The 71,468-nt window shown below is 47.4% G+C and overlaps 2 protein-coding genes and 2 pseudogenes across 2 annotated transcripts in view; all 4 read right to left on the minus strand.

Moving 5' to 3' along the window:
• Window positions 1-302: 302 nt before the first annotated feature.
• Window positions 303-13,635, minus strand: LOC132571653 (zinc finger protein 709-like; annotated as a pseudogene).
• A 16,333-nt stretch (window positions 13,636-29,968) lies between these two features.
• Window positions 29,969-36,613, minus strand: LOC132571654 (oocyte zinc finger protein XlCOF6-like; annotated as a pseudogene).
• A 21,975-nt stretch (window positions 36,614-58,588) lies between these two features.
• Window positions 58,589-60,754, minus strand: LOC132571655 (oocyte zinc finger protein XlCOF6-like; the record flags this gene model as incomplete). The annotated part of the gene is made up of 1 exon (XM_060238449.1): window positions 58,589-60,754. A coding segment is annotated over exon 1 (2,166 nt), but the record flags the coding sequence as incomplete, so codon positions are not given.
• A 7,855-nt stretch (window positions 60,755-68,609) lies between these two features.
• The window catches only part of LOC132571656 (zinc finger protein 232-like), a 4,598-nt gene continuing 1,739 nt past the window's right edge, over window positions 68,610-71,468 (minus strand). The window contains exons 2-3 of the mRNA XM_060238450.1: window positions 68,991-69,442; window positions 68,610-68,771 (exon numbers count right to left, since the gene is read on the minus strand). Coding sequence (XP_060094433.1) covers window positions 68,610-68,771; window positions 68,991-69,413 — 585 coding nt within the window. The 5' untranslated portion in view covers window positions 69,414-69,442. The remainder of the gene's footprint in view (window positions 68,772-68,990; window positions 69,443-71,468) is intronic.

A 71,468-nucleotide genomic window follows, 5' to 3' on the forward strand; every position in this document is an offset into this window, starting at 1 on the left:
GGTTTCTCCCTTTTGGAATCTACAATGCAGTAGTCTGTCCTTGCTTCTTCTGGGGCCTGTGCCATTTCCTGCTCCCCTTACCCTCATCGGGCTGCATGGGAGAACAGCTGTCACTGCAGTAAAGGAGGTTGATGGGCCAACAGCTCTTCAGGTGTGTGTGCGTGTGGGGAGGAGGGAGAGTGGTCTCATTCATTGGGATAGTGTCCCTCCCTTAGGGCCATTTCCAAGTCCAGGTGTGGTGAGCCATGGATGGACATTGAGGATTCAAAAGGTTATCTCTTGTGTCTCTTTCCACACCTCGATCATTCAAAAGGCTTCTCCCCTGTGTGGGTTCTCTGGTGCCATTGAAGACTACTACTCCACATGAATCTCTTTCCACACTCTGAGCATTCAAAAGGCTTCTCCCCTGTGTGAGTTCTCTGATGCCATTGAAGACTGCCACTCCACATGAATCTCTTTCCACACTCTGAACATTCAACAGGCTTCTCCCCTGTATGGGTTCTCTGATGCCATTGAAGACTGCCACTCCACATGAATCTCTTTCCACACTCTGAACATTCATAAGGCTTCTCCCCTGTGTGGGTTCTCCTATGCTTTTGAAGATGGCCATTCGTACTGAATCTCTTTCCACACTCTGAGCATTCAAAAGGCTTCTCCCCTGTGTGAGTTCTCTGATGCCTTTGAAGATTGCCACTCCGACTGAATCTCTTTCCACACACCAAGCATTCAAAAGGCTTCTCCCCTGTGTGTGTACTCTGATGCCTTTGAAGACTGCCACTTATACTAAATCTCTTTCCACACTCCAAGCATTCAAAAGGCTTCTCCCCTGTGTGAGTTCTCTGATGATATTGAAGACTGCCACTAGTACTACATCTCTTTCCACACTCCAAGCATTCAAAAGGCTTCTCCCCTGTGTGAGTTCTCTGATGATATTGAAGACTGCTACTAGTACTACATCTCTTTCCACACTCCAAGCATTCAAAAGGCTTCTCCCCTGTATGAGTTCTCTGATGATATTGAAGACTGCCACTCGTACTAAATCTCATTCCACACTCCAAGCATTCAAAAGGCTTGTCCCCTGTGTGGGTTCTCTGATGATATTGAAGATTGGCACTCGTACTACATCTCTTTCCACACTCCAAGCATTCAAAAGGCTTCTCCCCTGTGTGGGTTCTCTGATGCCTTTGAAAACTACCACTCCACATGAATTTCTTTCCACACTCTGAGCATTCAAAAGGCTTATCCCCTGTGTGGGTTCTCTGATGCTTTTGAAGACTGCCACTCCATATGAATCTCTTTCCACACTCCAAGCATTCAAAAGGTTTCTCCCCTGTGTGGGTTCTCTGATGCTGCTGAAGATTGCTACTCTGAATGAATCTCTTTCCACACACTGAGCATTCAAAAGGCTTCTCCCCTGTGTGGGTTCTTCGGTGCAGCTGAAGACTGCCACTCCGACTGAATCTCTTTCCACACTCTAAGCATTCAAAAAGTTTATCTACTGCATGGGTTCTCTGTTGACACTGAAGACTGCCATTCCACATGAATCTCTTTCCAGACTCTGAGCATTCAAAAGGCTTCTCGCCTTTGTGAGTCCTCTGATGTGTTTGAAGATGGCCACTCTGGCTGAATGTCTTTCCACATTCTGAACATTCAAAAGGTTTCTCCCCTGTGTGGGTTCTCTGATGTTTTTGAAGACTGCCACTCGTACTAAATCTCTTTCCACACTCTGAGCATTCAAAAGGCTTCTCCCCTGTGTGGGTTCTCTGATGCTCTTGAAGATTACCACTTCGACTGAATCGCTTTCCACATTCTGAGCATTCAAAAGGCTTTTCCCCTGTGTGACTTCTCTGATGCATTTGAAGACTGCCACTCTGACTGAATCTCTTTCCACAGTCTGAGCATTCAAAAGGCTTCTCCCCTGTGTGGGTTCTCTGATGCTTTTGAAGATGGCCACTCCAACTGAATCTCTTTCCACACTCAGAGCATTCAAAAGGCTTCTCCCCTGTGTGGGTTCTCTGATGATATTGAAGACTGCCACTCTGACTGAATCTCTTTCCACACACTGAGCATTCAAAAGGCTTCTCTCCTGTGTGGGTTCTCTGATGCTTTTGAAGATGGCCACTCATACTAAATCTTTTTCCACACTCCAAGCATTCAAAAGGCTTCTCCCCTGTGTGGGTTCTCTGATGCTTTTGAAGACTGCCACTCCACATGAATCTCTTTCCACACTTTGAGCATTCAAATGGTTTGTCCCCTATGTGGGTTTTCTGATGCTGCTTAATATTACTACTGAGACTGAATTTATGTCTGGTCTCTGAGTATTCAGGTTTCCCCTGCTTCTTTATTCTTTGATACACAAGAAGCTGTGATCTATTTCTGAAATACTTTTTGCACTGAATGGATTTGCTTGCTTTCATTTTCCTGTGCTTTGGAAAATGTATATTCCACTGTTTTCCCTCACGGTTCTCAGCCATAAAGCCACCTTTCTCTCTCTTCACTCTGATTTGATTCCTGACATTTTCGTTCAAGTCTTCATTTTTAACTTTATCCGGCATTTCCTGAAGTTTCTCACCCTCCTCATTCCTCTGATCATCCTCTGCTGGAATAAAGAGAGAGAAATTGTTAGCACTTGGGGAGGCTGGTAAGATCAAAGGCATCTATGGGACTGCATAACCCCTCCACCTTCCCCCAAGAATATCTAGTATTTAAGGATACCTCCCCCATCCATGAAGAACTTCAGCTGAACTCTTGCCCAGAAGGAGCTTCTGAGCCTCCAGATTATGGCCTCCCTCCCTCCTTACCCACCGGCCTCTATGATTGTACCAGACCAAATGTGGCTCAGAAGGGAATCAGGAATCTCATATGGTTATTTCTGGCCTGTTCTCTTGACATAAGAGTGAAGGTCACTCACTCCGAACCAACTCATTTGGGAAGGAAATATGCTCTTGGGAGTCTCTAGGGTTTCTCAAACTTTTTCCCGCTGTGGCCCAGTTATTTTTACAATTCTCCTTCGTGGCCCACTAAAATTTGGGGGTGGAGACTTTGAGGGTGGAGGTGGGAGACAGGAAATTATGTACAAACAAGCCTAAAACTATTGCAATGTTTGGTTTAGGAAAAGTAGGAGAACAGTGGGATTTTGCAATGCAATTTTTAAAATAAAACATCAAGAAAAAGCACAAGGATCACACAGCAGAAAATTAAAAATATAAAATGCTCTCAGCCTGGGAAAATATGAAATGGTGGGGGGGGGGGAGGAGAGAGGGGGGAGGGAGAGAGAGAGAAAAAGAAAGAAAATGAGAAAAAGACAGGAAAACATGAAATGGCAGGGGGGGAAGGAGGGAGAGAAAGAAAGTGAGAAAGAGAGAGAGAAAGAAAGTGAGAAAGAGAGAGAGAAAGAGAGAGAGAAAGAGAGAGAAAGAGAGAGAAAGAAAGAGAGAAAGAGAGAAAGAAAGAAAGAGAAAGAAAGAGAGAGAGAGAAAGAGAGAGAGAAAGAGAGAGAGAAAGAGAGAGAGAAAGAGAGAGAGAAAGAGAGAGAGAGAGAAAGAGAGAGAGAGAGAGAGAAAGAGAGAGAAAGAGAGAGAGAAAGAGAGAGAGAAAGAGAGAAAGAGAGAAAGAGAGAAAGAGAGAAAGAGAGAAAGAAAGAAAGAAAGAAAGAAAGAAAGAAAGAAAGAAAGAAAGAAAGAAAGAAAGAAAGAAAGAAAGAAAGAGTTGTAAACAAAAAAAAGAGAAAGAGGAAGGAAGGAAAAGGGAGGGAAGAAGTGAAAGAAAGGAGGGACAAAAGGAAGAAAGAAAAAAGGAAAAGAAAAATGGAAAGAAACTGCATGGGAGCAACTCACCTTTTAAACTGCTGACTCTAGCAGCACAAGCAGAACCGGGTCCCCTGACCTCAGCTGGCCAAGGGAAGTCAGGCCTAGTTCCCCACCTCCTCCTCCTCCTCCCTCCGTTCCCCCCACCAGGTCAGTTTCAGGCTGGTTAAGGTGCCCCTCCCCCCCGCTAGACAGGGAAAACAGCGGTGAGCTTTTCCTCAACACGGCTGCAGGCTGGCAGCAGGTTGAATGTCCGTCCGAAAAGGTCACCACTGCTGCTCCCTCCCCCGCACTTCCTGGATGGGAAGGAAGCATGGGGGAGGGAGCAGCAGCAGCAGCCTTTTCAGATGTTCGTTCAATTTGCCCCCGTGCTGAGTGAGAGTTCAGCGCCATTTTCCCTGGTGGTGGGGGGGGAAGGGGCGCATTACCCAGCATTAAACTGACCTGAGGGGGGAGGGAGGAAGGGAAGAGTCATGAGGGAGGCGCAATACTGCGAGGAGGAGGCACGAGGGGGGGGGATGGAGGCCACCGGTGGCCCCACGACCTGGCACTGAGGCCCAGTGCTGGGTCCCGACCCTGCTTTTGGGAAACGCCGCTCTAGAAGAACCCTGCAATCTGTCTTCGAATGCAAGGCCATTCTCTTTCACTTATACTTTTGGCTTCTTTTGCAGACAAAGAGGGAGACAGAGAGGGAGAAAGCCATCAGTCTTACATGGGGAAAGAAAGAAATTAAAGACTAAAAATTCTTCTGGAAGGTCAGCACCACAGTCCAGATCAAAGCCCAGAATCTGAATCAGTATATGCAGAATGGCATAAAATCCTAGATCCCCCAAGGGTTGCAGGTATTGTGACGGGGTCTGGTGTGATTTGTGGGTGTTCATAATTTGAGCATCCCTGCAGTTAACATCAAGTACAAAGAGAAGTGACCCAGGGGGAGCCAGGCTTTGGTTCTTGACAGGATCATTTCCAGATCAGATGAAATTCTGTCAGAGGGAAGGGAGCGTTATGAAGGCTGGAAACAGAGCAAGAAGGATCTGAACCCTCCCAGAGTCCTTCTGAGGGAATCAGGCAGATGTTTTTCCTTTCCTTTTTTAACATACGATAAGTTCATTTTTAAAATTCCAAGTTATACAGAACTTTGTTGGATGAAGTCGTTTCAAGTAGATTAATTCCATATATAACAAAATTCTACTATGCATAAAGTACTATGGTACTGCATATAACACGGTAGAACATCTTATTTAGCATTTCAGATAACATCCAGTTCACCAAACAACCAATAGATAAATAAATCTTATGAAGGATAAATTAGCTGATTATTGGGCTAGAGGTTTTCGACTCTTAAGCGAAGAATAATCTCTTGGTCCGTTGAAGTCAGTATGCTCAGTCCAGCGGCAGTTTTCCCAGGGTCTCAGGCAGACGTTTCCCAATCACCTCCTACCTGATCCTTTTCACTGGAGATTCTGCGGATGGGCCTGGGACCTTCCTTAGGAGGTGGGGAGCTCTCCTCCTTTGGGGGGTTTTAAAAAGAGGAGAGGACTTACAATAAGGGCAGGAAGCTACCAGCTGGACATGAGGAAAAACTTTTTATAGTAAGATTTGTTCTACTGTGGAATCAGCTACCCCGAGAAGAGGTGAGTTCCCCCTCCCTGGCCGTCTTTCAGCAGTGGCTGGACAAACACTCATCAGGGATGTTAAATCTAGGCTGATTCTGTATTGAACTGGATTAGATGGCCTCTATGGCCCCTTCCAACTCTGTGATCTTCGGATTCTAACAGAGGCTAGACAGTCCTCTGACACCAATGCTGATTCTGTGAACCTAGGCAGACAACGGGAGGGTGGAAAGGAAGGGCTGCATCAGTGCTTAGTTCTTGTGGTTCTTTCTTACATGCCCAAGGAAATGCGACTGCCACTTTGGGGTCAGGAAGCAACTTTAGCCAAGGTTTGTGGAGGGGGGTTTTGCCACCCTCTGGGCCTGCCACAAGGGTAGTCCTGAATCCCCTGCATTTTGTAGGGGGCTGGACTAGATGACCCTGGAGGTCAGTTCCAGTTCTATGAACACGTGAAGTTTCCTTACACTGAATCAGACCCCTGGTCCCTTGAAGTAAGTATCATCTACTCAGTCCAACATTGGCTCTCCAGGGTCTCAGGCAGAGTCTTTCATTTCACCTCCTACCTGATCCTTTTCATTGGAGATGTTGGGGACTGAACCTGGAACCTTCTGCATGCAAATGAGATCCTCTGCCAGGGAGCCGCAGCCCCTCCCCAAGTGGTGGGAAGGGGGGTCAAAATGATGCATTGCTATTCGATATTTGGATTCATTCCACCTCACAATGGCAGCAGGTTGTACCTTTGGCACCTAAGAAAGATCCTTACCCAGAGAGGCCACGTTCCCATAGTTCTCCAGCATGACTTCCCTGTACAGAGCTCTTTGTCCCGGATCCAGCAGGGCCCACTCTGCCTCCGTGAAAGAGACGGACACCTCCTCCAAGGAAAAGAGACCCTGGAAGAACAAGAAGATTCCCTCCTCTTCAGAGATCTCACACTGGAAGGGAGTCGTCTGGGAAGGTACAGAAAATAAGGCTTGGGATGGGTGAATGCAAAAGCATTCAAAGGATCTCTCTCACGGACCCCTTGTAGAAACTGAAGGAGCAAAATTTCCCCTGAGAAAAGAGGAGGGACCCAGGCTGTGTCCCCCCCCCCCCCCCCGCTCATCTCTCCTACCTGGATTGGAGGTGCAGCAACTGTTCCCACACCTTGGAAAAGACAACGGCTCAACAGCATCTCTTCAGTGCCTGTTCCTGAGACAAAGGAGGGAGGGAGGGTGTTTGCTTGTTTGTTTCCTGGTTCACACACGCACTATTCTCAGGGTTGTGAAACCTTCTGCTATGTACACTCAACTCGTTTTTAAAATACTTTATACTACATTCTGAGAGAGGCAGAAGAGAAGCACCAGGGACCTATGAGCCTCAGGGATTATAAATACTGCCAATGTATTTCAGACTTCGGTCAGAGTTGTGTTTGCTCTACAAGGAGGGAAATGAGGAGTGGAAAAGCAATAGCATGAGACAGCACCATCCTGTTGGACCAGACATGACTAGAACAATTCTGGGGACTGGAGGGTCATAGGAATGAGCTTTCAGAGTGTCTCTGTGGCATGCTGAATTGGATATGTTTTATTTATTGTTACTTTAACATTTTGATGTTGTAAGCCGCCCTGAGCCTGTCTTACGGGATAGGGCGGGGTATAAATCACAAATTAAATTTAAATTAAATTAAACTAGGTTTTCAGCCTGACACAACCTCAACATGACATCACATCTGTCCCATGTCCCACCCCAAGACCCTCTCCAGTGCCTACAAGGGCTGCCATCTCTACTCCACCCCCTGCGACCCCCAGATGACCCTCCAAACACAGGAACAGAAGGAAAATGTCCCCATGATTATTGTCCCCCAGGGAGTGGTTTCAGAGCTCTGCTTCCCCAGAAGGTGGAGGGTCCTTTTCGAGGTTTGCCTGCCTTCCCCTCCACAGGGAATCTGAGACCTTTTAGGGAAGGAAGGAGAGAGATTAATTTTTAAAGTTATGGGATAAATGGTCCTCCAGGAGTTTGTCTGATCTTTTAGAGACATCACAGTGTGTGGCTATTGAGTGCCACCAATTAACTCTGTGTTGCCTACAGAAATATGCATTCCCCCCCCCCGACCTGACCTCTCCACCCATCACATTCACAGGCTCCCCAGGCACAAGGAGTCCTTACCACAGGAGAGGGCATCTTGGGCACGCTCCACCGCCTGCACCCTCTGCCCCTGCTCCAAGGAAGCTTCTTCTGCCTCAGGGATTGCAGCTTCCATCTCCAAAGGTGGTTGCCGCATCTGAAACAGCAGCAAGGGGGAGGGGTAAGAGATGGAATGGAAAAGAGACCAAGGAATGGCTCCTGCCCCACTCCCAGACTCAGCAGATCTGATGAGTTATTTGCAGGGGTCAGAAATTCTCTAGCAGAAAAGGCTCTACACAATTATCTGGCAGGAAAGGAAAGGTCCCATGTGCAAGCACCAGTCGTTTCCGACTCTGGAGTGACGTTGCTTTCACAACGTTTTCACAGCAGACTTTTTACGGCGTGGTTTGCCATTGCCTTCCCCAGTCTTTTACACTTTCCCCCCAGCAAGCTGGGGACTCATTTGACTGACCTCGGTAGGATGGAAGGCTGAGTCAACCTTAGGCCGGCTACCTGAATCCTTCTTCCGCCGGAATCGAACGCAGGTCGTGAACAGAGAGTTTAGACCACAGTACTGCAGCTTTACCACTCTGCACCACGGGGCATTTAAATAATCTTTAAATAAGGTTAGATATTGCTGCTTGAAGTAGACATACCCAGAGGAATCCCCTCACCTGTTCTGCCTGCCTCTTCTCCTCTGTCTGGCTCAGGAGGAAACCTTCGGCCAGGGCCACCGCCTGGGAACTGGTCTCCGGCCCACATCCTCTGACCCAGCTCTGCATTTCCTGGGGCAGGAGAGTCAGGAACTGCTCCAGGATCACCAGGTCCAGGATCTGCCTCTTGGTGTGCCTCTCCGGCTTCAGCCACTGGTTGCAAAGTCCATGGAGCTGGCTGCAAACCTCTCGGGGCCCATCGGCCTCATGGTAGCGGAACTGCCGGAAACATTGGCAACATACTTCTGAGGTCAGGGTGTTCTTAGCCAGGACCTCTGGCACAGCCCTTTCCCAGAATTCAACACCACTGCCAGCTGGGGTGGGATGTGGACTTTTGCTTGCTCTCTTGTCAGTTCCAGGTCCTTCTGAGTCCTGCTCTTCCATCTCCTTCCCCTTCTCTTGGGCCACCTCTGTCTCTGAGAAGTTGCCTTTTTTTACTCGGCTCTGAAGAGAGGCTTCTCCCTGAGGGGACGGAGACAGACAGACAGGAGTGTGTCAAAAGGAAGATACATACACACACACAAACACGCAGACACATATATGCACCTATAAATACAACCTCCACTCCAAAAAAGAAGCAGGGAATGTACCACAAGTCCTTCATCCTTGAGAATTGTCACAGTTTTCTCCCTGCCCCGTATTCCTGTTCACCCTGAAAGAAGGACCATTTTCCAGAGTCCAGACTATTTGGAATAAAGCCTACACCACCTTAGCAACAGAGGTATCTAAAATGTTCCTCTCCTCTGCTTGGCGGGCCTTGGACCCCTGCTGGCAGCCTGAGCCCCACAGTGTGTCTGTATCAGGGGCTTAGGATGGGGCTGCAGCCGATTCCAGTGCAGGCTGGACTTCCCTTCCCCCAGCCTGCACCCCTTTCTTAACTCACCCCACTCCCCAAAAGGCCTGCTTGGGTTGTTGGTTTGCAGAATGAAAAGGACCAGCAAAAGAATGTCAGTTTCACGTATTGAATTTTCCTTACATTGAAAGACACGGATTATGGCTGCTCCCCAACAAACTCCACTTACATAGCTGAACAAAACTGGTGCCTCTCAGAGTTACCAACCTCTATGTGGCTGAAGCCAAAAAACAATCAACTACCCTGAAGAAATAACCAGCAAAGTTTCCTACAGTGCCAAAGAAATTCCTGAGAAATTGATCCTGGCCATCCTCACAAGGCTCCCACTTTGCACTGAAATTACTTTGTTGCAACAGATATGAATCTTAAAAAAAGAAAACATGAAATTGTGCACAAAATCAAGAAGTGAGTACCAGAGTTGGGGTTACCCCTGGATTATGAAAATGGTCACAAAAAGGGAAGAAAAACTTTTGCTGTAGCTATGGAATATATGAAATTGTCAAAAATAAGAAAAACAACAAAAACCAACACACAAAACAAAACTGAGGCCTCAATATAAGAACATAAGAGAAGCCATGTTGGATCAGGCCAACGGTCCATCAAGTCCAACACTCTGTGTCACACAGTGGCAAAAAATTTTATATACACACATACACTGTGGCTAATAGCCACTGATGGACCTGTGCTCCATATTTTTATCTAAACCCTTCTTGAAGGTGGCTATACTTGTGGCCGCCACCACCTCCTGTGGCAGTGAATTCCACATGTTAATCACCCTTTGGGTGAAGAAGTACTTCACAAGAACATAAGAACAAGTCAGGAAAAAAATCTGACCAATTATTTACACAACACAAAAACTCTCAAGCTAACCCCTCAGGACAACTGTCCTAGGAAGCCCCCACCCCACCCTGAGAACAATGCCAGCTTTAACATGCATGTATGTGAGGGATCAGACCCAAAATGATTAGAGAACTGGATCAGAAAATTTAAACCACTGGAAATCAGTGGGGTGCTCAAGTCCCACTGAACCCCATTTTCCTCTGTGCCAGCTCATCCAAAATTTGTTCTGTGGGACTCACACAGGTGTGAGAGTGGGTTTCAACAAACTTTAACAACAAAATCCTAAAAGCAAATAATAGTTAATCCTGAAACAAACAATTCTTAGCAGACATAACAGCAATTCTTAAAACGACTGTATAATGATGAGCAGGCACTAAACTTGAATTGCAGGTCCACGTTTCCTTTATATATAACAAAACAATCCTGGAAAGCAAATTCTGGTTAATGCACCTTGACAAAGAAGGTTGAAATAACGGAGAGGCAGAAACTTAAAACAAGCAAATGGAAATGTGTTATCCAGTAGCAAGCCTGGCCAGGACTGGAGACGGGATTGGAACACAAAATCAAGCAGAATTGGAGTCCTACCATGATAAGAACATGAAACATAGAAAGGATTTTCTCAACAAAACACTCAGAAAGGTCAAGCTCTAACAAGATACTATAGATGGAGGCATAAAATAAGATACATAAGCATGTAGATGCCTCTTTCCACAGGTAAGAGGTTCACCAAATAGCAAAATAGGAAGATTGATATGCACAGTTCATCGATGGAACATGACTATAAATGACTTTAAGAGAAGATATACATTTGAGGAATGCAGAACATTATTAAAGTCCAGATTTCTAATGAAGACCAAGAGTTTTCAGGGATTCTGCCTAGTGAATTACCAACAAATCTAGAAAAGGTATTTCTATGGGAAACACGACACTGAGGATAACTGGGTCACTGGTAAAACAAAGTATTAGTTTCTCAAGACTTAAGACAGAAGTGGCACAGTGAGAGGGCAGTTTTACCCAAGGAAGGGTACAGATATTCTTCTATAACACATGCTATAACTTCAAATGAAAAGAAAGTCTTGTAGGAACCAATATTTGTGAGGTAGAATTTTAAAACACTGTTCATTTCAGAAAATAAAAATTCAGTACCAACAACAAAAGGAATTTTCAGATTTAAATGAATGAAAAATTGGGAAGCAGTTCAAAGTAAGATAGGAAACTGTGTTAGATGTAACACTTGAAGACCACATGCTCCTGGTATGAGATGTACGTAACCAAAATCACAAGAGAAATAATATTTCCAAAAGGTTTGATACTGTATTGCTTTAGCAGAAAAAGTTGTTCCATGTAACCCCAAAATTGCAAATATAAACTTTTAACCCTGTCAAGCATAGATATTTCTCAATAATCAAGCTTTTGTTCTTTAATCAAAAGTTGCTTTATTGTAAAAACTCCATAGCTTGGTCAAGGACACAATCCTTGGAAGTAATGACGTATACAGCATTGAATAGTTACTTATAGGGAAACTTCAAAAGGATAACATACAGATGCAATTTGAGTCATGGGTTCAAAGGCTACTAGCTAGTATCTCTTTTATGGCTAAAGAATGCAAGCTAATAAAAACATCTCTCTTTCTCACACTTTCTCTGAGAGCAGATAAGACCTGGCTGTGTGAATCTGGGGGAGAGACACTTTACACAGTTACTGCAAGGCTAACCTAAACATCCTGGGTCCAGATGGATTTATTATGCACCCTTTTGTTGTAAAGGTGGAGGAGGGGAACAGGCCAGAGTGGTGTTCTGCTCTATGTCTGGTATGCCTACTTGGCACATAGAAATATGCATGCTTGACAAACCCATTGTCTCAGATTAAAAAAAACTTAACAAAAGATCTTCTATTAGGTGCACCATTGCTTTAAAACAAAGAAGATCACAAGCTGAATATCTTAAAGGTGTTCCACTTAAAATTAAAGCTACAAAAATCTAAGTACAAGGGAAACTGATAACAGCCACTAGAGAAATATTTTCAGGCTTAGAAAGTAAAGCAAAAAAAAAAAATAATTATCAGAGGAAGAGCTTCTACATGCAAACAGTTTTATTCACATGGAAAACAAGCAGGCAGGCGCTGTAGGCTTATCTGATTTCAAAAGGTCCCGCCTTCACAGAACTCCTTCTCGAAAATTTTCCATGACGAAATTTCCTTTCTTATCTATGTACAGCAAGTCCCCTGTGGGAGGCTATTCCCTTATCTAATCTTGCAGCTGGAGCTCACACCCGCCGGGCAGTAGAGTCAGTTTCCAACGGGCAGTTTTACAACAGACCCCTTTGTTTGAAGGCAAAGCATATTTTTACTCAATATGACAAATATTATTATTGGGGGTATTAATTCATTATTCAGGGGCTCTCCTTCAAAGCCATGGCTTGGCCTGAGCCCTGCCTGCCTCCCTAGAAGCTTATTCCTCTCCATCACTCTGTAACTTACTTTTAAGTAAACCTCCGAGGGAGGGGGGATCCGGCTGCAAGTTTCCCTCTCCTGCTACTGCTGCTTCTCTGCACCCCTCCCTGCTTTCTTTCCCAGTTCAGAAGCAAACCCCTTCCTTCCCACATCCATGAGCTCACGCAAAGAGGGAAAGAGCCCCAATCTTTTCCAACCGCCCCCCCCCCCCTTTGGCTTCTCTAGCGAATGGCTTTGAGGCGTTAACCCTTTTGGTGCTGTAGAGGAGTGCAAAATGTGTCCTCCCGTCCTCTCCAGGAAAAATCAGCCTGCCGTCTGCAATGCTGCTCAATGGGGCTGCTCGGGAGTAACTTTGCACGGGGTTGTATGCCCAGAGGACCCAGCGCTGTTCAAACTTCTCAGGAAAAGGAGGCTGAAGCTGAACCCTCCCAGCTCCTTAGACTAAGGACCATAGAAGAAGGGTGTGTGTGTGTGTGTGTTATAGGCTCGTTCTTAAGAGGAAGCCTTTTTTCCTTTGCCCCCTGGACCTCCAGTGTGGCCACAAAGTGCCCCTCTGGGAGTTTTGGCAATATTTCTGGGAGGGAAAGGACAGAGCCCGGCTCCACACACACACACCCCCTTCAAGGGCTTGCTGCGTCCCCTGGGATAAGCTCTCCCTTTGCAGCCCCCGAGACAGGAGGAGAAAGAGGGAACAGTCCCCGCCTCGGGCTGCGCAGGATGCTTTCGCCCCTGCCTCCGCACCATCCCCGGCCGAGCTGCATCATTAAAGTGTGTCGGTGGGAAAAAAAAAAATAAAAATAAAAAAGAAAAAAAAAGAAAAAAGAAAAAAAATAAAAAAAAAAATTAAAGTGTGTCGGTGGGTGAGGGCAGCCAAGCTGAAGGGAAGAACAGAAGCCTTTGTCATGTCTCTGCAGCTCGGAAAGGACTAAAGCAGCAGAGGTGTTTGCAAGAGAGGCTGAGCAAGGAGTGGGAGGGAGGCCTCTGTGGACTTCTCTTCCCAGCCCCCCCCTCCCCCCTCCCCGTTCCAGAAATTCCCCACCAATTTAGCACAGCCCTGGTTTGGCATGCATGATCCCCGCCTCCCTCCCACAATCTAAAAGCTTATTCCCCTCCCCCTCCTCAAACGGCTTACTTTTAAATAAACTTTTCCAGGCTGCAGCTGCGGTGCTATTCTCCGCTGCAGCTTCTCTGCAGCCCCTCGGCTGTCATTCCCAGCTCGGAAGCAGACCTCTTGCCCGGCTCACGGGTGCACAAGCAAGGAAGGCAAGCAAGAGCCCCTCCACTTTTCCGATCTCTCCCCCCCCCCCGCCCCTGCATTCCCTGCTGGGCCTCTCTAGCCTATGGCTTTTTGGCGTTAACCCTTTCAGTGCTGCAGCGGAACGCCGTCTGCAATGCTGCTCCATGGGGCTGCTCGGGAGCAATTCTGCACGGGGTTGAATTCACAGAGGATCCGGGAAAAGGAAGCTGGTTCCCAGCAGCTCCTTAGAATAAGGGCCGTAGAAGAACTCGGTTGGGGGAGAGGAGGGTGCATGGGCTGGCTCTTAAATAGACGAGGAGGCGTTTCTCCGTTGCCTCCCCCACCTCAAATGCGGCCGGGAGATATGGGAAGGCAGGTGGGGGGGGGGGCAGGTGGATGGGATCAATAGGGCTCTGATGCCACAGACCCCCACCTCCGAAGCCGTCCTTTCCTTTTCTGCAGTCTGGAGATGCTTTGTCCTTAGAACAGGTCTCCAGGCCCTCCCTGGAGGTTGGCAATCCTGTCCCAATCGAGGCAAAAGAAACCAGTGGTAGCCTCCCATCCTCCCCCCCCCCCACCCCGGCTGCCCTTTGCCTTTCCCAGCCCCCCTCCCTTCCGGGCCAGGCTCTGAAAGAAGTACAACCCCAGCAGTACCCACAGGCTGCAAGGAAGCTCCAGCAAAAGGGGGGCCGCAACTCCCCCCCAAACTAAACTGGGCTTGCCTTTGCTCTCCCAGCAGAGTTGTTGGTCAGTCGCACAGTCAAGTCCGACTCTTTGCGACCCCATGGACCAAGTCACGCCAGGCCTTTCTGCCTTCCACCATCCTCCAAAGTCCGCTCATATTCATGTTGGTTACATAAGGAACGCTGTCCAGCCATCTCCTCTTTTGCCATCCCCTTCTTCTTTTGCCTTCTGTCTTTCCCAGCATCAGGGTCTTCTCCAGTGAGGGCTCCCTTCTCATTGGGTGGCCAAAGTCTTTGAGCTTCAGCATCTGACCTTCCAGGGAACAGTCTGGGTTGATTTCTCTTTTATCGGTCAGTCGCACAGTCGAGTCCAACTCTTTGCGACCCCATGGACCAAGTCACGCCAGGCCTTCCACCATCCTCCGAAGACTGCTCAAATTTTAGTTACATCAGGAACGGTGTCCAGCCACCTCCTCTTTTGACATCCCCTTCTTCTTTTGCCTTCTGTCTTTCCCAGCATCAGGGTCTTCTCCAGGGAGGGCTCCCTCCTCATTGGGTGGCCAAAGTCTTTGAGCTTCAGCTTCAGCATCTGACTTTCTAAGGAACTGCAAAGTTTAAATCTCCATTTGGCCACAAAGTGACCTCAGGCTACCTTGTGGGAAAGAAAGAGGGGGGGGGGAGCGGGAGTATTTCCTTTCATACATGATTTCCACTGCTTATCACAGTGAAGCAGTTCATAACATCTTTCATCTCAGAAGGTCCTCTTTCTTTGAGACTATGCTGAGTGAATAAAATTATATATATATTAAACCACATCAGTAATTGTGGATAGCCTTTGGATCAGCCAGTATCATAATGCCCCTGTATAAATCGATGGTGCGGTCTCATTTGGAGTACTGTGTGCAGTTCTGGTCGCTGCACCTAAAAAAGGATATTATAGCATTGGCGAAAGTCCAGAAAAGGGCAACTAGAATTATTAAAGGGCTGGAACACTTTCCCTATGAAGAAAGGTTGAAACGCTTGGGGCTCTTTAGCTTGAAGAAACGTCGACTGCGGGGTGACATGATAAGAGGTTTACAAGATAATGCATGGGATGGAGAAAGTAGAGAAAGAAGTACTTTTCTCCCTTTCTCACAATACAAGAACTCGTGGGCATTCGATGAAATTGCTGAGCAGCCAGGTTAAAACAGATAAAAGGAAGTACTTCTTCACCCAAAGGCTGATTAACATGTGGAATTCACTGCCACAGGAGGTGGTGGCGGCCACAAGCATAGCCACCTTCAAGAGGGGTTTAGATAAAAATATGGAGCAGAGGTCCATCAGTGGCTATTAGTCACAGTGTGTGTTTATATATATAAAATTTTTGCCACTGTGTGACACAGAGTGTTGGACTGGATGGGCCATTGGCCTGATCTAACATGGCTTCTCTTATGTTCTTAATTTTTAATTTAAATAAATACAAATTACTAACCGTGTGGGCCTGGACCAGGCTCAGCCCCTTCCCCCCTCCCGAGAAGTTGTGGTCTACGCCCCCCACCCCCAACTCTGAGGCTGATGTTCATGGTAGTGCCCCTGTATGCTCCCTGGGTTAACCCCCCCAATACATGTGCTCTTCATATTTCTCCCCTTTACTTGCAGCTGTTGAAACCACTGATCATAGGGGGCATGGAAATACAGCCAAAGAATACTTTTAGGGGAAAGTGTGAGTCTGGTTGCCCCTCTGAGAGACAACAAAATATTCTTTTTCCACCCGAGAAACTGAAATGCAAAACTCTCGCAAAGGACACAATCACACAGCCGCATAAAAATGGAAAAATGTTAAAAAGAAGGTTGTGTTTTTGAGTGTGGTGTGTGTGAGAGAGAGACGTGAGGCTTCCCTTATGCTGAAGCACAAAAAGCCACACGCTCCTTCCAACGCAACCCCCCCCCCTTCCAGCTTTACTCTGCTCTGGTAAGACCTCACCTGGAGTATTGTGTTCAGTTTTGGGCACCACATTTAAAGAAGGATATAGACAAGCTGGAATGGGTCCAGAGGAGGGCGACAAAGATGGTGAGGGGTCTGGAGACCAAGTCCTATGAGGAAAGGTTGAAGGAGCTGGGCATGTTTAGCCTGGAGAGGAGGCGGCTGAGAGGTGATACAATCACCAAGTACTTGAAGGGCTGTCATATAGAGGATGGTGTGGAATTGTTTTCTGTGGCCTCTGAAATTAAATCAAAAGAGTTTCCGGCTCAACATTAGGAAGAACTTCCTGACCGTTAGAGCGGTTCTTCAGTGGAACAGGCTTCCTCGGGAGATGGTGGGTTCTCTTTCCTTGGAGGCTTTTAAACAGAGGCTAGATGGCCATCTGACAGCAATGAGGATCCTGTGAATTTAGGGGGAGGTGTTTGTGAGTTTCCTGCATTGGGCAGGGGGTTGGACTAAATGACCCTGGAGGTCCCTTCCAACTCTATGATTCTATGATTTTTAATCTGTATTTAATTTTTGTTTTGTCCTTGTTTACCGTGATTTTCATATGTCAGATTTGAGGTATGCTAAATTGTTGACACTTTGTAATTATTTTATGTAAAGGATAAATAAACTTTATTATTGTGAAGAAGAAGGAAAAAGGGACTGTCCCTCTAAATCCCTTCCTTCTTCAAGCTGTGCAATTCCATGGCAAATGAACTCTGAAGGCACGGTTCACTCACCCTGGAGTCGCATGGTTTGGAGAAGGCAGGCATCCAAAGGGACAGTCCCTTTAAATGTGGATAGCTGAATCAACACCCCAGAATCATAGAAGGGCTCAGAAGCAGTCTCACAATAATTGAAATGCTGATATTTTGCCCCAAACAGCCAGTCTGCCGCTTCTCAGGGCCTGGGCCTTTTCCATCGTGGCTCTGCCTCTGTGGATTGGCCCTGCTCAGAGATCTTCAGGAGGGGCTGCAAGGCCTGCTGGTTTACCAGGGCTTTTAAGGGGGGTTAGATTTCAGGTATCCCTTAAAGGAGAGAGGGGGAGAGATACTGTATTTTTGGTTTCCACCGGAAATGTTTTAACTATTATCGTAAGCTGCCTTGAAGTACAGGGGAGAGCCTTGACCATTGCCATTGGAGTGGTGCTTGGTGGGTCCCTTCGTGAGGGGATGGAGGGCCAAGGAGCCAGGGGTTTCAGCAGTCGGTGGAAAGCTCCATCCTCCATGAAGGAGAAGTGTTGGCCATGCACAGCAGTCATCTCGGTGTTGAGGTGACAGCTTCTGAGCTCTTCCTTTGACACTGCCTCACGGCACTCCCAGGATCCAAAGGTTGACAGTTTCTGAACATGAAGATTCCCTTTGATCACGCTGTCTAGTAGCTGTTGTGGAGAAACGCCATTTTGGCTGGTCTTTCACTGGGAGTTGGCTGGAGGAGTCTATTAAACTCTAGACAGGCTTTGGGCCTAGTCTCTTCCTCCTCCCTCTTTCTAGAGAGACAGGAGGTCGTGGAGGTCTGCCTCCCAGAGTGCTGCAAGAGAGGTCTACCAGTTTCTGGGCAGGAACTGGATTTTATATAAGAGACTATATAACAGTTGACAGTTTCTGAACATGAAGATTCCCTTTGATCACGCTGTCTAGTAGCTGCTGTGGAGAAACGCCATTTTGGCTGGTCTTTCACTTAGGGCTGCCAATAGGCTTCCCAACCCTCCCGCCCTGGCGGGGGACCCCAGGATTTCCAGCCTCTTCCCCTGCTCCCCAAAAAAACGGAACCGGGGGGAGGGGGAAAACGGCGCCAAGGAGCATGGCAAGCCGCCCCATCCCGGAGCGGGCGACGCCGCCGCGCCGCTGCCGCCCCCTCCCCACTCACCGCAGCTGCTCCTCCGAGATGGGCCCAGGCTGAGTCCATCTCGGAGGAGCAGCCACGGCGAGCAGAGAAGAGGCGGCAGCTGCGCAGCGGCATCGCCCGCCCTGCCTCCGAGGCAAAACCAGAGAAGGGGAGGGCGGAGGCAGGCCAGGAGCATGGCGAGCCGCGAATCCGGGCCCTTCTAGGACCCGGACTCGTGGCTCGCCACGCCCCCGGCCCGCCTCCACCCCCTCCTCCGATTCCACCACAGCTGCTCCTTTGAGATGAGCCCAGCCTGAGCCCATCTCGGAGAAGCAGCCACGGCAAGCGGAGAAGAGGCGGCAGCTGCGCAGCGGCGTCGCCCACTCCGAGACGGGGCGGCTCACCACGCTCCCCGGCGCCGTTTCCCCCCCTCCCCCTAGCTCCACCCCAGTGTCTCCTGGCTCCTCCCCCAAAGTCCCCAGATATATCTGGAGATGGACTTGGCAACCCTAATTTTATATAGGAGGTTTGGGGCAGGAAAACAAACAGTTAAAGTTGTTAGGGGAAGCTGACAGTTGAGTCCAGTCTTGGAGTTCAGTCTCAGAGTTGGCAGTCAGTATGGAAACAGCCTGAGGAAGGTATAGTGAGGCTTGCAACAGTCTAAGTGAAGTTCCTGCCCTGCATGGCAAGCAGCCAGGGCAAGTATTAGAACAGGGAGAGAAGGAGCATTTTTCCCCTACTATGATCTGTTTCTTCTGCTCACTTTTTAAACATGCCTGTCAATAGTTGTGTGTGTGCTTTAAATAAACGTTCTGTTTGTTCAAAGTGGAGTCCCTCTGCACCACCTAGTCTCCGCAACCGCTTGGGAATCCCAGTCACAAATACAAGTTGATGGGGTGTGAACCGGCAGAGACTGACCAAGAGAGAGATCTTGGGGTCGTGGTAGATAACTCACTGAAAATGTCAAGACAGTGTGCGTTTGCAATAAAAAAGGCCAACGCCATGCTGGGAATTATTAGGAAGGGAATTGAAAACAAATCAGCCAGTATCATAATGCCCCTGTATAAATCGATGGTGCGGTCTCATTTGGAATATGGTGTACAATTCTGGTCACTGCACCTCAAAAAGGATATTATAGCATTGGAAAAAGTGCAGAAAAGGGCAACTAGAATGATTAAAGGGCTGGAACACTTTCCCTATGAAGAAAGGTTGAAACGCTTGGGGCTCTTGAGCTTGGAGAAATGTCGACTGAGGGATGACATGATAGAGGTTTACAAGATAATGCATGGGATGGAGAAAGTAGAGAAAGAAGTACTTCTTTTTCTCCCTTTCTCACAATACAAGAACTCATGGGCATTCAATTAAATTGCTGAGCAGTCAGGTTAAAACGGATAAAAGGAAGTACTTCTTCACCCAAAGGGTGATTAACATGTGGAATTCACTGCCACAGGAGGTGGCGGCGGCTGCAAGCATAGACAGTTTCAAGAGGGGGTTAGATAAAAATATGGAGCAGAAGTCCATCAGTGGCTATTAGCACAGTGTATATGTAGATGTATGGTTTGTGTATATATATATATACACGGAGAGCCAGTTTGGTGTAGTGGTTAAGTGTGCGGACTCTATCTGGGAGAACCGGGTTTGATTCCCTACTCCTCCACTTGCAACTGCTGGAATGGTCTTGGGTCAGCAGTAGCTCTGGCAGAGGTTGTCCTTGAAAGGGCAGCTGCTGAGAGAGCCCTCTCCAGCCCCACCCACCTCACAGGGTGTCTGTTGTGAGGGAGGAAGGTAAAGGAGATTGTGATCCGCTCTGAGACTCTTTGGAGTGGAAGGTGGAATATAAATCCAATATCATCTTCTTCTCTATATATAATTATTTTGGCCACTGTGTGACAGAGTGCTGGACTGGATGGGTCACTGGCCTGATCCAACGTGGCTTCTCTGATGTTCTTATGTGACACAGAGTGTTGGACTGGATGGGCCATTGGCCTGATCCAGCATGGCTTCTCTTATGTTCTTATGGGACGCTAGGAGTGGGTTGGGGAATCCCAAGAGCGGAGAGAAGTGGCACAGTGGCTGGTTGCCAACTCTCCAGAGGAGACCTGAAGATCCCTGGGAAGCCCAGAGAAGGGTTCCTAGTGAGTCCAGAGGGAGGTTAGGAGGCGGATACCCTGAGGCAGCAAAGTGGAAGGGCCCTTTCAGGTCGGCATACCAGGAAGGGCTGGGCGGGGGCGGGGCCAGCTAGCAGACGCAGGACCGGTCCACCACAGCTGTTATTAGACTTCTGCTCCATGAATCTTTGTAGTCCCCTTTTAAAGCTATCTGTGGCTGCGGCCCTCACTACATCCTCTGGCAGCAAATTCCACATTTTAATCGCTTGCTGTTTAAAGAAGTATTTCCTTTTGCCCAGCCTCAGTCTACTGCCCGTCAGGTTCATTGGATTCCCAGAAGTTCTAGTCGTTTGAGAGAGTGGGGGGGGGGGGGGGGAATATCTTTGTCAACTCTCCGCACCCCGTGCATAATTTTGCAAACCACCATCAGGCCCGCCCTTAATTGTCTGTTTTCTAAACTGAGAAGTTCTGCCTACAGCCCCTACTTAAAGAGACTGTATTGGAAGTTGTTTTCGTGCCCTGGAAGTTGCAGCTTTAGAGAAAAAGAAATGGAGAGGAAAGGAGAATTTTCTGTCTTGAGCTGTGTGTATCAGGATAGGGGGAAGAGAGTCCTGTGTCTCCAGTGCTGAAAGTTAAGGTGATTCTGGTATCCAGCTTTAAAAGCAAAGGTGCAAGCATCAAGTTGTTACTGACCCCTGGGGTGACATCACATCACGATGTTTTCTTGACAGACTTTTAATAGGGTGGTTTGCCATTGCCTTCCCCAGTCATCTACGCTTTACTCCCAAGCAAGCTTGGTGCTCATTTTACTGACTTCAGATGGGTGGAAGGCTGAGTCAACTTTGAGTTGGCTACCTGAACCCAGCTTCCATTGGGATCGAACTCAGGTCATGAGCAGAGCTTGGACTGCAGTACAGCATCTAGTGCCTCTCCCCAAAATATTCCCCAAGTTTCAAAACGATTGGACCAGGGGGTCCAATTCTATGAGCCCCCAAAGAAGGTGCCCCTATCCTTCATTATTTCCTATGGAAGGCATTGAAAAGGTGTGCCGTCCCTTTAAATGTGTTGGCCAGAACTCCTTTTGGAGTTCAATTATGCTTGTCACAGCCTTGCTCTTGGCTCCACCCCAATGTCTCCTGGCTCCACCCCCAAAGTCCCCAGATATTTCTTAAATTGGACTTGGCAACCCTATCACTAGCTATTTCCTGCCTAATTTTTTCTTGCCTAAATATACCTCAGTTCAAGAGCCATCTTTTTTCTTTGGGTTGCTGCACAAAAGAGTTTAAAAAACAAGATAATGGAGAGTGGTCAGACCAAGCCTTAATTTCAATATCTGCCTTTGAAATTTTATCTATCATTGTTTAAGAAATTAAAATGTGGCAAAAATCAAGGATATCACGGGCTATAGTTTACCCTTAAGATTGGAACTCATTTTGCTTGACTGTTGGAAAGGTATTTCTATTACTTCTCTCAATAAATCCCTGATATCCCTTTTACTAGCTGCTGCTAAAATGGTGTTAGCCCAATTTTGGAAATCTCCCAATATTCCTCCAGTTAAAGCCTGGTATGCTAAAATCTGGGAGGTCTATGCTATGGACAAGATAGCAGATAGTTTATGCAATATAAATAATTCAGAAGGTAACGATTCTCTGATGTACAAGTGGCTTCCATTTCTTAAATTTTCTTTTAGTCCTGTAGATCAGATGCGTACATGTATTCCTGGTAGATATTATGACATTATTAATTTGATGTAATTAACATATGGACAGAGTACTTATTTTTTAATTCAGCTGCCAAGTATGTATGTATGTGTGAATGTATGTATGTGTTGTTTTGTTTGTATTTTGTGTATATATATATATTCTGTTTTCTGCTGGTATGCTATGCTTATACACAAAGAATGATTGCAGATACAGTCATTGATTGCTTTATTTGTATGTTTACTAAATTCAATAAAAAAGTTTTTGGACATTAAAAAAAAGAAAAGAAATTAAAATAAAATCTATTTGGGAATATGATTGAAATTTCTGTGAACGGAATGTGTAATCTCTCAAAAATGGATTTTTTAAGTCTCCAAATATCACAAAGCGAATGCTGTTGCAATAAAGAATGCAATAATGTTTGTGAAGACTGAGAGGAGTGTTTTAGCTTTCTGGAACTTTAGCTTTCTGTCAATTTTAGCTTTCTGTCTAAGAATTTATCAGAGATGTAGTTTAAATCCCCGCCTAAAATAACTTCCCCTTCTTTAAAGTCTTGCAGAATTTAAAATGTCTCAGGAATTTAATTTGGAGTGTATTGGGTGCGTAAATTGCCCCTAGTGTTACCAAGTGATCCTCAAGACGACCTTTTTCAATGATATTGGATTTATATCCCGCCCTCCACTCCGAAGAGTCTCAGAGCGGCTCACAATCTCCTTTACCTTCCTCCCCCACAACAGACACCCTGTGAGGAAGGGTGGGGCTGAGAGAGCTCTCACAGCAGCTGCCCTTTCAAGGACAGAGGCTCAGAGCGGCTCACAATCTCCTTTCCCTTCCTCCCCCACAACAGACACCCTGTGAGGTGGGTGGGGCTGGAGAGGGCTCTCACAGCAGCTGCCCTTTCAAGGACAACCTCTGCCAGAGCTATGGCTGCCCCAAGGCTATTCCAGCAGGTGCAAGTGGGGGAGTGGGGAATCAAACCCAGTTCTCCCAGATAAGAGTCCATGCACTTAACCACTACACCAAACTGGCTCTCAAAAATGAAGCGTCCTTGAGGCTCAATTTGTACGTCCTGAAATTCAAAATGGATAGATTTTGCAAGTAGTACTGCCGTGCCTCTAGATTTTGAGCAACCGGCAGCATGGAACTAATAGCCAAACCACGAGGATTTCAAAATAGGAGCATCGTTAGATTCGGTATGAGTTTCTTGAAGAAAGGTAGTATGTGGTTTGAATTTTAAAATGTGGGAAAGTATTCCACGACGTTTGAGACCATTATTAAGACCACGAACGTTTAGAGACAGAATTTGGTAGCCGTTATACTATGTTTAGCGCTTTAAAAGGCTTAACAACTGATAAAGTGCTAATGATAATATCAAATAACATTCAACCTCTGAACCGTACCTTGGAAAACTAAAACTTACTACTAACCCTAATATCTGTACTTCAGGGGTGGGCAAGGGTAGCTCTCTGGATGTTTTTTGCTTACAACTCCCATCAGCCCTGGGGCTGATGGGAGTTGTAAGCAAAAAACATCCGGAGAGCTACCCTTGGCCACCCCTGCTGTACTTTATACAGATTCCTAAAGTAAAACTAATCAAGAAATGAACTAATACAACACTGAGACAGAAGATCCCTTCCCTTATACCCTCTCTCCCCACCCCCAACCCTCTCCAGATAATGCTAGTTCCCTATAAATATATTTCCACATAACACCAGTGGAATGAATATATGGATGTGAAGGTTTGAGCAATAAACAACTCAACCTAAGTGCTAATTGCACAATGCCAGTTACCAGAAATCTTAATACCTTATACATGCTATCATGAACACACAGGGGGATGTATATATAAAGCTTGGAGTTGACAATATACTTATAAGTACCACAAGCTTTTATACGGAGGAGAGTCACATAAAAAGCTTGCAGTAATAAATAACTTAACTGAAGTGCTAATTTCACAATGTCAGTTACCAGAAATCTTAATACCTTGTACACAATCTTGAACATACAGGGGGGGTGCATATATAAAGCTTGGAGTTGGCAAATCACTTACAAGTACTGGAAGCTTTTATACAGAGGAAAGTCACATAAAAAGCTTGGAGTGCAGGAGACTAAAAACTCTCCCTCTTACTTTTTGCAATGCATGCTAATAATTAAACCTAACTCTGGGAGGAAGATACCTTTAAAAAACAAAACAAAACCCTGAAGCTATGTAATTGAACAAAGTTACCAAAAGACTTACAGTAAGAAGATTCATCTGAAAATAAGGTGCTTTGTATGTTTCTGAAGTACCCAGATAGAGGCTTCTTAGACTTCTACTGAAAAAGCAGTTACAATATAGCAAAGCAGCTTATTCATGCAGGGGATGATTACATATAATTGCTTGGAAACTAACAAAAAAGCTGGTAATATGACTTGTGCACTATACAGAGAAGAGTCACAAAAAAGGCTTCAATATATTACTCTTTCCATTATATAACCTCCTAGGCCTATACTGAACCAATCGCAGAGCATCCGTCTCACGAGTAGACTCAAATTAAAACTTGAATTTGGAATATAAGACATGAAAGTAATGAAAACACTCTGATGAGATGTCTTAACTACTATGCGGAGGAGAGGTACATAAAGAACATGGATATTATTTCTCTTCCTATTATAATGTCTCATTTCTGATAAACCAACAAGCATACTTAACAAATATCTGAGCACCAGTTCTCTGGGGAGATTATATAAAAAGCTTGGATTTGAATTAAGCAAAGTAAAAATAATGATGATACTCTAATGAAAGCCATCTCCTTGGTGAGTACTAAATTTATCATATTCTCTCTCTCTCTCTCGGCTTGGCTTCGCGAACGAAGATTTAAGAAGGGTGCAGTAGTCCACGTCTGCTGCAGGCTCGCTGGTGGCTGACAAGACCAATGCGGGACAGGCAGGTCCGGCCACAGTGGCTGCAGGGAAAAGTCTGATTTAGGGTTGGTGCTGTAGCAGTGCGATTCTTCCTCAATCTCCTTTTGTCCTCAAGACCAGCTATGCGTGCGTTCTCAAAGGAAGAGACAGCCTGGTGGACGGTGTGCCTCCATGCTTTGCGATCTGAGGCTAGGTCAGACCACTGGTGATGGTTGATGCGACAGGTGCCAAGGGATTTCTTCAAGGAGAAGAAATCCCTTGTCATATTACTAGGGAGTGATATAAACAGCTTAGATTTCTGGGAGTCAATAACCTCTTCTTCTGGCAAACTCCAAGGCATCAAACCCATGTATATAATACATATTCTTAAATACAATGAGAAAAAAAAAATACAACATGTTATGATGAAAAGCAACCATATGTGAAAAAATCTATAGAAGTGACAAAATCACAAATTTCAGTTAGCGGTTACCCTTAAAGAGACAGTGACTTAAATTTTTTTTTAGGAGTAGATGATTGAGACAGTTTCCTTTTATTGGATTTTTTTGTCCACTTCCATTAAGCCTATTGAGTGTAAGCTGAATAGTAAGGCTTCCCCTGATTCCAAATCATCAGCAATGTAGTTTTCCAGTTGCAATCCAGCGATATTTGATTTTATTTTCTTGCAGTTTTTTGGTAACAGGTTTCAGCAAACGTCTAACCTGGAACGCTGTAGGTGAAATGTCTGGAAATGCTAGGATCTGACAGTCATTGAAGAAGAAGAAGAAGAAGAAGAAGAAGAAGAAGAAGAAGAAGAAGAAGAAGATATTGGATTTATATCCCGCCCTCCACTCCGAAGAGTCTCAGAATCTCACAATCTCCTTTCCCTTCCTCCCCCACAACAGACACCCTGTGAGGTGGGTGGGGCTGGAGAGAGCACTCACAGCAGCTGCCCTTTCAAGGACAGAGTCTCAGAGCGGCCTACAATCTCCTTTCCCTTCCTCCCCCACAACAGACACCCTGTGAGGTGAGTGGGGCTGGAGAGGGCTCTCACAGCAGCTGCCCTTTCAAGGACAGCGTCTCAGAGCGGCTCACAATCTCCTTTACCTTCCTCCCCCACAACAGACACCCTGTGAGGTGGGTGGGGCGGGAGAGGGCTCTCACAGCACTGCCCTTTCAAGGACAGCGTCTCAGAGCGGCTCACAATCTCCTTTCCCTTCCTCCCCCACAACAGACACCCTGTGAGGTGGGTGGGGCTGGAGAGGGCTCTCACAGCAGCTGCCCTTTCAAGGACAGCGTCTCAGAGCGGCTCACAATCTCCTTTTCCTTCCTCCCCCACAACAGACACCCTGTGAGGTGGGTGGGGCTGGAGAGGGCTCTCACAGCAGCTGCCCTTTCAAGGACAACCTTTGCCAGAGCTATGGCTGACCCAAGGCCATGCTAGCAGGTGCAAGTGGAGGAGTGGGGAATCAAACCCGGTTCTCCCAGATAAGAGTCCACACACTTAACCACTACACCAAACTGGCTCTCTCCTTGCACAGCAGGAAACCTTTTTCTTTTGCCACATTCAGAAGTGACCTTCTAAAGCTAGCATCTAGAAAAGTTACCGCAATATCTCTGAAGAAGAAGAAGATATTGGATTTATATCCCGCCCTCCACTCCGAAGAGTCTCAGAGCGGCTCACAATCTCGTTTACCTTCCTCTCCCACAACAGACACCCTGTGAGGTGGGTGGGGCTGGAGAGGGCTCTCACAGCAGCTGCCCTTTCAAGAACAACCTCTGCCAGAGCTATGGCTGACCCAAGGCCATGCTAGCAGGCGTAAGTGGAGGAGTGGGGAATCAAACCCGGTTCTCCCAGATAAGAGTCCGCACACTTAACCACTGCACCAAACTGGCAGAGTTCATTTTGAAGCATTAACAGAACCCAGTCTGTGAGCCCTTGAGATGGCTGGAAAAAATGCCCTGTTCCAACATTAAAATGGAGGCTAGCCAGCACCCCATAAAGACAGTTAAATCTGTAGAATCTTCAGTACCCTCAGCAAACCCACGAAGTTGAATATTTCCTTGTCTCACCAACCTTTTAAGAAGTATAGTTCTGTCCTTCAAATTGATAATCGTGCCCTCTGACCTGCTTCCTTGTTCATTAAAATGTTGTTATAAGCAGAATCGGCGATCTGTGCTGTGGAAGAGACTGAAGCAGTAAAGTTCAGTTATTTGTAAAGTAACAGGTTGTAACAAAGAAGCTTGGAAACTTATCTGGGATAGTCTGTAACAAGGATTCTTCCATGGCTTTAATAGATGATTTAATAGAGTCTTGAATAAATTTCATTGATGCAGCGTCAAAACCCGGCGTTTCAGGGCTATTTGGGTTAACGGTCGCCATTTTAGCCGCTACTGCTTTGTTCAGGCTGCTCTCAGGCTTAGGTAATTTAGGTGGAAAAAACAAATGTTATTGCCTTAAAGGGCTTTTAATATTAGCTACCTTAGGCAGACCTGTCTTCCCCATGTGTTGGGATGTTTTTAGCAGGATTTTTGATGCGTCGGAGAGGGATTTTAGGGGGTCAGAGGACTGAGTGTGGGATCAGACGTCTACATCCTCCTATGCGACCAACTGTCCCTTCAAGTGCCCCCTTCTCCCCCCGCCATGGGGAAAAATGGAGGAAGAGGGCACCTTCTTCTTTAGGCCCCATAGACTGGCCTCCTGGTTCAACTTTTTGTAAACTTGGGGGAGGGAGTCTGAGGAAAGGCACAAGCATAATGGAGCAAATTTGGTACCAATGCCTTAAAACAGCCCCTCTCCCAGAGTGCCAGATATCCCTGGATCAATTCTCCATCGTAGTGATGCGGCCCATTGAACTTCCTAAGTTGTTTGCTTAGGGAACACAACCTGTTTCTTTAGGCCCGAATTAATCCCACTGCCAGAATGGTTTTGGCTTCAAAGTAATGAAACCCCCAAAACCTCATTGCAGGCTGGACTAGGGAGCCATTAGGGTTGAGAAATGCCTCTCTAGAACTGCTTCTCAGATGAAATGTTTGTGAATTTTTTTTTTAATTTTATTCGGGATTTATATCCCGCCCTTCCCACGAGTGGCTCAGGGCGGCTTCCAACAGTTAACAATTTAACAATTTAAATATAAACAATTAAATACTACACATTTAAACATTAAAACCAATACATTTCAATTCATAAAAACAATGCAGCTTAAAACCAATAACTTGTCATTTTATATAAACAGATGGCAGGCCAGTTACGTCAGGTTCCATCCCGGCTAGGTGTAAGCTAGCCGGAAGAGGGTCGTCTTACAGGCCCTGCGGAATTGAGCCAAGTCCCGCAGGGCCCTCACCTCTTCCGGCAGCTGATTCCACCAAGTGGGGGCCATAACAGAGAAAGCCCTATCTTGAGTGACTTTCAGGCGGGCTTCTTTTGGCCCGGGGATAGAGAGGAGATTTTGTGTTCCTGACCTCAGTGCTCTCTGGGGAACATATGGGGAGAGACGGTCCTTCAGGTAGGCAGGTCCCAGGCCATATATTAAGGATGCCAGCTGGTCAAACTATGGTTACACCAGCAGCAGAGAGGCTGTAGATATCTGTCACCTTCAAACTTTCTATTCCTTCATTGGATCTGGGAAAGGAACTAGTTCGCACCCAGTTTTGAAGACATCAGATTGGTAGATAACCTGAAGTAGTGAGTTTCACACAGGAGGGAAACCACTGAAAGTTCTCAGCCTTTTTAAACCAACAACACTAGTTCCTTTGAAGAACCTCATCAGAAAAAAAATACAGAAAGCTTTCATCCTTTTATGGATTCTCTGAGGAACACGAAATTTAGATCTGTGCCTCAGGCTCTTCCCACATACAGATCATTGATGAGATTCCTCCCTTGGGGGGACTCTTCAGTTTTAAAGGAGAGATCCGCTGAGTTTCTGATCGACAGATCCCATTGCCCATCCTTAAGAACATAAGAGAAGCCATTTTGGATCAGACCAATGACCCATCCAGTCCAACACTCTGTGTCACACAGTGGTCAAAAAACCCCGCCAAGTGCCATCAAGAAGTCCACCAGTGGGGTTAGAACCCTTCCACTGTGCCCCCCCCCCCAAGCACCAAAATACAGAGCATCATTGCCCCAGACAGAGAGTTCCAACAATAAGTTGTGGATAATAGCCACTTATGGACCTCTGCTCCATATGCTTATCCAGTCCCCTCTTGAAGATGTCTATGCTTGTAGCTGCCATCACCTCCTGTGGCAGTGAATTCCACTTGTTAATCACCCTTTGGGTGAAGAAGTACTTCCTTTTATCCATTCTAACCCAGCTGCTCAGCAATTTCATTGAATGCCCACGAGTTCTTGTATTGTGAGAAAGGGAGAAAAGGACTTCTTTCTCTACCTTCTCCATCCCATACATAATCTTGTAAACCTCTGTCATGTCACCCCGCAGTTGATGTTTCTCCAAGCTAAAGAGCCCCAAGCGTCTTAACCTTTAGATCCTTGTTATCTTCCCTATGGGATCTTTTTTGGATTTTGAACGTGGCTAATGCTGTTTCACCGTCCGAGCACTTATAAACATTTCTTTCTGATCAGGGAAAGGTTTCTTCTGTAAATTCAAGCCCTTTACAGCAGTTTGAACCTTTTCAATACCTTTCATGGTTTGTGATTGTCTTTTAGGTGTGAAATAAGGGGAAAGCTCTATTTATGGGCTAAGGAGTTACATGGATCCTCCTTGTGTGAGTTCCTTGACACAGTAGAAGAAGACTGCTCTGACTGAATCTCTTTAAATGCTCCAAACAATTAATTGTGTTTTCCTTGTGTGAGATCCCAGTTGCCATCAAAGAGGGCTTCTGCTACAGAAGGTCTTTCCACAGCCTGAAAATTCAAGTTTCTCCCCTATAGGAGTTTACATATGCTTTTGAAATTTGTCACAATCAGAGCTATCAAACATTTTCTCCCCGTTTGTGTGTTCTTTGATGCAGCTGAAGAGTGCCACTCTAATGGAATCTTTTCCTGCACTATAGGTTTCTCCCCTGTGGGTAGTTTGATGCAGTAGTCTCTCCTCGCTTCTTCCTGGCCGAGACTCATGACCTGCTTCCTTGCCCTCAAGGGGCCCACTGGGAGAAGATGGGACAACAGCACATCAGCAAGTTCTGCGAAGGGGGGAGTGGTCCCATTCATTGGGATGGTTTCTGTGTGTCATGAAAGCCTCCTTTAGAGCAACTCACGAGCCCAGATGTGATGGAGCTGGGGGTGGATGTTGCGCATTCGAAAGGTTCTACCTCTGTGGATTCTTTGATGCTGCTGAAGATTCCCCATCTCCCTGAATCCCTTTTCACACTCTGAGCATTCAAAAGGTTTCTCCTCTGTGTGGGCTTTCTGATGCTTTTGAAGATGGCCACGGGCACTGAATCACTTTCCACACTCAGAGCTTTAAAAGGTTTCTTTCCTGTGTGGCTTCTCTGATGATATTGAAGACTGCCACTCTGACTGAATCTCTTTCCACACTCTGAGCATTTGAAAGGTTTCTCCCCTGTGTGGGTTGTCTTATGACGTTGAAGATTGCCCCTCTCGCTGAATCTCTTTCCACACTCTGTGCATTCAAATGGTTTCTCCCCTGTGTGGGTTCTCTGATGATGTTGAAGACTGCCACTCTGACTAAATCTTTCCCCACACTCTAAGCATTCAAAAGGTTTCTCCCCTGTGTGAGTTCTCTGATGCTTTTGAAGATGGCCACTCTGACTAAATCTTTTTCCACACTCTGAGCATTCAAATGGTTTCTCCCCTGTGTGAGTTCTCCGATGCTTTTGAAGATGGCCACTCTCACTAAATCTTTTTCCACACTCTGTGCATTCAAATGGTTTCTCCCCTGTGTGGGTTCTCTGATGATGTTGAAGTCTGCCACTCTGACTAAATCTTTTCCCACACTCTAAGCATTCAAAAGGTTTCTCCCCTGTGTGAGTTCTCCGATGCTTTTGAAGATGGCCACTCTCACTAAATCTTTTTCCACATTCTGTGCATTCAAATGGTTTCTCCCCTGTGTGGGTTCTCTGATGATGTTGAAGACTGCCACTCTGACTAAATCTTTTCCCACACTCTAAGCATTCAAAAGGTTTCTCCCCTGTGTGAGTTCTCTGATGCTTTTGAAGATGGCCACTCTGACTAAATCTTTTTCCACACTCTGAGCATTCAAATGGTTTCTCCCCTTTGTGGGTTCTCTGATGTTGTTGAAGACTGCCACTCTGACTAAATCTTTTCCCACACTCTGAGCATTCAAAAGGTTTCTCCCCTGTGTGAGTTCTCTGATGCTTTTGAAAATGGCCACTCTGACTGAAGCTCTTTCCACACACTGAGCATTTAATTGGCTTCTCCCCTGTGTGGGTTCTGTGATGACGTTGAAGATCACCATTCCTACTAAATGTCTTTCCACACTCCGAGCACTCAAAAGGCTTCTCCCCTGTGTGGGTTCCCTGATGATATTGAAGATGGCCGCTTGTACTGAATGTCTTTCCACACTCCGAGCACTCAAAAGGCTTCTCCCCTGTGTGGGTTCTCTGATGATATTGAAGATGGCCACTTGTACTGAATCTATTTCCACACTCTGAGCATTCTAAAGGTTTCTCCCCTGTGTGGGTTCTGTGATGACGTTGAAGGTTGCCACTTCCACTGAATCTCTTTCCACACTCTGAGCACTCAAAAGGCTTCTCCCCTGTGTGGGTTCTGTGATGACGTTGAAGGTTGCCACTTCCACTGAATCTCTTTCCACACTCTGAGCACTCAAAAGGCTTCTCCCCTGTGTGGGTTCTCTGATGATATTGAAGATGGCCACTTGTACTGAATTTCTTTCCACACTCTGAGCATTCTAAAGGTTTCTCCCCTGTGTGGGTTTTGTGATGACGTTGAAGGTTGCTGCTTCCACTGAATCTCTTTCCACACTCTGAGCACTCAAAAGGCTTCTCCCCTGTGTGGGTTCTTTGATGCTTTTGAAGATGGCCACTCTGATTAAATCTGTTTCCACATTCCGAGCACTCAAAAGGCTTCTCCCCTGTGTGGGTTCTCTGATGCTTTTGAAGATCGCCACTTCCACTGAATTTTTTTCCACACTCCAAGCACTCAAAAGGCTTCTCCCCTGTGTGGGTTCTGTGATGACGTTGAAGATTGCCACTCTTACTGAATGTCTTTCCACACTCCGAGCACTCAAAAGGTTTCTCCCCTGTGTGCATTCTCTGATGCTTTTGAAGTTTGCCACTTCCACTGAATCTCTTTCCACACTGCAAGCACTCAAAAGGTTTTTCCTCTGTGTGGGTTTTCTGATGACATTGAAGATTGCCACTGAGACTGAATTTATTTCTGGTCTCTGAGTATTCAGGTTTCTCCTCTCTTTTTATTCTTTGGTGCACAAGAAGCTGTGATCTACTTCTGAAATACTTTCCGCACTTAATAGATGTACTTGCCTTCATTATCCTGTGCTTTGGAAAATGCACATTCCTCTGTCTTCCATCACTCTTCTCAACTATACAGCCACCTTTCTTTCTCTTCATTCTGCTTTTATTCCTGACATTTTCATTCAAGTCTTCATTTTTAACTCTATCTGGCATTTGTTGATGAACTTCTTCACCCTCCTCATTCCTCTGATCATCCTTTGCTGGAAAAAAGAGGGAGATCCTGTTAGCGTTTGGGAAATCTGCTAAGATCCCAAGGCATCTACGTGACTACAGGTGAAAAGGATTGGTGACCCTTTGGCTTCATTAACCACCCCTCCACATTTCCTCAAGAATATCTATTATTTAAGGATACCACCAGCACCTATGAAGAACTTCAGGTTAACTCTTGCCCAGGAGGAGCTTCTGAGCCTCCAGATGAAGGCCTCCCTCCCTTCTTACCCAGCAGCCTGCATGATTGCACCAAACCAAATGTTGCTCAGAAGGGAATCAGGAATCCCCTACGGTTATTCCTGGCCTCTTCCCTTGACATAACAGTGAAGGATACTCACATTCAGCCATGTCATTCAGGAAGGAAATAAGCTCTTGGGATCCTCTAGAAGAACTCTCCAGTCTTTCTTCAAATGCAAGGCCGTTCTCTTTCTCCACCACAGTCTCTTTTATACTTCTGGCTTCTTTTGCTGAAAGAGAGGGAGACAAAGAGAGAGAAAGTGATCATTCTTACATGGGGAAAGGAATAAACAGAACACTAAAAATTCATCTGGAAGGATGGCACCACAATTAAATCAAAGCCCAGAACCTGAATCGGTATGTGCGGAATGGATCTGTGAGGCAATGAAACCGAGTTCCCCCAAGGGTACAGTTATTACTGAGTGGCCTGGTGTGACTGGGGGGTATTTGTAATTTGAGTCTCCCTGCAGCTAACATCATAATCTTTTTTTCAGGCCACATCCCAGATTGTGGTCATTGGTTAATCATGAGAGCCTTTATCCAGTTCTGAAACAGGAGGGTGGGGGAATTAGGAGGGTGCTGACAGTCTCTGGAAAATTCCATCAAGGAGGATTCTTCATTGGGTCATTAGAACGACCTGACCATACAGAGGCAGAAACTATAATACGGGCATGGATGAGAGGGAAGCCAGGCTAACTTTATGCTCCTGCCATCCTAGTACACCTGGATGTTTCCTTGCTGCATCATGATGGATAGTTCTCTGTAGAGAAACTTAGGCTACAGTTGCAATATTGATGCTTCACGAAGGGGTGCCATTTAGGTACTTCATATCGTAGACAGAACAGCTAGATTTTCTTGTTTTACTGTTGCTGAGCTGCAGAAACTGTGCTGTTTTGTGACGTCTCGTTTTTAAGTCCTTAATATGCTTTCTTCTTAAAAGGGGTCTGCTTTACTTGTGTGAAGCCAGTGAATTGAGTGTTGCTCAAGTACAAAGAGAAGTGATCCAGGGGGACCCAGACTTTGATTCTTTTTTTTTTTTATCATTTTATTAAACCCATCAATTCATACAGATCTGTAAACAGGTGAATAGATACATACACATCAACAGATAACGATCTTAGCTAAACATATCCTTTAAAAGGATTCCAACATCCTACCACACCATCTTGAATTCCAAATGAAGTGAGACTGTAGTATATGAACCAGACATCAGCTATTGTCGTCTATTCCAACTTTCGAATGCAGACTTTGATTCTTGACGGGAGCATTTCCAGATCTTAGGCAGAGCAGATGTTTTTAACTCCATCCAGAGGGAAGGGAATGTTATGAAGGCTGGAAACAGAGCAAGGAGGATTTGGACGCTCCCAGAGTCTTTCAGAGGGATTCTCATCCATTTTGTCTCAAGTCAACATACTTTCTCTGGCTTGGGTGACGGCCACAACACTGGCCTCAGTCGCCCTTCTGCAAGAACACCCACGTGAACACATGAAGCTCCCTTAGACTGAATCAGACTCTTGGTCCGTTGAATTCAGTATCCTCAGTCCAGCAGCAGTTTTCCAGGGTCTCAGGAGATGTTTTTCAATCACCTCCCACCTGATCCTTTTCCCTGGAGATTCTGGGGATTGAGCCTGGGACCATCACCAGGAGGTGGGGAGCTCTCCTTCTTTGGAGGTTTTAAAAAGAGGAGAGGACTCACAGTAATGGGTTTACATTAAGGGCAGGAAGCTACCGGCTGGATATAAGGAAAAACTATTCACAGTAAGAGCTGTTCTACTGTGAAATCAGCTACCTGGGGAAGACGTGGGGAGTTCTCCCTCCCTGGCAGTCTCTAAGTCGTAGATGGTCAAACGCTTGTTTGGGATGCTCTAGGCTGACTCTGCATTGAGCAGAGGGTTGGACTACATGGCCTCTATGGCCCCTTCCAGCTCTGTGATCCTGGGATTCTAATAGAGGCTAGACAGCCATCTGACACCAACGCTGATTCTGTGAACTTAGGCAGACAACAAGAGGCTGGAAAGGAAGGGCTGCATCAGTGCTTAGTTCTCGTGGGGCTTTCTTACATGCCCAAAAAAATGCGACTGCCACTTTGGAGTCAGGAAGAAGCTCCCTCCAAGCAACGTTAGCCAAGGTCTGTGGAGGGTTTTTTTGCCATCCTCTGGACATGCAACAAGGGTAGTCCTGAACTCCCTGCATTTTTCAGGGGGTTGATGACCCTGGAGGTCAGTTCCAATTCTATGATTCTATGAACAGGTGAAGTTTCCTAATACTGAATCCGACCCTTGGTCCCTTCGAGTCAATATCATTCACTCAGTCCAGCATCGGCTCTCCAGGGTCTCAGGTGGAGGTCTTTCATTTCACCTCCTACCTGATCCTATTTAGTGGAGATGCTGCCAGGGTTTGATCCTGGGACCTTTTGCAAGCCAAAGAGATGCTCTGCCAGGAAGCCGCAGCCCCGCCCCAAATGGTGGGAAGGGTGTCAAAATGATGCATTGCTATTCAATATCTGGATTCATTCCACCTCACAATGGCAGCAAGTTGAAGCTTTGGCACCTAGGAAAGATCCTTACCCAGAGAGGCCACGTTCCCATAGTTCTCCAGCATGACTTCCCTGTACAGAGCTCTTTGTCCCGGATCCAGCAGGGCCCACTCTGCCTCCGTGAAAGAGACAGACACCTCCTCCAAGGAAGAGGGACCCTGAAAGAAAAAGAAGATTCCCTCCTCTTCAGAAATCTCACCCAGGAAGGGAGTCGTCTGGGAAGGTACAGAAAATAAGGCTTGGGATGGGTGAATGCAACAGCATTCAAAGGATCTCTCTCACAGACCCGTTGTAGAAACTGAAGGAGCAAAAGCCTCCTTTAGAAAGGAGAAGGGACGCAGGCTGTGCCCCCCCCCCACGCTCACATCTCCTAACTGGATTGGAGGTGCAGCGACTGTTCCCACACCTTGGAAAAGGCAATGGCTCAACAGCATCTCTTCACTGCCTGTTCCTGAGACAAGCGAGAAAGAAAGAAGAAGATATATTGAATTTATATCCCGCCCTCCACTCCGAAGAGTCTCAGAGTGGCCTACAATCTCCTCTCCCTTCCTCCCCCACAACAGACACCCTGTGAGGTGGGTGGGGCTGAGAGGGCTCTCCCAGCAGCTGCCCTTTCAAGGACAGAGGCTCAGAGCGGCCTACAATCTCCCTTCCTCCCCCACAACAGACACCCTGTGAGGTGGGTGGGGCTGGAGAGGGCTCTCACAGCAGCTGCCCCTTCAAGGACAGAGGCTCAGAGCGGCCTACAATCTCCTTTCCCTTCCTCCCCCACAACAGACACCCTGTGAGGTGGGTGGGGCTGGAGAGGGCTCTCACAGCAGCTGCCCCTTCAAGGACAGAGGCTCAGAGCGGCCTACAATCTCCTTTCCCTTCCTCCCCCACAACAGACACCCTGTGAGGTGGGTGAGGCTGAGAGGGCTTTCCCAGAAGCTGCCCTTTCAAGGACAACCTCTGCCAGAGCTATGGCTGACCCAAGGCCATTCCAGCAGGTGCAAGCGGAGGAGTGGGGAATCAAACCCGGTTCTCCCAGATAAGAGTCCGCACACTTCACCACTACACCAAACTGGGTCTCCAGTGCTTGCTTGTTTGTTCCCTGCTTCACACACACACCCTTCCCAGGGTTGCGAAACCTTCCGCTGTGTACACTCAACACATTTTTTTTAAAACACTTTTTACTACATTCTAAGAGAGGCAGAAGAGAAGCACCAGGGACCTATGAGCCTCAAGGATTATAAATGCTGCCAACGTATTTCAGACTACAGGGAGGGAAATGCGGAGTGAAATTCCATAGCATGAAACATCGCTGTCACGTAGGACCAGACATGACTGGAGCAATTCTGGGGACTTGAGGGTCATAGGAATGAGTTTTCAGAGTGTCTCTGGGCATGCTAACCTCACAACCAGGTTTTCGGCCAGATCCAGCTTCAACATGACATCACATCTGTCCCTAGTCCCACCCCAAGACCCTCCCCAAAGTGCTTGCAAGTGCTGGGCCGGAGCCTGCCATCCCTACTCCACACCCTGCTGCCCACAGCAGCTCCTCCGATGACCCTTCAAGCACACGCACAGCAGCCGCAATGATTGTTGGCCACCAGGGACTGGTTTTCAAAGTTCTGTTCACCCGGAAGGTGGAGACGCCCTTGAGTCACCAGGCTGAAGAGCGCTGCTGAGGCTCGTCTACCTCGCGCACCACCACCAATTTGAGACCTTTTACGGAAGGAAGGTGAGACGTGATTTTTTTAAATTAATGGGAAAAATTGACCTCCAGGAATTTGTCTAATCTCCTTTTAGAGGCTCATAGTTTGTGGACATTGAGAAAAAGATAGGGAAAGAAAAACAAAACAAAAACAGTTGCCTTTAAAAAGTTAGCACAGCACAGCACACGCACAGCAAACAGCATAACAAAATAAAGGTGGTTTTTAAACGCATCGTATTGTCCCTGGTCTACACTTGCCCTGCCTATGAGAATGACTTACTTGGTCTGACTGCCTGGGGCCTCCCAGGCAGGAGCCTCCATTGCTCACCACATGCTCGAGCGCTGGCTTCCAACTGCCCTTCTCTTCCTGCTAACACACATGCAAAGAACAAAAGCACTTCCTGCCTCTCTAGGAGACTTTCCCCCTAGAGTTGTTGGTTTGGCTCTGGAAGGGAGGGGGGGGGTTGGAGGGAGGCTACAAAGCCTGCTGAGGAATTTACTGATCCCTGCCAATGAAGCACCAGCACTCTAAGATGGTGTTTCTCCACAGCCACCAATTAGCTCTGTGTTGTCTGTAGAAATATGTATCCCCCCCCCCCAACCTGACCTCTCTACCCATCACATTCACAGGCTCCCCAGGCACAAGGAGTCCTTACCACAGGAGAGGGGATCTTGGGCACGCTCCACAGCCTGCACCCTCTGCCCCTGCTCCAGGGAAGCTCCTTCTGCCTCAGGGATTGCAGCTTCCATCTTCAAAGGTGGTCCCCACATCTGAAACAGCAGCAAGGGAGGGGGTAAGAGATGGAATGGAAAAGAGACCAAGGAATGGATCCTGCCCCACTCCCAGATTCTGCACCCTTTTTTCAGCACTTTTTTCACTGCCATAGGAGGTGGCGGCTACAAGCATAGCCAGCTTCAAGAGGGGGTCAGATAAAAATATGGAGCAGAGGTCCATCAGTGGCTATTAGCCACAGTGTGTGTGTGTGTGTATAATTTTTTTGGCCACTCTGTGACACAGTGTGTTGGACTGGATGGGCCATTGGCCTGATCCAACAGGGCTTCTCTTATGTTCTTAATTGTCTGCAGGGATCAGAAATTCTCTATAAGAAGAGGCTCTAGGCTATGATCTGGCAGGGAAATTTTAGGATAGGGCTAAATATAATTGCTTGAATTGGACATACCTGGAGGGAACCCCCTCACCTGTTCTGCCTGCCTCTTCTCCTCTGCCTGACTCAGGAGGAAACCTTCGGCCAGGGCCACCGCCTGGGAACTGGTCTCCGGCCCACATCCTCTGACCCAGCACTGCATTTCCTGTGGCAGGAGAGTCAGGAACTGCTCCAGGATCACCAGGTCCAGGATCTGCTTCTTGGTGTGCCTCTCTGGCTTCAGCCACTGGTTGCAAAGTCCATGGAGCTGGCTGCAAACCTCTCGGGGATCACTGGTCTCATGGTAGCGGAACTGCCGGAAACACTGGCAACATACTTCTGAGGTCAGGGTGTTCTTAGCCAGGACCTCTGGCACAGCCCTTTCCCAGAATTCAACACCACTCCCAGCTGGGGTGGGATTGTGGCCTTTGCTTGCTGTCTTGCCAGTTCCAGGTCCTTCTGGGTCCTGCTCTTCCATCTCCTTCCCCTTCTCTTGGGCCACCTCTGTCTTTGAAAAGTTGCCTTTATTCACTTGGCTCTGAAGAGAGGCTTCTCCCTGAGGGGATGGAGAGAGACAGATAGCAGTGTATCAAAGGGAAAATAAAAAAAGTTTGGAAACACACCATTGAACATCAGAAACCTTCATAGTGAGACTGGCCGTGCTGTGTCTTGTGGTTTGTCAATGAGGATTACTATCATTTTGCTATATTACTAACCAAGCTATTTGAGATGTGAGTCCTTGGTTACCTGGGAAAGGTAAATGTCTCTGTCTCTTTCAGGATGTCACAAGCTTAGCCTCTCACTACATTGGCCAAGTCTGTCTTAGGGGCTAATTTTTCAGGTAAACCTAAACAGGACAAAAAGGACTGTTGACCGTCTAAAGCAGGTGTGTCAAACATGAAGCCCAGGGGCCGAATCAGTCCCTCAGAGAGCTCCTATCAGGCCCCCAGGCAACTGGCTCTTGTGTGGTACCTTCTCCCTCTATTATTATTATTCCACCCATTCCCCCATGGGGGCTCAGGTACATCAAAAGAAGTAATAATAAAACAAACAATCAAGAACAGCTAAAACCGCAATAAAATCAGTTACATCATTCCTTCTCCCTCTCAGTTAAAATCACAACAAAATCCGTTTACAGCATTCCTTCTCCTTGCTTCCTTCTCCTTCTCCTTTTTCTATCCTTTAAAAAGTTTATATCTCTGCTACCTAATCTTAAAGAGGTACGCACATGGTCCGGCCCGACATGGCCTGGCCCGGCCCGACAAAGGCTCATTTAGGTGAGATCCGGCCCTCATAACAAATGAGTTCGACACCCCAGATCTAAAGGCCAAGACAGTGTCCCCCTAGCCGTTCTGTGCATCCCTTGGACAGCCACAAAGTGGTCAAGAAGAGCTTTGTCTGAGCACCCAGCTGAGGAGAGATCGCAGGACGGTGTCTGTGGGAAGAACAAGCAGCTGAGTCTGGGAGAGAAAGGCAGGCAGGCTTCAGAGGAGATCTGACTGAAAAAAACTGAGGCACAGAAACGCTCCCTCTGGGCATCTGATGTGAGGTAGCTGATCAACTACGCTGCAATATATCTGTCACAGCCTTGATGGTTCCACAGGTCTCCTTTCGGATAGGGCTGGGGTGGCCACCCCCTCAGGTAGAGCAACAAAATGGATCCTTTAGCCAAAGCAGCTCTCAGGGGTCTGTGCCTAAAACTATCCTTCCTCTGTGTAACCAGAGAACTCAGAGCCCATACCAGTGCAGGGCTCAAGCTGAAAATGGCTTCAACAAGGCTTCACCTCAGCATGGATTTGGATGAGGGACACCAACTGTTTGTGTCACATTTTGAGCATGCGTTCTGGAGCTAAACTTTACCACATGCACGGCACTTCCTTACCTTCTCTGCCGGACGGGCACCTTGGGCCAAGGGCGGGGGGGGGCATTCTGACTGGATCCCTGGCCTCCCTCCAAAGCACATCAATGGGGTTTCTCTCCCGTGTGGCTCTTCTGGTGTGTGAAGTGGTCAAAAAGGCAACCGTACGTTCTTCCACACTGCGAGCACCTATATATCCGTTTTCCTATATGAGTTCTCTCATGCACCATCAAGGCTAAAGTTCCTAGAAATGGCTGCCCACAATAAGAACAAACGTATGTTTTTTCCTGCCATTTGAGGGTTCTTCACAAGTCACTGTCCTGTTTGCAGTCTTGGTCCTCTGTGTTCTTTTATGCCTCAAGAATCTCTCGCTGAACTCGAAATCTCCAGCATTTACCTCCCAACCAAGGCTCGTGAGGTTTTTTCTTCACAAGTTCTTTCAAATGGCTTTCTGTCCCCAGTTGAATTTCAGGGCCCCAAAAACAACCCCCTTCAGATCCTTCTAGCAGTGGATCACCAACGGCCCCTCGCTCAGCTCAGATCTCTTCTGCAAACCACCCTCCTCTCATTCCAGCACTCAGAGATGAGATCCTGGAAAACAAATGGGACATCGTGAGCAACCGCTCCCACAGCAGAGATTACCCCCAAATAGCTCCCCATTCACTGAGGGATTACCCCTCATAGCTCCCCGGAGCCAGTGCGTGCCACAGTGGCTACGACCTTGACTAAGGAGGATAGACGTGCCTCTCTATGCAAAGTTATTCCCATCTTAAGCCTGAGCAGTCCTATGAGGAAAGGTTGAAGGAGCTGGGGATGTTTAGCCTGGAGAGGAGGCGGCCAAGAGGTGATATGATCACCATCTTCAAGGACTTGAAGGGCTGTCATAAAGAGGATGGTGTTGAATTGTTTTCTGTGGCTCCGGAAGGTAGGACCAGAACCAATGGGTTGAAATTAAATCAAAAGAGTTTCCGGCTCAACATTAGGAAGAACTTCCTGACCATTAGAGCGGTTCCTCAGTGGAACAGACTTCCTTGGGAGGTGGTGGGTTCTCCTTCCTTGGAGGTTTTTAAACAGAGGCTAGGTGGCCATCTGACAGCAATGAAGATCCTGTGAATTTAGGGGAAGGTGTTTGTGAGTTTCCTGCACTGTGCAGGGGGTTGGACTAGATGAACCTTGAGGTCCCTTCCAACTCTATGATTCTAAGTGAAGAAGAAGAAGAAGATGATGATGATATTGGATTTATATCCCGCTCTCCACTCCGAAGAGTCTCAGAGCGGCTCACAATCTCCTTTACCTTCCTCCCCCACAACAGACACCCTGTGAGGTGGGTGGGGCTGGAGAGGGCTCTCACAGCAGCTGCCCTTTCAAGGACAACCTCTGCCAGAGCTATGGCTGACCCAAGGCCATTCCAGCAGGTGCAAGTGGAGGAGTGGGGAATCAAACCCGGTTCTCCCAGATAAGAGTCCGCACACTTAACCACTACACCAAACTGGCTCTTAGTCAACATCTTATAGTGAAACCCACATCTTTATACTTGTTATACTTGTTAGTCTTCAGACTATTTGCCTACATCTGCTGGAGCCCTCTGAGGTCTTGATGATTTTTTGGTTACATCTTGTTTGTGGACTGCAAATGGACGGAGTGAGGACCATGTTTCTGCCTGAGCACACTGGGAAACCTTTGCAAATCTTGAGATAGTGTGACTGTGATTCTAAGTATGTACATATGAGTACTTTTGAATACAATTGTGATGATAAGAAGATTATTATTATTATTAGGTTGATTTTTCTCTGTTTTTGTGCCCAGTCACAGTTTCTTGGTCATTCCATTCAGCTTTTGGAGCTGTGACTCCTTCTTGTGTCCTTCACCCTGAAAGAAGGACCATTTTCCAGAGTCCAGATGATTTTCAAAAAACTCTAAGCCAAGACCTTGAACACCTTTGTGTGGCTACTAAGTGTCTCACTTTTGCCCTGCTGGAGATGGTGGTGGTGGTGGGGGGGGGTTGGCCTGTCAAAATACTTGATATTTGTGCCAGCCAATCAGCATGAAATGATTAATCATGTCTGATCCTATCTGGGACTCTTTTCTGGTCCTCCTGACCACCAAAAGGCGAGTGAGATCTGAACCCTCCCCTCCTCGGACTGTGGCCTGGTGTTTCTTCCTGTTGTGCTGCCAGGCGGGGTCTGTGCCTCTCTCACCTGGCAAAAGGATGCCCGTCCTCCCACGCAATGCAGGAGGGACAGTTTGGCATTGTGTCACCTCTGCCTCTGTCAGGTGAGCTGTGGAGTGATGTGTGTCCACTTTGCACAACACTGCTGGAGGTGTGTTTGCATGCAATCGTCCTCACAGTGATGTGTACCTGTGTGCCATTGTTTCTCTGGGCCCTGGGTATGAAAACAGGGGTGTGGCCACCTCAGCATGCTCCGCCCCTCTCTGCCAGTCAAGGAAGCCACCTCATGCTGCGATTGGTGGGTGTTGGTGGTGTTTCCATGAGCACCAGTGATGTTGCCAGGCTCTCTGCCGCTTGGCAACAGAGGTATCTAAAACGTTCCTCTCCTCTGCTGGTGGCAGCCCCAGTCCCACAATAGGCCCATATCAGGGGCTTAGGATGGGGCTGAAGCTGATTCCAGAGCAGGCTGGACTTCCCTTCCCCAGCCCACACCCCTTTCTTAACTCCTCCCACTCCCCAAAAGGCCTGCTTGGGTTGTTGGTTTGCAGAATGAAAAGGACCATGTCAGTTTCATGTATTGAACTTTCCTTACATTGAAAAACACTGATTATCCTGCTCCCCAACAAACGCCGCTTACATAGCTGAACAAAACTGGTGCCTCACAGCGTTACCAACCTCTAGGCGGCTGAAGCCAAAATAATCAACTACCCTGAATAAATAACCAACAAACTTTACTACAGTGCCAAAGAAATGCCTGAGAAACGGATCCCTGCCATCCTCACAAGGCTCCCACTTTGCACTGAAATCGACATATGAAACTGAGAAGTCTTTTTGCAAGCTCTTTATTAAAGAGATACAGGATCAGCCCAAGCACTTTTCCCTTGCTCTTGTGAGAGGCTGAGAAGACGTTTGCACTTTTAAGAGACGTTTAGGACACTTCATATTGTTAATTGTGCAGCGGATCTATGCATGAATGAGATGGGGACTGATTTATTGATTACTGAACATAAGAAAAAACAGGGCTTTTTTGAGCAGGGACGCAGTTCCGGCGGGCTCGGTGTCAGGGGTGTGGCCTAATATGTAAATGAATTCCTGGTGGGCTTTTTCTACAACCAAGCCCTATGTGGAAAAAAATATTTGGATCTGTAGTAAAATTTGCTAGCTATGTATTCACAGTAGTTGATTATGGGGGCTTTAGGTGTTTCCGTGAATTTCTCTGTTTGTGACCTCCAGGTGGGGCTTGAGGTTTTGCCAGAATTAGAACCCACCTCCAAGGGACGGAGATCAGTTCCCCGGGAGAAAAGGGTTGCACGGGGGACGGGGGTGGGGTGGGGAGGTGGACAACCTAGGACAGCCATGGTTTGGCATGATCCCCACCTCCCTCCCAAGATCTAAAAGTTTATTCCTTCCTCCAAGACTTACTTCCAAGTAAACTTTCCCCAGGATCCGGCTTCTGCAAAGCTTTTCCCTTCTACAGCTCCCCAGTCCTTTTTCGCCCTCCAAATGCAAACCCCTCCCGCTCCCCCGGAAATCCTCCATCCCTCTCCTGCCCCCCCCTCCTCTGTCGGCCTCTCTGGCAAGCAGCTGGGCGGTTTTAACCCTTTCAGCGCTGCAGAGAAGGAGAAACGCCTCCTGGAGAAGCTTCATCTGGGGGTCAGCCACGCCTTGTGCTGCTCCGTGGGGCTGCTCGGGAGTAATTCTGCTGCAGGGGATTGTGCTCCAACCGGGGAGTCCCGGGTTGTTCATTCAGCTCAGGAAAAGGAGGCTGCAGCTGGGTACCCCCTCCTGAGTCCTCCCCCTCCTAGAATACTGATCATAAAACTCAAGGGGGGGGGCAGAAAGGGGGTGTTAGGGCTGCTGAGATCATGGTCTTCTTTTGTTGTGGGGTGACATGATAGAGGTTTACAAGATGATGCATGGGATGGAGAAAGTAGAGAAAGAAGTCCTTTTCTCCCTTTCTCACAATACAAGAACTCGTGGGCATTCGATGAAATTGCTGAGCAGTTGGGTTAAAACGGATAAAAGGAAGTCCTTCTTCACCCAAAGGGTGATTGACATGTGGAACTCACTGCCACAGGAGCTGGTGGCGGCTACAAGCATAGTCAGCATCAAGAAGGGATTGGATAAAAGTATGGAGCAGAGGTCCATCAGTGGTTATTAGCCACAGTATATGTATGTGTGTGTGTATACATACACACACATACACATATATATATATACTGGCCACTGTGTGACACAGTGCTGGACTCGATGGACCATTGCCCTGATCCAACAGGGCTTCTCTTATGTGACTCAAGCGTGTTGGACTGGATGGGCCATTGGCCTGATCCAGCAGGGCTTCTCTTATGTTCTTATGTGACCCAAGAGTGTTGGACTGGATGGGCCGTTGGCCTGATCCAACAGGGCTTCTCTTATGTTCTTATGTGACTCAAGCGTGTTGGACTGGATGGGCCATTGGCCTGATCCAACAGGGCTTCTCTTATGTTCTTATGTGACTCAAGCGTGTCAACAACAACAACAACAACAACAACAAATTTTATTTGTATCCCGCCCTCCCCGCCGGAGCAGGCTCAGGGCGGCTAACAACATGGCTCAGAGCCAAATTATACAGGTGAATAAAACTACATCAAACATCAAACATTTAATTAAAATCTGGTTAGGCTTTAAAATTAAGGGCTTCTCTTATGTTCTTATGTGACTCAGAGTGTCGGACTGGATGGGCCGTTGGCCTGATCCAACAGGGCTTCTCTTATGTTCTTATGTGACTCAAGCGTGTTGGACTGGATGGGCCATTGGCCTGATCCAACAGAGCTTCTCTTATGTTCTTATGTGACTCAAGCGTGTTGGACTGGATGGGCCATTGGCCTGATCCAGCAGGGCTTCTCTTATGTTCTTATGTGACCCAAGAGTGTTGGACTGGATGAGCCATTGGCCTGATCCAACAGGGCTTCTCTTATGTTCTTATGCGACTCAGAGTGTCGGACTGGATGGGCCGTTGGCCTGATCCAACAGGGCTTCTCTTATGCTCTTATGCGACACAGAGTGTTGGACTGGATGGGCCACTGGCCTGATCCAACATGGCTTTTCTTATGTTCTTATGTGACTCAAGCGTGTTGGACTGGATGGGCCATTGGCCTGATCCGACAGGGCTTCTCTTATGTGACACAGAGTGTTGGACTGGATGGGCCATTGGCCTGATCCAACATGGCTTCTCTTATGTTCTTATTTGACTCAAGCGTGTTGGACTGGATGGGCCACTGGCCTGATCCAACATGGCTTCTCTTATGTTCTTATGTGACACATAGTGTTGGACTGGATGGGCCATTGGCCTGATCCAACATGGCTTCTCTTATGTTCTTATGTGACTCAAGCGTGTTGGACTGGATGGGCCATTGGCCTGATCCAACATGGCTTCTCTTATGTTCTTATGTGACTCAGAGTGTTGGACTGGATGGGCCACTGGCCTGATCCAACAAGGCTTCTCTTATGTTCTTATGTGACACAGAGTGTTGGACTGGATGGGCCATTGGCCTGATCCGACAGGGCTTCTCTTATGTGACACAGAGTGTTGGACTGGATGGGCCATTGGCCTGATCCAACAGGGCTTCTCTTATGCTCTTATGTGACACAGAGTGTTGGACTGGATGGGCCATTGGCCTGATCCGACAGGGCTTCTCTTATGTGACACAGAGTGTTGGACTGGATGGGCCACTGGCCTGATCCAACATGGCTTCTCTTATGTTCTTATGTGACACAGAGTGTTGGACTGGATGGGCCACTGGCCTGATCCAACAGGGCTTCTCTTATGTTCTTATGTGACACAGAGTGTTGGACTGGATGGGCCATTGGCCTGATCCAGCAGGGCTTCTCTTATGTTCTTATGTGACCCAAGAGTGTTGGACTGGATGAGCCATTGGCCTGATCCAACAGGGCTTCTCTTATGTTCTTATGCGACTCAGAGTGTCGGACTGGATGGGCCGTTGGCCTGATCCAACAGGGCTTCTCTTATGCTCTTATGCGACACAGAGTGTTGGACTGGATGGGCCACTGGCCTGATCCAACATGGCTTTTCTTATGTTCTTATGTGACTCAAGCGTGTTGGACTGGATGGGCCATTGGCCTGATCCGACAGGGCTTCTCTTATGTGACACAGAGTGTTAGAACATAAGAACATAAGAGAAGCCATGTTAGATCAGGCCAATGGCCCATCCAGTCCAACATTCTGTGTCACACAGCGGCCAAATATATATATATATACACACACATACACACTGTGGCTAATAGCCACTGATGGACCTCTGCTCCATATTTCTATCTAACCCCCTCTTGAAGGTGGCCATGCTTGAGGCCGCCACCACCTCCTGTGGCAGTGAATTCCACATGTTAATCACCCTTTGGGTGAAGAAGTACTTCCTTTTATCCGTTTTAACCTGTCTGCTCAGCAATTTCATCGAATGCCCACGAGTTCTCGTATTGTGAGAAAGGGAGAAAAGTACTTCTTTCTCTACTTTCTCCATCCCATGCATTATCTTGTAAACCTCTATCATGTCACCCCTCAGTCGACGTTTCTCCAAGCTAAAGAGCCCTAAGCGTTTCAACCTTTCTTCATAGGGAAGGTGTTCCAGCCCTTTAATCATTCTAGTTGCCCTTTTCTGAACTTTCTCCAATGCTATAATATCCTTTTTGAGGTGCGGCGACCAGAACTGCACACAGTACTCCAAATGAGACCGCACCATCGATTTATACAAGGGCATTATGATACTGGCTGATTTGTTTTCAATTCCCTTCCTAATAATTCCCAGCATGGCGTTGGCCTTTTTTATTGCAAACGCACACTGCCTTGACATTTTCAGTGAATTATCTACCACGACCCCAAGATCTCTCTCTTGGTCAGTCTCTGCCAGTTCACACCCCATCAACTTGTATTTGTAGCTGGGATTCTTGGCCCCAATGTGCATTACTTTGCACTTGGCCACATTGAACCGCATCTGCCACGTTGACGCCCACTCACCCAGCCTCAACAGATCCCTTTGGAGTTCCTCACAATCCTCTCTGGTTCTCACCACCCTGAACAATTTAGTGTCATCCGCAAATTTGGCCACTTCACTGCTCACTCCCAACTCTAAATCATTTATGAACAAGTTAAAGAGCATGGGACCCAGTACCGAGCCCTGCGGCACCCCACTGCTTACCGTCCTCCACTGCGAAGACTGCCCATTTATACTCACTCTCTGCTTCCTATTACTCAGCCAGTTTTTGATCCACAAGAGGACCTGTCCTTTTACTCCATGACTCTCAAGCTTTCTAAGGAGCCTTTGATGAGGAACTTTATCAAAAGCTTTCTGGAAGTCAAGGTAAACAACATCTATCGGGTCTCCTTTGTCCACAAGTTTGTTTACCCCCTCAAAGAAATGTAACAGGTTAGTGAGGCAAGATCTTCCCTTACAGAACCCATGCTGAGTCTTCCTCAATAACCCGTGTTCATCAATGTGCCTACTCATTCTGTCCTTGATAATGGTTTCTACCAACTTTCCCGGTATTGAAGTCAGACTGACTGGCCTGTAATTTCCGGGATCTCCTCTGGAACCCTTTTTAAAGATGGGGGTGACATTTGCTACCTTCCAGTCCTCAGGAACAGAGGCAGATTTCAATGAAAGATTACAGATTTTTGTTAGAAGATCCACAAGTTCAACTTTGAGTTCTTTCAGAACTCTCGGATGTATGCCATCCGGACCCGGTGACTTATTAGTTTTTAATTTGTCTATCAGTTGTAGGACCTCCTCTTTTGTCACCTCAATCTGACTCAGGTCTTTCAACACCCCTTCCAATATTAGTGGTTCTGGGGCGGGCAAACACTTCTCATCTTCCACGGTGAAGACGGAGGCAAAAAATGCATTCAGCTTCTCAGCCATTTCCCCATCCTCCTTCAGTAATCCTTTTACCCCATGGTCATCCAAGGGCCCCACTGCTTCCCTGGCTGGTTTCCTACTTCTAATATATTTGAAGAAATTTTTATTGTTGGTCTTTATGTTTTTTGCAATATGCTCCTCATAGTCCCTTTTTGCCTGCCTGATCATAGTCTTGCATTTGATTTGCCACTGCCTGTGTTCCCTTTTATTAATCTCACTTGGACTGGTTTTCCACCGCTTAAAGGAGTCCTTCTTACCTTTTACAGCTTCCATTACTTTGTTTGTTAACCATGCTGGCCTCTTCTTATACCTGTTTGTGCCTTTCCTAACTTGTGGTATGTATTTTATCTGAGCTTCTAGGATTATAGTTTTAAATAGTCTCCAAGCTTCCCCAAGGGTTTTGACCGTATTTACCTTTCCTTTCAGTTTCCTCCTCACATGCCTCCTCATCTCAGAGAATTTACCCCTTTTAAAGTTAAATGTGGTTGTGGCGGTCTTTTTGGGCAACTCCCTATTTATACAAACGGTGAAATCAATAACATTATGGTCACTGTTCCCAAGCGGCGCAATCACTTTTACGTCTCTCACTAAGTCTTGGGCATTACTTAGGACCAGATCCAGGATCGCCCCACCCCTGGTAGGTTCTGAGACCATCTGCTCCATAGCACAGTCATTGAGAGCATCAAGAAACTCAATCTCTTTCTCTCGACCAGAACACATATTGACCCAATCAATCTGCGGGTAGTTAAAATCACCTATTACGACACAGTTTTTACGTTTAGCCGCTATCTTTAATCCTTCCATCATATTATAATCGTCCTCTCTCTTTTGATTTGGTGGGCGATAACAAACTCCCATAGTTAAATTTCCTTTTGGGCCCTCTATTTCAACCCAAAGCATTTCTAAAAGGGAATCTAATTCTCTGACCTCAGTCTTACTGGACCGTATATCCTCTCTGACATACAGAGCCACCCCACCTCCAACCCTTCCCTCCCTATCCTTCCGATATAACTTATATCCAGGAATCACCGTGTCCCACTGATTCTCCTCATTCCACCAAGTTTCTGAAATTCCCACAATGTCTATGTTTTCTCCCAACACTAAACATTCCAATTCACCAATTTTACTTCGGACACTTCTAGCATTTGCATACAAACATTTATAATTTCCCAGGCAAGCTAGGCCCGCCACCTCTGTCCTGCCGCCTCGAGACTCTGGCAGACAGTCCATACTGTTTGTCACCATCACAGTGGACAACTCTGATCCGTTACTCGGTAGAAAAATAGAAGCCAACCCTTCATCTCTTTGAGACGAGTCCTCCCGAACCAGAGACATTCCATCTCCTGTCGGCTTTCCCCCAAGATTTAGTTTAAAAACTGCTCTGCCACCTTTTTGATTTTAAGCGCCAGCAGCCTGGTTCCATCCGGAGACAAGTGGAGACCGTCTCTTTTGTACAGCTCCCGCTTGTTCCAGAAAGCATCCCAGTGCCTAACAAACTTAAACCCTTCCTCCTTACACCATCGTCTCATCCACACATTGAGACTTCTAATTTGCGCCTGTCTCTCCTGCCCTGCACGTGGAACAGGTAGCACTTCCGAGAAGGCCACCTTGGAGGTCCTGGCCTTAAGTCTCCCACCTAGCAGCCTAAATTTCTCCTCCAGGACCTCACGACTGCATTTCCCCACATCGTTGGTGCCAACATGCACCACGACCACAGGCTCCTCCCCAGCACTGTCTATCAGCCTATCTACTACACGTGTAATGTCCGCTACCTTCGCACCAGGCAGGCAAGTCACCATACGGTCAATACGCGGTTTTGCCACCCAGCTGTCTACTTGCCTAAGGATCGAATCACCAACTACCAAGACCCCCCTTCTCCCCCTGCCCAGGGATGGTTCCTTGGCGCGAAAGGATACCCGCTCACCAACCGAAGAAGAGGTCCCTTCTGAGGGCGCATTCCCCTTGTCCTCAGCAAGGTGCCCTGTTCCCTCTCGACCCTCACACTCTCTGGCAGCAACGGGGCTGCCACGTTCAGAGTGGGGCTCATCTAATACGCCCCCGAGAGTCTTCCCCAATTGCCTAACTGACTGTCTCTGCTTCTCCAGGGCAGTCACCTTGGCCTCAAGGGCACGAACCCGTTCCCTGAGGACCAGGAGCTCCTTGCATCGAGCACACACCCAAGACTTCTGTCCTGTGGGCAGATAGTCATACATGTGACACTCAGTGCAAAACACTGGAAAGCCCCCACCCCCCTGCTGGCATTCTACCTTCATGATATATATATATATTAAATATACAGTCCTCTTTAAATGCTGTTGTTTACGTGGCTCCCCTTCTGGAAGGTCAACTTACCTTATTGGGAGAACAAGGAAATCAGGGATCTGGGTTCCCGGTCCTTAGGAAGCCCCCAGGCAAAGAGCCACAGGCCATTGGACTGGATGGGCCATTGGCCTGATCCAACATGGCTTCTCTTATGTTCTTATTTGACTCAAGCGTGTTGGACTGGATGGGCCACTGGCCTGATCCAACATGGCTTCTCTTATGTTCTTATGTGACACATAGTGTTGGACTGGATGGGCCATTGGCCTGATCCAACATGGCTTCTCTTATGTTCTTATGTGACTCAAGCGTGTTGGACTGGATGGGCCATTGGCCTGATCCAACATGGCTTCTCTTATGTTCTTATGTGACTCAGAGTGTTGGACTGGATGGGCCACTGGCCTGATCCAACAAGGCTTCTCTTATGTTCTTATGTGACACAGAGTGTTGGACTGGATGGGCCATTGGCCTGATCCGACAGGGCTTCTCTTATGTGACACAGAGTGTTGGACTGGATGGGCCATTGGCCTGATCCAACAGGGCTTCTCTTATGCTCTTATGTGACACAGAGTGTTGGACTGGATGGGCCATTGGCCTGATCCGACAGGGCTTCTCTTATGTGACACAGAGTGTTGGACTGGATGGGCCACTGGCCTGATCCAACATGGCTTCTCTTATGTTCTTATGTGACACAGAGTGTTGGACTGGATGGGCCACTGGCCTGATCCAACAGGGCTTCTCTTATGTTCTTATGTGACACAAAGTGTTGGACTGGATGGGCCACTGGCCTGATCCAACAGGGCTTCTCTTATGTTCTTATGTGACACAGAGTGTTGGACTGGATGGGCCACTGGCCTGATCCAACAGGGCTTCTCTTATGTTCTTATGTGACACAGAGTGTTGGACTGGAAGGGCCATTGGCCTGATCCAACAATGGCTTCTCTTATGTGACACAGAGTGTTGGACTGGAGGGGCCACTGGCCTGATCCAACATGGCTTCTCTTATGTTCTTATGTGACACAGAGTGTTGGACTGGATGGGCCATTGGCCTGATCCAACAGGGCTTCTCTTATGTTCTTATGTGACACAGAGTGTTGGACTGGAAGGGCCATTGGCCTGATCCAACAATGGCTTCTCTTATGCGACACAGAGTGTTGGACTGGAAGGGCCACTGGCCTGATCCAACAGGGCTTCTCTTATGTTCTTATGTGACACAGAGTGTTGGACTGGATGGGCCACTGGCCTGATCCAACATGGCTTCTCTTATGTTCTTAAGTGACACAGAGTGTTGGACTGGTTGGGCCATTGGCCTGATCCAACAGGGCTTCTCTTTTGTTCTTATGTTGTTGTTGTTGTTCAGTCGCACAGTGGAGTCCGACTCTTTGTGACCCCATGGACAAAGTCAGCTTGCTCTTATAATACAAATATGGTTGAGAGCAGGTTGCCAGCAAAGGACTAGCTCACTCCTATAATAAATAGACAAGCGGTATTCAGAGGTAAGTTTTTAAGAACAACGAATAAAATTTAAAAATTAGTCTTAAACAAATGAAGGACTTTCCACCTCCATTCAGCTTTGGGTTGTATCTTTTTACAATTATTACGGTTTATTCCAGAGCTCGAAGGAAATCAAGAGATTGCAGAGAGCATTTACGTTTGCATTGAAATCCCAGGGTGATAACCTTAATGAAACAGAAATATCCCCTCCCAGTTGAAAGCAAAATATTAGCAAGCCCCAGCAGCATTCCAGACTACTTCAGGATCATTCTTGAGGTTTTGAGAAATTCGTTTTCCTTCGTTAGCAAATGGAGAGGGTGTCCAAAGAAGTTTTCACCCTGAGTATTTTGCATTTCACTTTTCCCCTCTTGTTGGATTCCCAAACAGATTATAACTCATTTCCATAAACCAACAAGCCCCGGTGTGTGTGTTGGTGTGTAAGTAAAAGAGCCCCGTGGCGCAGAGTGGTAAAGCTGCAGTACTGCAGTCGGAGCCCTCTGCTCACGACCTGAGTTCGATCCCAGCGGAAGCTGGTTCAGGTAGCCGGCTCCAGGTTGGCTCAGCCTTCCATCCTTCCGAGGACGGTCAAATGAGTCCCCAGCTTGCTGGGGGGGAAGTATAGATGACTGGGGAAGGCAATGGCAAACCGCCCAGTAAAAACAAGTCTGCCGTGAAAATGTCGTGATGCGATGTCACCCCAGAGTCAGAGATGACTGGTGCTTGCACAGGGGATACTTTTTTAATGTCAATGATTGGCAGCAAATTAGCACACAAATGCAACAGGTGACAGAGATGTGAGAATGCAAGTAGAGTCCAGCAAAACTCCCAAGACAAACCAAGCTCACCCCAGGGAGGATGTGAGAACAGAGACCCAACATATGCACAATTCTTCACTTACATTGAAACAGATTTCCTCAAATATTACATGCAGGTGGGAGGAAAAGTTGTCAGAAATAGCAAATTAGAGTCAAGATGCATAGGTTACAGAGCAATCAATGCAGCTAAGATTGGGATAACAATATGGTTAGGGGTGTGAAGATTGTGAGGGGTCTGGAGATCAAGTCCTGTGAGGAAAGGTTGAAGGAGCTGGGGATGTTTAGCCTGGAGAGGAGGCGGCCGAGAGGTGATAGGATCACCATCTTCACATACTTGAAAGGCTGTCATAAAGAGGATGGGGTGGAATTGTTTTCTGTGGACCAGAACCAATGGGTTGAAATTAAATCAAAAGAGTTTCGGTTCAACATTAGGAAGAACTTCCTGATCGTTAAAGCGATTCCTCAGTGGAACAGGTTTCCTCAGGAGGTGGTGGGCTCTCCTTCCTTAGAGGTTTTTCAACAGAGGCTAGATGGCCATCTGACAGCAATGAAGTTCCTGTGAATTTAGGGGGAGGTGTTTGTGAGTTTCCTGCATTGTGCAGGGGGTTGGACTAGATGACCTTGAGGTCCCTTCCAACTCTATGATTCTATGGTAAAAAAAGGTAACAGACCCCCATAGCACAGAGTGGTAAAGCTGCAGTACAGCAGTCCAAGCGCTGCTCACAGATCCTCCTTGTGTGGGTTCGACACAGCTCTGACTGAATCTTTCAATAACATTGTATCTTCCCTGTGTAGATTCTCGCTTGCCATCAAAGAGTGCTTCTGTAACAGAATCTCTTTTCAAAGTGTGAGAATTCCAAGGGTTTCTCCCATATATGGTGTCATAGAATCATAGAGCTGGAAGGGACCTCTAGGATCATCTAGGCTAAACACCTGCACAATGAAGGAAACTCACAAACACTTCCCCCTAAATTCACAGGATCTTCATTGCTGTCAGATGGCCATCTAGCCTCTGTTTAAAAACCTCCAAGGAAGGAGAGCCCATCACCTCCTGAGGAAGCCTATTCCACTGAGGAGTGGCTGTAATGGTCAGGAAGTTCTTCCTGTTGAGCTGGAAACTTTTTTGATTTAATTTCCACCCATTGGTTCTGGTCCTACCTTCCGGGGCCACAGAAAATAATTCCACCCCATCCTCTACATGACAGCCCTTCAAGTACTTGAAGATGGTGATCATATCACCTCTCAGCCACCTCCTCTCCAGGCTAAACATCCCCAGCTCCTTCAACCTTTCCACATAGGACTTGGTCTCCAGACCCCTCACCATCTTCGTCGCCCTCCTCTGTTCCCGTTCCAGCTTGTCTATATCCTTCTTAAAATGTGGTGCCCAAAACTGAACACAAGACTCCAGGTGAGGTCTTACCAGAGCAGAGTAAAGCGATACCATCACATTCACGTGATCTGGACACTCTACTTCTGTTGATACAGCCCAAAATTGTATTTGCCTTTTTAGCCACCGCATCACACTGTTGACTCATGTTCAGCGTATGATCCACTAAGACCCCTAGATCCTTTTCGCACATACTACTGCTAAGACAAGTCTCCCCCATCCTATAACTATGCATGGGATTTTTCCTACCGAAATGCAGAGCTTTACATTTATTCCTGTTAAAATTCATTTTATTGATTTTAGCCCAGTTTTCCAGCTTGCCAGGGTCATCCTGTTTCTGTCATCTTCTGTGTTTGCAACCCCTCCCAATTTAGTATCATCTGTAAATTTAATAAGCATTCCCTCTCTTCCTTCATCCAAATCATTGATAAAGATGTTGAACAAAACAGGCCCCAGGACAGGTCCTTGAGGCACTCCACTTGTCACTCCTCTCCAAAAGGATGAGGAACCATTCATAAGCACTCTTTGGGTGCGATCTGTCAACCAGTTACAGATCCACCTAACGGTAACAGGATCCAAACCACATTTTACCAACTTGTCAACAAGGATAGTTGTGTCAGAAGAAGTCCCAGATAGTTATGGCTTTGAGATGGTGCTGCTGTTTGTACAGCAGATATTATTATCCTTCGTCAGTAATGGCCTATTATTATGTTGTCTTATCGGCATCCAGGGCTTTTTCTGAGCAGGAACGCAGTTCTGGCTGGCTTGGCGTCAGGGAGCGTGGCCCAATATGCAAATGAGTTCCTGCTGGGCTTTTTCTACATAAAGCCCTGTGTGAAACAATGGTGACATCAGGGGTGTGGCCTAATATGTTAATGAGTTCCTGCTGGGCCTTTTCTACAAAGAAAGTCCTGTCTGCATCTATATGATGAACTAACCCCATACTATGATGGTATCCATTAATACTAACAGCTGTTGATTTCTTTATTCTTATAAATATGGAGCAGAGGTCCATCAGTGGCTATTAGCCACAGTGTGTGTGTGTTTGTGTGTGTGTGTGTGTGTATATATATATATGTGTATATATATTTGGCCGCTGTGTGAAACAGAATGTTGGACTGGATGGGCCATTGGCCTGATCTAACATGGCTTCTCTTATGTTCTTTAGACAGTATTTTGTGTGTAGTGGGATATTCCAGGCCTGCAGGAAGAAAGCACTCAAAGAGGAACTTGTGGATCTCCTGAAAAAAAAGGTAATCTTTCATTGAAATCTACCTCCGTTCCTGAGGACTGGAAGGTAGCTAATGTTACCCCCATCTTTAAAAAGGGTTCCAGAGGAGGTCTGGGAAATTACAGGCCAGTCAATCTGACTTTAATACCAGGAAAGTTGGTGGAGACTGTTATTAAAGAGAGAATTAGTAGGCACACTGATGAAAAAAAGTTATTGAGGAAGACTCAGCATGCGTTCTGTAAGGGAACATCTTGTCTCACAAACCTGTTCATTGAGGGGGTGAAAAAACATGTGGACAAAGGGGACCTAATAGATGTTGTTTACCTTAAATTCCAGAAAACTTCTTATAAAGTTCCTCACCAAAGGCCCCTAAGCAAACTCGAGTCATGGGGTAAAAGGACAAGTTCTCGTGGATCAAAAACTGGCTACTTAATAGGAAACAGAGTGTGTATAAATGGACCATTTTCGGACTGGGGAGTGGTAAGCAGTTGGGTACCGCAGGGCTCAGTACTGGCTCCCATGCTTTTTAACTTGTTCATTAATGATTTGGAGTTGGGAGTAAGCAGTGAAGTGGCTAAGTTTGAGGATGGCACTAAACTGTTCAGGGTGGTGAGAACCAGAGAGGATTGTGAGGCATTCCAAAGGGATCTGTCGAGGCTGGGTGAGTGGGCGTCAACGTGGCAAATGAGGTTCAACTAGAATGATTAAAGGGTTGGAACACATTACCTATGAAGAAAAGTTAAAACACTTGGGGCTCTTTAGCTTGGAGCAACGTCAACATGGGTGACGTGATAGAGGTTTACAAGATTATGCATGGGATAGAGAAGCTAGAGAAAGAAGTGCTTTTCTCCCTTTTTCACAATACAAGAACTTGGGGGAACTCAATTAAATTGCTGAGCAGTTGGGTTAGAACCAATAAAAGGAAGTCCTTCTTCACCCAAAGGGTGATTAACACGTTATTTACTGTCATAGGAGATTGTGGTGGCTACAAGCATAGCCCGCTTCAAGAGGGGATTGGATCAACATATGGAGCAGAGGTCCATCCGTGGCTATTAGCCACAGCACATTGTTGGAACTCTCTGTCTGGGACAGTGATGCTCTGTATTCTTGGTGCTGGGGGGACATCAATGGGAAGGGTTATAATGTCCTGGCCCCACTGATGGACCTCCTGATGGCACTTGGGTTTCTTGGCCACTGTGTGACACAGAGTGTTGGACTGGATGGGCCACTGGCCTGATCCAACATGGCTTCTCTAATGTTCTTATGTGACACAGAGTGTTGGACTGGAGGGGCCACTGGCCTGATCCAACATGGCTTCTCTAATGTTCTTATGTGACACAGAGTGTTGGACTGGAGGGGCCCAACATGGCTTCTCTAATGTTCTTATGTGACACAGAGTGTTGGACTGGAGGGGCCACTGGCCTGATCCAACATGGCTTCTCTAATGTTCTTATGTGACACAGAGTGTTGGACTGGAGGGGCCACTGGCCTGATCCAACATGGCTTCTCTAATGTTCTTATGTGACACAGAGTGTTGGACTGGAGGGGCCACTGGCCTGATCCAACATGGCTTCTCTAATGTTCTTATGTGACACAGAATGTTGGACTGGATGGGCCACTGGCCTGATCCAACATGGCTTCTCTTATGTTATTATGTGACACACAGTGTTGGACTGGATGGGCCACTGGCCTGATCCAACAGGGCTTCTCTTATGTTCTTATGTGACACACAGTGTTGGACTGGATGGGCCACTGGCCTGATCCAACATGGCTTCTCTTATGTTCTTATGTGACACACAGTGTTGGACTGGATGGGCCATTGTCCTGATCCAACATGGCTTCTCTTTTGTTCTTGTGAATGTGCACCATTCATGTTTGCTTGAACCCTCATCATTAAAAGCTTGTTTGGAATCAACCTATGGAGCCTCGTGATTAGACTTGGGCAAAACCTTACATATGGGTTAATATATGTTTTTGAAAATGATCACGCCGACTGAATCTCTTTTCACATTCTGAACACTCAAAAGGTTTCTCCCGTTTGGATTCTTTGATGCATTAGTTGTCCTCAGTTCTTCTGGGGCTGGTCCCTTCACCTGCTACCCTCCCCCTCCTTGGGCCCTCTGAGAAGACAGCTGCCACTGTGATAAGGGGGACTGATGGGCCAAGAGCTCATCAGCAAGATCATTTTGGGGGGCAGGGAATGGTCTCATCCATTCGGATCGTGTCCCTGTGTCACAAAAACCTCCCTTGGAGCTACTCATGAGTCCAGGTGTGGTAGATCTAGGGCAGGACATTGAGCATTCAAAAGGTTCCATGTGTGCATTTTCTAATGCTCCTGAAGGTTCTCCCTCCCCTTTGTGTGTCCTCTGATGCTTTGGAAGACTGTCACTTGTAGTGAATCTCCTTCCATACTCTGAGCATTCAAAAGGGTTTTCCCTTATTTACGTTCTCCAATGCTCGTGGAGACTCCCCATCTCCGTTAATCTCTTTCCACACTGACCAGTCAAAAGGTTCTACATGTGTGTTTTCTGATGCTTTTGAAGATATGCCCTCTCACTGAATCTCCTTCCACACTCTCAACATTCAAAAGGTTTCTCTCCTGTGTGCGTTCTCTGATGATGTTGAAGAAGGTCATGTCAGTATCCTATATCTTTAAGGCATATTGGAACTGCCAAAGGATTGTGTAACCCTTGCATACAGGTGTTTAAGTGTTAGCATGTGATAGCATGTGAATGTCATTAATCAATGAGAAATGGGATTGGTTAAGGGGAATACAAATACAGTAGCCTAATGTCTGTTCAGTGTGGAGTAGGAAAAGACGGATAGAGCGTGGCATACTGATGGACTGATAAGGGAATTGATGACTGTGGACTGTGACTTGACTATTCTGTTGGACTAAGTATCTGTACCTTTGCCTGGCTGGACTGATTGTAAGTGTATGATTATTGGACTGATTCTTGACTGTGATATCTGCCTGCCCCTAATACAACTTGGTTGAACCGGCTGTCTTTGTGAGTGTCTTCATTAGAGCAACAACTGAGACTGGTCTGACCAGAGTGGCCCTGAGGGACGCTTCCAGTACTACTCTGTCAGGTCACTCCGACTGAATCTTTTCTCACACTTTGAGCATTCAAAAGGTTTCTCCCCGTGTGTGTTCTCTGATGCTCTTGAAGACTCCCTTCTCTCCCTGAATCCCTTTCCACACTCTGAGCATTCAAAAGGATTCTCCCTTGTGCAGATTCGCTGATGCTTTCGAAGATGGCCACTCTGACTGAATCTCTTTCCACACTGAGCATTCAAAAGGCTTCTCCCCTGTGTGCGTTCTCTGATGCCTTTGAAGATTGCCATTCCAACTGAATCTCTTTCCACACACTGAGCATTCAAAAGGTTTCTCCCCTGTGTGGGTTCGGTGATGCTTTTGAAGTTGGTCACTCGTACTGAATCTCTTTCTACACTCTGAGCATTCAAAAGGTTTCTCCCCTGTGTGGGTTCGCTGATGCTTTTGAAGTTGGTCACTCGTACTGAATTTCTTTCCACACTCTGAGCATTCAAAAGGTTTCTCCCCTGTGTGGGTTCTGCGATGCAGCTGAAGATTGCCAGTCCAACTGAATCTCTTTCCACACTCTAAGCATTCAAAAGGTTTCTCCCCTGTGTGGGTTCGCTGATGCTTTTGAAGATGGCCACTCCGACTGAATCTCTTTCCGCACGCTGAGCATTCAAAAGACTTCACCCCTGTGTGCGTTCTCTGATGCTCTTGAAGATTGCCACTATGACTAAATCTCTTCCCACACTCTGAGCATTCAAAAGGTTTCTCCCCATTGTGGCCTTTCTGATGCCTTTGAAGATTGCCACTCCGACTGAATCTCTTTCCACACTCTAAGCATTCAAAAGGTTTCTCCCCTGTGTGGGTTTGCTGATGCCTTTGAAGTTGGCCACTCGTACTGAATCTCTTTCCACACTCTGAGCATTCAAAAGGTTTCTCCCCTGTGTGGGTTCTGCAATGCAGCTGAAAATTGCCAGTCCAACTGAATCTCTTTCCACACTCTAAGCATTCAAAAGGTTTCTCTCCTGTGTGGGTTCGCTGATGCTTTTGAAGATGGCCACTCTGACTGAATCTCTTTCCACACACTGAGCATTCAAAAGGTTTCTCCCCTGTGTGGGTTCTGCGATGCAGCAGAAGACCGCCAGTCCAACTGAATCTCTTTCCACAATCTAAGCATTCAAAAGGTTTCTCCCCCGTGTGGGTTCTCTGATGCTGTATAAGATTGCTACTCGTACTGAATCCCTTCCCACACTCTGAGCATTCAAAAGTTTTCTCCCCTGTGTGGGTTCTCTGATGGAGTTCAAGATTGACATTCGTACTGAATGTCTTTCCACACTTTGAGCATTCAAAAGGTTTCTCCCCTCTGTGGGTTCTCTGATGGAGTTCAAGATTGACTCTCGTACTGAATTTCTTTCCACACTCCGAGCATTCAAACGGTTTCTCCCTTCTGTGTGTTCGCTGATGCTTTTGAAGATGGCCACTCCGACTGAATCTCTTTCCACACTCTGAGCATTCAAAAGGTTTCTCTCCTGTGTGGGTTCTGCGATGCAGCTGAAGATTGCCAGTCCAACTGAATCTCTTTCCACACTCTAAGCATTCAAAAGGTTTCTCCCCTGTGTGGATTCGCTGATGCCTTTGAAGATGGCCACTGTGACTGAATCTCTTTCCACACTCTGGGCATTCAAATGGTTTCTCCCCTGTGTGGGTTCTGCAATGCAACTGAAGACTGCCACTTGTACTGAATCTCTTTCCACACTCTGAGCATTGAAAAGGTTTCTCCCCTGTGTGGTTTCTGTGATGCAACTGAAGACTGCCACTCCGACTGAATCTCTTTCCACACTCTGAGCATTCAAAAGATTTCTCCCCTGTGTGGGTTCTGCGGTGCAGCTGAAGATTGCCAGTCCAACTGAATCTCTTTCCACAATCTAAGCATTCAAAAGGCTTCTCCCCTGTGTGGGTTCTCTGATGCTGTTTAAGATTGCTACTCGTATTGAATCTCTTCCCACACTCTGAGCATTCAAATGGTTTCTCCCCTGTGTGGGTTCTGCGATGCAACTGTAGACTGCCACTCTGACTGATTCTCTTTCCGCTCTCTGAGCATTCAGAAGGTTTCTCCCCTGTGTGGGTTCTCTGATGATGTTGAAGATTGCCCCTCTGACTGAATTTCTTTCTGCACTCTGAGCTCTCAAAAGGCTTCTCCCCTTTGTGGGTTTTTTGGTGCAGTTGAAGAGTGTTTCTCTGACTGAATTTATTTCTCACCCCTGAGTATGCAGAAAGTTTCTCCTTTCTGTGTATTCTTTGGTGCACAAGAAGCTGTGATCTCTTTCTGAAATATTGTCCACACTGCATGGATTTACTTGCTTTCATTTTCCTGTGCTTTGGAACATGTACATTCCGCTTTCTTTCATCACACTTCTCAATGATTCCACCATCTTTTTTTTTCTTAGGTATGTCCTGATTCCTGACATTTTCGTTCAAGTCTTCATTGTTAATTCTATCTGGCATGTGCTGATGAAGTTCCTCACCGTCCTCATTCCTCTGATCATCCTCTGGTGGAATAAAGAGAGAGAAAGATGCTGTTAGCACTTGGGAAGGCTGGAAAGATCCAACAACATCTATATGATTACAGAAGGAACAGACTGACAGCCCTTTGGCCTCCTAAGAACACAAGAGAAGCCATGTTGGATCAGGCCAATGGCCCTTCCAGTCCAACACTCTGTGTCACACAGTGGCCAAAATAACCAGCAGCCATCAGGAGGGGCCAGGACACTAGAAGCTCTCCCACTGTGCCCCCTCCAAGCACCAAGAATACAGAGCATTATTGCCCCAGACAGAGAGTGCCGACAATACACTGTGGCTATTAGCCACTGATGGACCTCAGTTTGGCTGATCTTAACCATACATTTTCCTTTCCCCAAGAATATCTCGTATTTAAGGATGCCTCCTCCACCTGCAAAGAACCTCAGGTGAACTGTTGCCCAGAAGGAGCTTCTGAGATTTCAGGCTCCCAGAAGGCCTCCCTCCCTCCTTACCCAGTGGCCTGTTGGATTGTACCAAACCAAATGTTGCTCAGAAGTTAATCAGGAATCCCCTATGGTTATTCCTGGCCTGTTTCCCTGACATAACAATGATGGATACTCACTCTCAGCCAGCTCATTTGGGAAGGAAATAATGTCTTGTGATCCTCTAGATGAACTCTCCAGTCTTTCTTCAAATGCAAGGCTGTTCTCTGTCTCCACCATAGTTTCTCTTTTACTTCTGGTTTCTTTTGCAGAAAGAGAGGGATACAAATAGGGGGGAAGTGAACATTCTTACATATGGAAAGAAACAAATGGAAGACTAAAAATTCTTCTGGAAGGATGGCACCATGGTCAAGATGGAAACCCAGAATCTGATCCAGGATAAGGGGAAAGGATCTGTGAGGCAAAGAGCCCTTGTTCCCCCAAGGGTTACAGGGATTACTAAATGGCCTGCTGTGACTCATGGGTGATCATAATTTCAGCCTCCCTGCAGATAACATCATCATCTTTTTCAAGGCCATATCCCAGAATGTGGTCATTGATTAATCATGAGAACCTGTCTCCAGTTCTCCAAATAGGACATATATGAACATATGAAGCTGCCTTATACTGAATCAGACCTTTGGTCCATCAAAGTCAGTATTGTCTTCTCAGACTGGCAGCGGCTCTCCAGGGTCTCAAGCTGAGGTTTTTCACACCTATTTGCCTGGACCCTTTTTTGGAGATGCCGGGGATTGAACTTGGGACCTTCTGCTTCCCAAACAGATGCTCTACCACTGAGCTACCGTCCTTCCCCGGAGAGTGACAGGATCAGGATGCTGCTGAGATCTTCTAGAAAATTCCATCAAGGAGGACCCTTGATTGCGTCATTAGGACCACCTGACCATACGAAGGTATAAAGTATAATACAGGTATAGATGAGAGGGAAGCCAGGCTATCCTCAGGGCATAGTAGGCCTTGATGTTTTCTTGCTGCATCATGATGAACAGTTCTAGCTAGGGTGACTTAGGCTACAGCTGGAAATCTTATGCTGCAATGAGAGGTGCCATCTAAGTATTTCATATCTTAGAACAGCTAGCTCTTCTTGCTTCCCTGTTGCTGAACTGCAGGGACTGTGCTGTTTTGTGACATCTTAGTTTTAAGTCTTTAATAAAGGTTTATATATGTTTTAAAATATATACTTGTTTACTTGTATGTATTCTACTCAGGCCCCCACTGAACAGGGTGTGGCTCGCGTACAAATAGCACTAACCCAGGGGGACCCAGGTTTTATGCCCTTGACAGGGTCATTTCCAGCTCACAGGCAGAGCAGATGTTTGTAATTCTATCAAGGGGGGAAGGGTGTCTGAGAAAGGCTGACAACAGAGAAATGAGGATCTGGCCGTTCCAGAGTCTTTCTGAGGGCCTCTCAACCCCACCAGGATACTTTCTCTGGCCTGAGGGATACACACAACACTGGCCCCAGCTGGTCTTCTCCAAGAGCACCCACCTGAAGCTGCCTTATACCGACTCACAGCCTTGGTCCATTGAAGTCAGTATCCTCAGTCCAGCAGCAGTGTTTTAGGGTTTCAGGCAGATGTTTTTCAATCAACTCCTACCTGTTCCTTTTTCACTGAAGATTCTGGGGGTTGAACCCGGACCTTCCTCTGGAGGTGGGGAGCGCTCCTTTTTTGGAGGTGACTTGCAATGATGGGATTGCATTAAGGGCAGCAAGCTACCAGCTGGATATTAGGAAACACTTTTCATAGTAAGAGCGGTTCTACTGTGGAATCAGCTACCTAGGGAAGAGGTCATCCCCCTCGCCCCTGGCAGTCTTTTAGCAGTGGCCGGAGAAACACCTGTCAGAGATACTGTAAGCTGATTCTGCATTGAGCAGGGGTTGGACTACATGGCCTCTGATTCTGCATTGAGCATGGGGTTGGAGAGCCAGTTGGGTGTAGTGGTTAAGTGTGTGGACTCTTATCTGGGAGAACCGGGTTTCATTCCCCACTCCTCCACTTGCACCTGCTGGAATGGCCTTGGGTCAGCCATAGCTCTCTTGTCTGGGAGAACCGGGTTTGATTCCCCCCTCCTCCATTTGCACCTGCTGGAATGGCCTTGGGTCAGCCATAGCACTGGCAGAGGTTGTCCTTGAAAGGGCAGCTGCTGTGAGAGCCCTCTCAGCCTCACCACTTCACAGGGTGTCTGTTGTGGGGGAGGAAGATAAAGGAGACTGTAGGCCGCTCTGAGCCTCTGTCCTTGAAAGGGCTTCTGCTGTGCGAGCCCTCTCAACCCCATCCACCTCACAGGGCGTCTGTTGTGGGGGAGGGAGGGAAAGGAGATTGCAGGCCGCTCTGAGCCTCTGTCCTTGAAAGGGCAGCTGCTGTGAGAGCCCGCTCCAGCCCCACCCACCTCACAGGGTGTCTGTTTGGGGGGGGAAGGTAAAGGAGATTGTGAGCCACTCTGAGCCTCTGTCCTTGAAAGGGCTTCTGCTGTGCGAGCCCTCTCAACCCCATCCACCTCACAGGGCGTCTGTTGTGGGGGAGGGAGGGAAAGGAGATTGCAGGCCGCTCTGAGCCTTTGTCCTTGAAAGGGCAGCTGCTGTGAGAGCCCTCTCCAGCCCCACCCACCTCACAGGGTGTTTGTTGTGGGGGAGGAAGGGAAAGGAGATTGTGGGCCACTATGAGCCTCTGGCCTTGAAAGGGCAGCTGCTGGGAGAGCTCTCTGAAGCCCCACCCACCTCACAGGGTGTCTGTTGTGGGGGAGGAAGGGAAAGAAGATTATGAGCCGCTCTGAGACTCTGTCCTTGAAAGGGCAGCTGCTGGGAGAGCCTTCTCAGCCCCACCCACCTCAAAGGGTGTCTGTTGTGGGGGAGGAAGGTAAAGGAGATTGTGAGCCACTCCGAGCCTCTGTCCTTGAAAGGGCTTCTGCTGTGAGAGCCCTCTCCAGCCCCACCCACCTCACAGGGTGTCTGTTGTGCGGGAGGAAGGTAAAGGAGATTGTGAGCCACTCTGAGCCTCTGTCCTTGAAAGGGCTTCTGCTGTGCGAGCCCTCTCAACCCCATCCACCTCACAGGGCGTCTGTTGTGGGGGAGGGAGGGAAAGGAGATTGCAGGCCGCTCTGAGCCTCTGTCCTTGAAAGGGCAGCTGCTGTGAGAGCCCTCTCCAGCCCCACCCACCTCACAGGGTGTCTGTTGTGGGGGAAGAAGGGAAAGGAGATTGTAGGCCGCTCTGAGCCTTTGTCCTTGAAAGGGCAGCTGCTGTGAGAGCCCTCTCCAGCCCCACCCACCTCACAGGGTGTCTGTCGTGGGGGAGGAAGGGAAAGGAGATTGTAGGCCGCTCTGAGCCTCTGTCCTTGAAAGGGCAGCTGCTGTGAGAGCCCTCTCCAGCCCCACCCACCTCACAGGGTGTTTGCTGTGGGGAGGAAGGGAAAGGAGATTGTGGGCCACTATGAGCCTCTGGTTTTGAAAGGGGAGCTGCTGGGAGAGCTCTCTCCAGCCCCACCCACCTCACAGGGTGTTTGTTGTGGGGGAGGAAGGGAAAGGAGATTGTGAGCCACTCTGAGACTCTGTCCTCGAAAGGGCAGCTGCTGGGAGAGCCTTCTCAGCCCCACCCACCTCACAGGGTGTCTGTTGTGGGGGAGGAAGGTAAAGGAGATTGTGAGCCACTCCGAGACTCTTCGGAGTGGAGGGCGGGATATAAATCTAATATCTTCTTCTTCTCTATGGCTCCTTCCCACTCTGTGATCCTATTATTCTGGCAGATGGCCATCTGGTAATGATATTGATTCTGTGAACTTAGACAGATCATGGGAAAGAGGGCAGGAAGGGTTGCATCGGTGCTTAGTTCTCATGCCCCGTTCCTACACGCCCAAGGAAGTGTGATTGCCACTTTGGGGTCAGGAAGCAACTTCATCCAGAACCGTTTATCAGAGTTCTCAAAGGGCTTTTTTTGCCATCTTCTAGACATGTACTGTCATCTGAACTCTGCTCACGACCTGCGTTCGATTCCGGCTGAAGCTGGGTTCAGGTAGCCGGCCCAAGGTTGACTCAGCCTCCCATCCTTCCGGGGTCGGTAAAATGAGTCCCCAGCTTGTTGGGGGGAAAGTGTAAAAGGCTGGGGAAGGCAATGGCAAACCACCCCACAAAAAGTCTGCCGTGAAAACGTTGTGAAAGCAACATCACCCCAGAGTCGGAAACGACTGGTGCTTGCACAGGGGACCTTTCCTTTCCAGGCATGCAGCAAGGGCATTTTTGCAGGGAACTGAATTAGATGACACTGGAGGTCAGTTCCAATTCTACGATTCTATGAACATGTGAAGTTTCTTTATACCGAATCCGACCCTTGGTCCCTTGGAGTCGGTATTATCTCCTCAGTCGAGCATCCGTTCTCCAGCATCTCAGACAGAGTCTTTCATTTCACTTCCTACCTGATTCTTTTCTCTGGAGATGATGGGATTGAACCTTTTGCATGCCAAGGAAATGCTCTGCCAAGGAGCCACAGCCCCACCCCACACACAAGTAGCAGGACAGGCCTCAAAATGGCGTATTGCTATTCAATATTTGGATTCATTCTTTCTCGCAATGGCAGCGAGTTGCACCTTTGGCACCTAGGAAAGATCCTTACCCAGAGAGGCCACGTTCCCATAGTTCTCCAGCATGACTTCCCTGTACAGAGCTCTTTGTCCCGGATCCAGCAGGGCCCACTCTGCCTCCGTGAAAGAGACGGACACCTCCTCAAAGGAAAAGGGACCCTGAAAGAACAAGAAGATCCTCTTCTTAGGGCATGTAGAATCTTTCGGGCTCAAGTGCCGTGTTCTACTGGAGAAAGTTTTCCTCCCAGACGTTTCGTTCTCAGCTGCGGAGAACATCCTCAGTGGCGTTGCAGCCGGAGCAGGCGCTCTGACCTTCTTTTTGTGCACAGAAGGTCAGAGCGCCTGCTCCGGCTGCAACGCCACTGATGATGTTCTCCGCAGCTGAGAACGAAACGTATGGAAGGAAAACTTTCTCCAGTAGAACACGGCACTTGAGCCCGAAAGATTCTACAAACCCTAATGATGTTACCAGCCGTGAAAACCTGAAATCTTTGATAAGATCCTCTCCTCTTCAGAGATCTCACCCTGGAAGGGAGTCGTCTGAGAAGGTACAGAAAGTAAGGCTTGGGATGGGTAAAAGGAACAGCATTCAAAGGATCTCTCGTTGTCCCTCCACCCCACCCCATTCATCTCGCCTACCTGAACTGCAGGTGCAGCGGCTGTTTTCACACCTCGGAAACGATGATAGTTCAACAGCATCTCTTCACTGCCTATTCCTGAGACAAGGCAGTTCCCTGCAAAATTCAGTTCCCTGAGTAAGGAAGGGTGTTTGTTTCTTTGTCCCCTGCTTCACACCCCTTCTTCCCAGGGGAGTGAAACCTTGCCCTGTGTACACTCAACACATTTATAAACACTTTTCACTAAGTTCCAGGAAAGGCAGAGCAGGGTTGCCACTAAAATGTTATTTTTCATTTCCCTGACCAACATTTGTCAATTTCCCTGACCACCATTCAAATATAGGAAAGGAAAGGTCCCCTGTGCAAGCACCAGTCGTTTTCGACTCTGGTGCGACGTTGCTTTCACGACATTTTCATGGCAGACATTTTACGGGGTGGTTTGCCATTGCCTTCCCCAGTCATTCAAATATAACCACAAGCTAAAAAATGAATAGGTCATGTTGCGTTAATGCAAGGCTTAATTAAATGTTCCACTCTCAACTGCAAAAATATCTGTCAAAGTAAGAGATTTAATATCAGCTTCTTTCAACATAAACTGCAGGAACATCTGTTTTGCAATTAAACCAAAAATCATACCAAGAGACAAACTTCAATTCAGGTAAACTCTGAATGCTAACATGTCAGAACTTTCTCAAAGCTGGGAAAGTTTCTCTTTCACTTTCTGGTTTCAGAAAGTGTAATGAGCATATCAGCAGCAAGAAAGGAGGTAGAGTTTCTGCAATCTAGAGAAGCAGACAACCCTCATTTGCAACCCTTATGCATGGGAGAAGTCAGGAAAGAGGGTGAGAGAGCCGGTACTCTGTAAACTCCAGCAGGGACAAGCAATCACGTTTGCAAAATTTTCTTTGCATGGTGCAGAGCAGAAAGTACTAGTTGTCTGTGAAATCTAACAGTGGCAAAACTCATTTGCAACTCTGTGCTGGATTTTAGCAGGAGACAAGATGTCCATTCCAGACACAAGCATGACCCAAAAACATGCTTATTTTTATGTATAAGTTAAATGCAGTACTAGCAGGTAGGGACGAAAACAGATGTCTAAAGTTTGTATATTGCCAAATGTTTAAACTAGCCTTGCTTTGCAAATGCTACAGGCAGACCTGGGAAATCATGCAGGGCGAGAGCTCAGCAAACACATTAGGCTGGTTGCGGGGGGGGGGGGGGGGTGGAGAAAAAGGTGGAGCTGGGAAAGGGAATCATTAAGTTTCACTTGTATTCTACTACTTCTCTATTCCAGTTGCCACAAGAACAGATCATGCTCTTCCAGCAGCAGGTCAAAAATCCACTGCTTGAATATATTTTAATCACAATTTCTCTGACTTTCCCTGACTTCAGACAAATCCTCCTGGCCAATTTCCATTTCCCTGACTTTCCTGAAAGTGGCAACCCTGCAGAAGAGAAGCACCAGGGACCTATGAACCTCAGGGATTATAAATGCTGCCAACATAGTTCAGACTTCTGAGAGACTTGGGTTTGTTCTGAAGGGAGGGAAAGGGCGTGGGGAGTGGAACTGCAATAGCATGAAACCTCACCGTCACCTTTTACCAGACGTGACTTGAGCAGTTCTGGAGACATGAGGGTCATATGAATGAGTTTTCAGAGCGTCTCTGGGCATGTTAACTTCACAACCAGGTTTTCAGCCAGATCCAACTTCAACATGAAATCACATCTGTCCCAAGCCCCACTCTAAGACCCTCCCCAAAGCGCCTGGGAGTGCTGGGCCCCATAGCCTGCCATCCCTACTCCATCCCCTGCAGCCCACATCAGAATGACCCTTCTAGCACAGGTACAGAAAGCAAATATCCCCATGGGTATTGGCCCCTAGGAAATAGTTTTCAGAGCTCTGCTGCCCCATGAGACTGAATCGCTCTGCTGAGGTTTCTCTACCTTCCCCCTGTTCCCAAGCAACTTGGGATCTTTGATGGAAGGAAGGCGAGATATGATTTTTTTAGTTAATGGGAGAAATTGACCTCCAGGAATTTGTCTAATCTCTTTTTAGGGGCATCACAGTTAGTGGACATTGAGTGCCACAAAGTATGTTGTCTGTAGAAATATGTATTTTTCCTCCTGACCCGAACTCTCTACCCATCACATTCACAGGCTGCCCCCAATTGCATCAAGGCACAATGAGTCTTTACCATGGGAGAGGGCATCTTGGGCATGCTCCACCGCCTGCACCCTCTGCCCCTGCTCCAAGGAAGCTCCTTCTTCTTCTTCAGAGATTGCAGCTTCCATTTTCAAAGATGGTCCCCACATCTGAAACAATAGCAAGGGAGAGGGGAAGAGATGGAGGAGAAAAGAGACCAAGGAAGGGATCCTGCCCCACTCCCAGACTCTGCACTTTCCTATCAGCAGATTTGGTGAGTTATCTACAGGGGTCAGAAATTCTCTAGCAGAAGAGGCTCTGGGCAATTATCTGGCAGAGGACTAAATATTGTTGCTTGAATTGGACATACCTGGAGAGAATCCCCTCACCTGTTCTGCCTGCCTCTTCTCCTCTGCCTGACTCAGGAGGAAACCTTCGGCCAGGGCCACCGCCTGGGAACTGGTCTCCGGCCCACATCCTCTGACCCAGCACTGCACTTCCTGGGGCAGGAGAGTCAGGAACTGCTCCAGGATCACCAGGTCCAGGATCTGCTTCTTGGTGTGCCTCTCCGGCTTCAGCCACTGGCTGCAAAGTCCATGCAGCTGGCTGCAAACCTCTCGGGCCCCATCGGCCTCATGGTAGCGGAACTGCCGGAAACGTTGGCAACATACTTCTGAGGTCAGGGTGTTCTTAGCCAGGACCTCTGGCACAGCCCTTTCCCAGAATTCCACACCACTTCCAGGTTGGATGGGATGGGGGCTTTTCCTTGCTCTCTTGCCAATTCCAGATCCTCCTGGGTCCTGCTCTTCCATCTCCTTCCCCTTCTCTTGGGTCTCCTCTACTGGTGAAATCAGGGACGTTGAGAAACAGACAACTGCATGTCAAAAGGAAAATACACATACGCAAACACACACGTATAAATACAACCCCCACTCCTACCCCCTTCAAAAAAAAGCATGGAACACACCAGGGGTGGCCAACGGTAGCTCTCCAGATGTTTTTTTGCCTACAACTCCCATCAGCCCCAGCCAGCTTGGCCAATGGCTGGGGCTGATGGGAGTTGTAGGCAAAAAACATCTGGAGAGCTACCATTGGCCACCCCTGGAATATACCACCGCTCCATCCAGAGAATTATCAGTTTTCTCCTGGCCCTGTATTCCAGCTCACCCTGATAGGATCATTTTCCAGAGCCCAGACTATTTGAAAAAAGCCTACGCAAAGACCATGAACAACACTGTGTGGCTACTGAAGCGCCTCACTGGTGCCCTGCTGGAGATGGGGGGGGGGGGCGGTGACCAGCCAAATTTTTTAACATTCTGGCAAGCTAATCAGCCTGAATGATTCATCATATTTGATACCGTCTGGGACTCCTTTCTGGGCCTTCTGACCCCAAAAGGCAGACATGTATTCTTGTTGGCATCCCCCTTAGCGAGATCTGAACCCACGCCCTCCTGGGACCATACCTTAGTGTTTCTCCCTATTGTGCTGTCAGTGGGGTCTGGAGAGCCAGTTTGGCGTAATGGTTAAGCGTGCGGACTCTTATCTGGGAGAACCGGGTTTGATTCCCCACTCCTCCACTTGCACCTGCTGGAATGGCCTTGGGTCCGCCATAGCTCTGGCAGAGGTTGTCCTTGAAAGGGCAGCTGCTGTGAGAGCCCTCTCCAGCCCCACCCACCTCACAGGGTGTCTGTTGTGGGGGAGGAAGGGAAAGGAGATTGTGAGCCGCTCTGAGACTCTTCGGAGTGGAGGGCGGGATATAAATCCAATATCTTCTTCTTCTTCATCTTCCTCTCTTGCCTGGCAAAAGGATGCCCTTCCTCCCACCCTAATCCCAGCGCAGGAGGGAGAATCTGGCACTGTGTTACATTTGGAGCAGGTGTGTTCTTTCCCTGTGCGTCCACTTTTCAAATTAATGAAGCAGGCGACTACTCGAACCCACATCCCTGGAGCAACGTTCCCTCTAAGCTGCAGAGTCTTGTGAGCAAAAATTCTAGTCCGTGAGCTACTGCATAAATTAGTTTGCTCTGGGGCCATTCTTCCTGAGCGGAGACAAAAATGTGTGAAAGGAACGGTCCCCTGTGCAAGCACCAGTCGTTTTCGACTCTGGGGTGATGCTGCTTTTACGGGGTGGTTTGCCATCGCCTTCCCCGGTCATTACACTTTCCCCCCAGCAAGCTGGGGACTCATTTTACTGACCTTGGAAGGATGGAAGGTCAACCTGGAGCCAACTACCAGAACCAGCTTCCGCTGGACTCGAACTCAGGTCATGAGCAGAGGGTTCTGACTGCAGTACTGCAGCTTTACCACTCTGCGCCACGGGGCTCCGCTACAAAATGTGTGAGCTGGAGGCTAAAAATCTGTGAGCTAGCTCACGCTAACATAGCTTAGAGGGAACACTGCTTAGAGGGAACACTGTGTGTTTACATGCCATCTTCCTCACAGGGATGGATGCTTGCGTGCCATTTCTTCCTCTTGGCCTTAGGTATATTGGGGGTGTGACCACATCAGCTAGCTCCTCTCCTCTCTTACCTGTCAGGGTAAGTTGTTCTGTGATTTGGGGGGCATTGGTGATGTTGCTAGGCTCTCTGCACCTTGGCAACAAAGTTCTTTAAAATATTCCTCCCCTCTGTTGGGGGGGGGGGGTGGCCTTAGATACCTGCATGGCCCCATACTAGGGTTCCAGTGCAGGCCGGGCTTCCCTGCCCCCACGCCTTCCTAATTCGACCCACTCTTCCAAAGGCCTGCTTTTGTTGGCTGGGTGGTTGGTTTGTAGAATGAAAATGACCAGCGAGAGAATACCAGTTTCATACATTTAACGTCTCCTGTACTGAAAGACACGGATTATCTCCCCCCCTCCTCCCAACAAA

This window comes from Heteronotia binoei, chromosome 5, assembly GCF_032191835.1.
Source record: "Heteronotia binoei isolate CCM8104 ecotype False Entrance Well chromosome 5, APGP_CSIRO_Hbin_v1, whole genome shotgun sequence".
NCBI lineage: Eukaryota > Metazoa > Chordata > Lepidosauria > Squamata > Gekkonidae > Heteronotia > Heteronotia binoei.